Genomic DNA, 72,089 nt, shown 5'->3' with positions numbered 1-72,089 from the left:
TTTCATACTTATTCATTTTTGTGTTGAGTTCACATTCATTCAGTCCCCATTCTTCTTAGCTCTAGCTCTTGTTTTACCAGATATGTTTCTTTGGTAGCATGTTGCACTTAACTTTTATATTTCTCCTGACAAAAACAATTTCTACTTCTCTAAGAAGCAAGGTCATTCAAGGTTCACAAATTTATTTCATAGAAACCACATGTTTTTCTCTATTATAATTTTAAAATCTCCAGTCCATTTCTCCATATTCTAAAACAGATAATCTACTTGCTCTAGTTTTTTGTGAATTAGGTATAATTTACAATAAATTGCTCGATCTTTTCTATGACATACAACTTTCGTGGTCTTGAATATATACATTTTCAGATTATTCAAGTAATCTAACATTTCTTTCAAGTCATAGGGATTCTAAGGTAATAATATGGCATTAAATGCATACAAAAATATATTATTCCATGTCCTCAAACAACATACCGCTCACAAACATTCCTTTTTTTCATTTTCTCATTCCATTAATATATAGAAAAGTAGATCAAAAGGAACAAAATGAGTTTGAAATAAAAAAAGAATAAAGGAAAATATATATTTTCCATTTGTTACATATATAAAAAATAAATTAAATTAATTTTAAAATCACCAACACATAAATAGTTACAAAATTTTAAATGTTAAAAACAGTTGGCTACCAATCTCTGTTTTAAAGTATAAAATAGCTGAAACAGTATTAACTCATATGATATCTACTAGAACTGCTATTACATTGTTTGGTTTTAACATTAATAAGTGTGTTAAAATAGTCCTACAAAGATAGAGTACAACAATTATAATTTTATTTTAAATTATATATAAAAAATTGGAATTTATCAGTACTTGAATAATTGTGGATTTATAGAGCAGAGGTCACAATAAAAGAGATTAGTGGTTATCAATATTTACCTTTTATTATTAGTCTCATTACCTTCAGAATATAACTTTCAATACTGTATTCACACAAACATTCATAATTTAAGTTTCCTGAATATTCTATTCAATACTCTATTGCAGTGGTCCCCAACCCCCGGTCCGCGGACCGGTGCCGGGCCGTGGAGTGCCTGGCACCGGGCCGCGCAGCGGCCGGGGGCCATGATCGCTGCAGCGGCCGGGGGCCATGATCCCTGCTGCCTCTTTACCCACACGCGCAGCCTGAGATCAACCCCAGGACTCGAACCCGAGAGCCGCCTCTCCGGTCCAAACCCCACTCCCACCCCGGCCGCCCGCCCGGCCGCCTTGGTAGCCCGTGGAGACGGAGCTCGTTTGGTTCGCCGCTACCTGGGGGCGCCGTCCCCATGACGTCACCGCGGAGTCCTCGCCTCCTTCCCTGGCGAGGCTTTCTCCCCGCCAGCCAATCAGAGGCTAGTCCCCGGGTAAGCGGGGACAAGTTGCTGGCCGGTCGAAGCAGAAGCGGGAGATTGGAGGGGGGGCAGAGAGAGAGAGAGAGAGAGAGCGCTGGGTGGGTGGCAGCGCGTTCCACAGCGGACTAGGCGCGCCGTGGGCTGCCAACCCCCCCCCTCCCACACACACACACGTACATACACTGCCTCTCTGGCAATTGGCTGCCCAGGAAGGGAGCGGGGAGCTTTCACAGATAGGAACGTGATGGGGTTTGTTTTCTTCCCCCACTCCTGAGCCCTTTTTTTTTTTTTTTTGCTTGCCTTCTGGGATCTCCGCCGTGGAGCAGCCGAGTTCAGATGGGGAGGCGGAGAGAGAGAGAGAGAGAGAGAGAGATGGGCGGGTGGCAGCTGTCTGTGAAACATCTTCCCCTCCCCACCTCCTGGGCAGCCAATTGCCAGAGAGGCACGGTGGAGGTGGTGGGGGTGGTGGGGGTGGAAGGAAATAGAAAGAGAAGTTGCCCTTTCATTTTGCAATCTCTCTCTACGACCTTGTTTCATTCTCTTCCCTTTTGTTTCGTCCTCATTTCTCAATCTCAGCAACTTTAACACTTTTGGACTTCAACTCCCCAAATTGCCCAGCCAGCTAGAATAGATAGATAGATGGTGGATAGGTGAGTGATAGATAGAGAGGGATGGATGGATGGATGGATGGATAAATAGATAAATAGATAGATAGATGATAGATAGATAGAGGATATATACACATACACGCATACACACATACATACACAGAGAGAGACAGAGACAGAGACAGAGACAGACATGGATGGATAGATATCACAGAAGTGAGTACACCCCCTCACATTTTATCAATATTTAAGTATATCTTGCAGCAGTTTAGACATTAATGGCTGGGGGCCATGATCGCTGCAGAACAACGCTACCCCACCCCTGCGCGCGCTCAGCGGGCCACGGTAAAATTATCAAAGGCTGACTGGTCCGCGGCGATAAAAAGGTTGGGGACCACTGCTCTATTGAATGGGATGAAACTCTGATTTTTACATGTATAGTCTGTACTTCTTTCCAACTAAAAGCACAAATCTGGTTCTTCCTTGTATAAATTCACCCTATGATTAATCAAATTTTGTTCATTTCTATACCCTTTTGTTCAGAATTTGGCCAAATACCTCCCCAAGATTTTAACAAACACAACCCTTTGTAATAATAGTTGCTCTTTTTGTATAGGAGAACAATACCTGCATTATTCCAATCATAAAGCAGAGATTAAGACTTTATATTCAGATAAAACAAATGGCACAAATTCTTTCAGGAAACTGATTGAGTAGTTGATAAAAATTATACGTCATCAAGTCAGGGTCAGCTCTTAGCAAGCAGAAAGATAGATTTTCTTCAGGACAATTTGTCTCTAATCTTGTTGTTTGGATCTTACAATGCCATTGGCATCACCATTGTACTGTAACTGATGGTCATCCTCTCCTTTCTTTCCTTCTACTTGTCCAGCATTATAGATGTCCCAAGAGAGCCGGCCTTTTGCATAAAATGATATGTGATAATCTGACTGTGGTCATTTGTGCCTCTCTGGATTGATCTTTTTAATGATCCATTTGTTTATTTTCTTGAATAACTATGGTATTCTCAGAGTTTTTCCAACACCTATGTACAAAAGTTCAATATTCTTTCAAATCTATGTCCTCAGAATCCAACTTTCCTAAGCCATACAGGCCAATTACATTTTTCTCCTTAATATTTCCCACTTTGTTTTCTTCCATTCTAAGGGGAACATCTTGCTTTTGTGTTCTACATCTTTGCATAATACATCCATAAAAGCACCTGCATTTTAAAACATTTTGTTCCATTTTGTATTAACATGTGTAATATAAGTGTTCTCTTTTAAATAATCTTTAGTTTTCTATAGTTCCATCTAGTGCCCATCTTTTTAATATGTTGTCCTTCCATCAAATCAAAATAATCACAGCTTCCAATGGGAAACATTATTATATTTAATTACAAATTCTCATTTCAAAACCATCAGAACCCTTAGTCCATTTTTAATTTAACCCAATTGCAAACATTTCTGATCCTGCAAGCTGCTCACAAGGAGCTACCATAGAGAGTCCACACTGGTTATCTCATCTTCTCTCCTTGCTCCAGAGAGATTTGCTGTCTCTGCCATAGATGCTGTCCTGTTCATACAGGGATGTCTAGTTTGCCAGGGATCCTCACTGAAGTGGCATAACAAACTAACTTCTACGGCATTCTATAGCATAATTTTTTCACTCTTTTCTATGGAGCTTTCATCTCCTTTTTCCTGGTGCCCATCTTCCTTTCATTCTACTGCGAGATTAAGTAAACATCTAATACTTTTTCCATATACAGCATACTTGTATATTCTACTTTCTATTCTTCTCCCATGCCCATTTTTATTCCATCTTTCATACTACTAAATCATGGTCCATCCCATTCTTTTATCCTTCTCAGTCTTTCTATTACAAACATGTTTTTTAGATTTAGATTCCTCTTTTACCATTCATTAAAAGTCACAAATCTTCTTCATTCTTGTGTGATCGTATGGTCCAATTACTTATACAGTAATTTTCCGTTTCATTTCTACCCATTCTGCCTTATTGTCTAACAAATGATGCTTTCCTGGATTACATTTATTCAAAACCTTTCACAAGTTTTCTTAAACCACACTTTTGATTTTTTTATCACTATTCAATGCAGCATAATATGTTGTTATCACATGTCTACTTTCATATAAATTCACAACAATCTGGTTGATACTAATTTATACTTTATGACAAACATCTGAACCCCTTCATTCTTGATTAAAAATACACCTTCACTTTTCTGCACATATTCATTAGATGAAGCTCTATTTCATCTTTTCACTTTCTCTTAGTTCCACAGACACACAACACATTTTCTCTTCTCTCATTTACTTTGCTAATTGATACTCTTTATTCTTCTAACACTCCAAGTCTTCAAGATGTCATAATTAGCAGAATTAGTAGATGGGTCAATAGATATGACTTTTGCCTCCCATCATGGCTGTGATTAATTGAGGTTTTCACATAATATCATTTAGTAAGTAAACTGGGTTATCAGTATTATACTACATTGCTTACAAATGGTAAGGACAGCACAGGTCAGTTTGAGCACATTTTGGCCATTATATCATAACCTTAACCAAAGGTCAGCTTTGCCACAAACATTCTCATGCTATTCTATACAAGATAGATCTCCAAATTAGAGACTATCTTGCAAGCCAACATACTATTTCTTATCTCTCACTCAGTGGTAGGTAAATGCACTAAAACAGTGGCACCCAACTTTTTGGGCACCAGGGACCAGTTTTGCGGAGAAAGGTTTTTCCACAGACTCGAGGGACCGTTGTTTTCCATGCTGCTTACATCCCATGGATGGGGCTTCACTTGTTTGTGTGGCCCAGTTGTTGACATACTGAAAAGCAGCTGAGAGTACAAAGGGTGGGTTAAAAATCTAGTGTTTGAAAATGATAAAGCTCAGTTAATCACTAAAATTGTTTAAAAGATCTGGTATGATCTGCATGGAAGGAAACCTCTAAAATATTACATGAAATTCTTTATTTCATTTATTTTTACTGGCTTTCCAATTTGTCTTTAGTTACTACAAGGACAAAGCCCTGTAACATGCCAGACACGAACATGGTATGGAGAGTTACACTGCATTCTTTGCACATAGGGATCCAGATATGTGCAAAAGCTTCTATGCATGTGCAGAAGTGTCCAGGCAGGTGGGCGGAGCCTCCGGCCAGTGCTACTACTGCTTTGCCTGATCTGGGATGAACCAGGAGCAACGCACCTCTGCTGCTTCTCCTGAAGATCATTTGAATCATTTATACATAGAGAGAAGTTGCTGGCTTTATTTACAGTAAGTGCCATATACTTACCACTTCATGCAATGTATGGGCATGCTATAGTAGAGGGACATACAATAATTTTGGTGCAGTTCTGAGAATCACTCCAACGGTTTATTCCAAACAATCATTCCATGCATGTTTAACAGTTTAACAGAAATAATATCAATTTGTTATCAGCTAACTATAGTTAATAGTTTCTCAGATTTTAAAATATGTGACTTCATAACAATAATGTTACTTACAGAAATGTCTGATCCAAAAATTATAGAACAAAAAGGATCCCTCTTAATTGTATCCATTACCCTAGAATTTAAATACTATCAACTTCATTTACAGGGGCTTCAGAACTCGGAATTCCAAACACAATCCAACACAGTTGTATTGTGAAAAAGTGGCAGTCTTTTTTTTTTTTAAAGAAACTTACTGTGCTAAACTAGCACAAGGGAAACATAAATACATACCTTAGTATAATCTTAATAAAAAGGAAAGCAAAATAAAATTTGGAAAATTAAGTTATAAATAGAACCTGTTCAAAACCTCGATGTTGCTTAAAAATCAACATGCCTCTTACTCCCTTGTCAAAAGAAACCTAATTCACTTGTTAACACACAACACATATTGACTACCCTTTGCTATAAATCATATGTACTGTAGTTGTCTTCTTATCTTGTATACTAATAAACTAACTTCTGTGAGTCAGATATACGATTTGTAATAAATTCTAGATAAAATTAAAGGTTCCCCTTTCACATATCTGCTAGTCATTCCCAACTCTAGGGGCGGTGCTCATCTCCATTTCAAAGCAGAAGAGCCAGCACTGTCTGAAGATGTCTGGTTATGTGGCCGGCATGACTAAACACTGAAGGTGCACAGAATGCTGTTATCTTCCCACCAAAGGTGGTCCCTATTTTTCTACTTACCTTTTTTACATGCTTTCGAATTGCTAGGTTAGCAGAAGCTGGGACAAGTAATAGGAGCTTACTCTGTTAAGTGGCACTAGGGATTCAAACCGCTGAACTGCCGACCTTTCTGATCAACAAGCTCAGCATCTTAGCCACTGAGCCACCACGTTCCTTGTCTGTGTAGACTTCTAATTATGCTGCAGTTTCTGATTATTTGGGCTGGTTGGCTGTGGGATAATTTTAGCAATTCATTGGTTACCTTGCAAAGAAAGAACCAGCTTTTCAAAAACTCTTAAAAACAAATATAGTTCTGAGAAAGATTATAGATTATAGCCCTACCGCGTCCCTCTAAATTCTAGATACTAGGGCTATAATGTGGAACAGAGCAGGAAAGTGGAAGTTTGAGATATGTGTGAACAGGAGGTTCTTCTCTGTTGGGGAGTTCATGAACAAGGTTATGTCACAGAATTTATAAGCAATCATATAGCACTGAATGGAGTCGAGGTGGAGCTCTTGCCTCACAATCAGGAGGCTATGAGTTCGATCCTAGGTAGTGGCAGATATTTCTCTCTCTTCTTTTCTCACAATGAGAAAATATCTGTTGTGAACTCTGCATTGGTGACAGGAAGGGCATCTGGCCAGTAAATATTAAGCTCCATTTAGTTGCTGTGATGCAAGGGATTACAGGGTTATTAAAGACACACACACACACACACACACACACACATTTTTTTTAATTCTTAACCACAACATGGATTAGCACAGGATTTTTTCTGGGATTTTAAAAATTCCCTACTTTATTATTTGCAGAATAATAATTAAATTGTAGGTCTAATTATTATTCTGCAAATTCAGGCCCTGAGGATATTAAAGTATGTGAATGTATATACCTTGAAATGCCATTTGGAAGTGGTTCTTCACCAGAACCTCCACTTGATCATTCTAATTTAGCCTTCACTTTTCAGGGAATATTTTTTTCCATGTTACAACTATAACCATGCAGTATATGCACTGGGTGCTAAAGACTTAGTGTTTAATTGTATGTGCTGTATTATGCAACACCTTCATATTACCACGACTAAAGATTTCGAATATTGGTCCTGCGTATCTTTGAATGTATGAAGATTTCTGCGTTCCCAAATAGCTCACGATGACGATAAGTTTCATCTATTCCTTGTAAAAGACAGAGAAGAAGACAGAATTATTATTACAGCTTCTTCAAACAGGCTGATAGAAAGCAATTGCATCATTGTTTCAGGTACCATGGCTAATCTGCTAAAGTATTTTCCACAGTACCTTATTGTACGGAATTTGCTTGTTCACTGACAAAATGATCCTGAGCTCCTTCAGATGGCTTTGTATGAAAACCTTGCTTACTTTGAGGCTCTTTATCCTTACTTCTATAGAGAACTGAGAGGCACAGCCAGTTCTGTTTGTCGCATAATTTCATAAACGCCAAATTGGATGAGACATTTAAAATATATATCTGTCAAATCTGAACTATTAATGTTTTTTTTTCACCATCTTCTCCTGATGTTGGGTTTGACAAGCCAAAGATTTAAATGAAAAATAGACTTGGCATTGATGAAGAGTTAGAAAAGACAAGTAAAAAATAATAATAAAAAATGGAGAGCACCAGAAAGAGGCTTAAGGGAGAAATATAAGATTAAGTCGATTTCTTTGACACTGGTTAACTGTAAGAAAACGAGTAATGATAACACATTTTCCCATCCTTTATTGGCATTGATTTTTACTTCCCCTGTGGTTTCTTTCTATAAATCCTTCAAATTTTCCTATGACTTTTGGCTAGAGTTCTGTAAGCTGACAGTTTTCTCCCCCGGTGCAGTTGAGGTATGATCATTTGATCAGAAAAATAGTGCATGGGTTATTTATATGGCTTTTACAATTTGACCAGGAAAAGGACAAATAGGTAATTGTAAACAAAAGACTCCCTTGGGTTCAGTACAAATCCTGGTGACTATCTTTCTTCAGAGGAGTAGAGGCTTGCTATTTTCCTTGACTTCCTAGTTTGTATTAGAGGCCAGGAATTTCCTAGTGGACTCTTATGCTTTTTCAAGGTCCGCTAAGCATTGGTCCTGGAGAACTATATTATATGATACAAATAGCAGTCAAAATAAGGTTAGCTGCTGGTTTTCTAATAAAATTGGGGTTTAATCTGAGTCCTACATTTGTACTTTGGGGTGCAGAATGGCAAATAAATGAGGGTTATCAATCAGCATGGTCTCAAAGTCTGCGATGAAGAGAAGCATCCTGTTTTGTACTTTATGAATAGGATGCTTAAATCCTACCCATGAAGGAGTCTACCCATAAAGAGCCGTGGTGGCGCAGTGGTTACAATGCAGTATTGCAGGCTAACTCTGCTGGCTGCCAGCAGTTTGATTCTCACCGGCTCAGGGTTGACTCAGCCAGATTTTTTTTGGGGGGGGGGCAATATGCTGACTCTGTAAACCACATAGACAGGGCTGTAAAGCACTATGAAGCAATAAATATAAGTTCCAGTGTCATTGCTATTGCTATTGAATACTTCTTTCCCTTTGTTTTGGAAGTATTGCAATCTTATTTTCTTACTAGAGGTTATGGAAATGTAAGTTGACTACACTCATCCTATCAATATACACTGAACTTTGTGCTATTTAAAAACAAAATTAAAGCAAGGCCAAAAATAGAAGAGATAAATTGTTGTCTGGTCTTTGCTTAATGCTTTTTCTCACAGCTGTGAAATAAATTATCACCACCTCTTTGTTTGTCCCAATTAAGCAGGTCGCCTTGTTTCTTTCAAGTATTTTCACACTTACATTTGCACGCAGGTATAAAGGGTTATCAGAGTTGATGAACACTCATTCTACCCAAAGGAGTCCCAACTCAACAACTTTAAAAGGTTACATGTGACAGAGTGAATGTTAAAAAGACAGGAACTGCTAACACACAGCTTTCATTCCTCCTGCCTTGCACGACCAAAGATTATAGGAAGATCTAATTGTTGCTTATTCGTTTGTTTGGATTCAAGCAAACTATACCAACAGTAGCTAATTGAATCCCATTCAGAGGAGACATGCATACCCAGTGGTAACTCAGTATAAACAAAGAGCCATCATCTATTACCATGATAGGTGTAAAGAGACAAGGAGCTATTGCTGCTAATTAGCTTGGCATTTCCATGCTCGCAACATCAGAAGCAAATTGAAAATGAAAATTTATTTGGAGCCCAAGCACCACCACTTCCTGGAGCTCCATCTGCTGCATGCCCTCTGGATTACCCAGAATGATTGGTTGCCAGGCTGAAGGACACCATTTGATAGTAGGCCAAGTTGAAAGGTCTCCTGGCGGTAAAACAATGACCATCCTTTTACAAGTGGATCATTGTTGCTGAACAATAAAGCTTTCTGGCTTATTTGAATGTCAACAATTCAGAAAAGTTGATGTTTTGGAGCCATCAAATAAAATGTTTTTTGTGAAACAGTTTATTATTTCAGTGGTAATTATTTGAATCATTCATGGCAAAGGATGTTTACTAATGAGGGCTTGGCGGCCGCAAATTCCAGAGAGACTGAATGCTCTTTGTGCTGACAAAAAGGCCCAAATCACAAGAGAGGAACTGACTGGACAAATCATTCATCTATGCAAATGCCAGCTAAAATGGTCAGACGCATTTATTACCCTCCTCATTATAGTAAACAAGGGAGGAATCGTGACTGGCAGTTATCAACTTGCCCTGAAGTATGATTTGCTCTCCTACTACTATTTAAATGAGAGGGAAAAAGGCATTGCCACTGGGGACCGTGTTGGTGTATAAAAGAGTAAATGTCACATAGCCCAGTGCTTAAAGGCTCTTGATTGACAAATGTTTTATTTGACATATCAAACAATGATGGTTTTCATATCAAATAGCCCACATTTGTGAAGCAAAAATTAACCCTTGGAAGACTAGTGTAAAACTAAAGCAGGCTCAAGGAGGAAGTCACAGCTCAAAATAGAGATAAGCAATTTGGTTCCCAAGGAACTAAAAATACATTCTGCGGCAGGTAACAAGAATGGCAAAATGTTTTATCACAGCACACACACGGAGACAATCACACAAACTACAGTGTAAAAAGAAGTTCTTTCCACTAGGTTCAACTGACCTACTTGCATTCTGTAGCCTTTTTAATGGTGAGAGAATTATAATTCTATGCCTAGCAAAGAATTAGTTAAAAGTACTAGCCAAAACAACCTTGTCAGTTTGGGATTGCCATTCCATTCTCATAAAGGCCAGATTATCTCAAGATGAGGAGAGGACTCTTACATATGTTATCAATATAGGTAGTCCTTGACTTACAACAGTTCAGTTAGTGACTGTTTGAAGTTACAATGGCACTGAAAAAATGACTTATGACCATTTTTCATATTTATGACCATTGCAGCATCTCCAGGACCACATGATCAAAATTCAGAGGCTTAGCAACTCGTTCATATTTTGAAACCTGACAAGCAAAGTCAGCGGGGAAGCCAGATTCACTTAACAACCGTGTTACTAATTTGACAACTGCAGTGATTCACTTAACAACTGTGGTAAGAAAACTCATAAAATGGGGCAAAAACTTAAAAATGGTGCAGAGTCCGCTTTTCGGACCATTGAGTTCCACTTTGCATGATCAGCTACATCTCCAGGGTACAGGCCTGTGGTTGCATATCATGGTGTCTTGCCATCTTTGTTTTGGATGCCCACGAGGTCACCCGCCATTGACTTCCAATTGGTAGACAGTCTTGGCCATGGTGGAAAGTGCTGCTCTCTGGACATGTCCATACCAGTGGAGTCGGCCTTCTCCCATCTTCTGAAAAGTTAAAAAAAATAAGATGGTGATTTCCTGAGGAAACATGCAGACACTTGAATCTGTGTGGTTGTGCTTCTAAAAAGGTCTTCCAGCCATCAGGCTGCAGTACTTTACCTCCTCGATCAATGGATTCCTTGCTTCCACTACAAACCTGTCCAACTAAACTTTAAATGGTTGAAAGATGCCACTTTGCTTCAAGGCCTCCTTGGTGATTAGTGATAATATGAGTTCTATTCTAGAATACTTGTAAGAAGGAGAAGATAGCCATTCTATTCCATATCTTCCACTAATGTACTCAATTAGTATAATATACTGCTGCTGGTGCCTCTTATCAAGAGAGACATTTTTTTTCCAACCAAGCTTATTTTCTAAGATTCTGAAATACTTTAGCAGATCCAAAATGGCTAACACAAATCTATCCTTTCATTTCTTCAACTAAGAAGAAGCCAAACATAGGAATCACCATGAAGCTAATGAAGTTGCATTACCCCTTACATCAAAAGTATTTCATTCAATGGTTAATAGCCCCAAAGTCAATATTTCTTTTTATCAAAGCCATTTAACTGGATGATATGCTATGAAACTGATGACGTGCCTCATTACACAGCAAACCTTCCTACACACACCCTTGGACACATCTACATACTAACTTGTTTTCATATTACAATAAATGTATCCCAGAAGATATTATAAACTGTGAATGTAACAATGGGTCATAGATTGTACTCTTGAGATCTGCATACTTTATGGATCTTCTGGCATAAAAAACAATTTTACCCTGATGTCTCCTTATTTTGTATCTTTATTCATCTTAGAAACACTCCCTTCATGCCACCTATCTTTTTGTACAACCATTGTACATTGTACAAATGTATAAGACGTTCTTGCTTTAGGTGGGAACAGTGGCAATTTAACCGTCTCTAAAGGGAGACAATTTTACAGCTTCTTTTGCTCCCAGTTATTTGAGGTGGGGGCTTTTTTTCTCTGGATTTGTCTTGTCATTGCTCAGGGGCAAGTCATAGAAATGGAAGTTTCCGTAATCAGCTGGTGAGGAAGCAGGGTCTTACATCAAGTTGTCAGCTGTGATACAACCTAAATTTATAGACCCTCCCTAATTTCTATAATGCAACTTTTACATTATAAATTCTTCTTCAGTTAAAGAGACATTTTCTTCTGATACAGACAAGTGTTTGGTGATTTTCATTATTTCTGATATTATAAAATTTAGAAACACCTGACAACTTGATCTTAAGTCTCTTCAAATAATGTTGTACAACTTGATTTCTTTTCATTTTTTCTTTGTCCCTTTGCATAATTTCTTCAAAGTTTAACAAGTGTCTCTTACAAATCAAATTAAGGAAAATTATACAGATTATTCCCTTGGTATATACTTTTTATTTATTTAGACAATTTCTTTTGTATGTCTAGTGTAGGATTTCCCCACCCCCTTTTCTATAGCCTGTCATTTTTAAGCCCACTTTCAGATCATTCAGTCTTGTCCATTAAAGTTCGTTCTTCTTGCATAGCACCTTTAAAACAATCTACTATAGAGGCAGACAGTTTTAATGTCTGTTTCTATGTCTAGTTCCATTGTTCAAAAAAATCCTACAGAAAAACAACACACATGTAAAAGCCAAAGCAATTTCCCATGGGAAGGAGTCTTATAATTAATTATAATTTTATAATTAATTCCAAAATCTTATTTCAAATCCAACTAGACACCTAGTTTGTTTGTAACTTTACAAAATCAAAATTCTAATCACCCTTTTGCTGTTTTTTAAATGTTTTTTTAATCCTTAAACTTGTATTTAAAATTTACTTCACTAAGCATTAAAGGAAACGTAATCTGACGTTTTCAGACTTTCAATCCAAAGGTTCCTAATAACTGAAAAATGATCAATAAGCAATTTTCAAAAGTGATTAGAAAAAGAAACATGTGAACCCAGTGTCCTTTTGAAAATATCAAGCATGGTTTGAGCAAGATGGTTATTATCTTCTCTCCCTGAACTCTAACCCTGTTGGATACTTGTAGTCTTCTTACAAGGAGCAACTGTGTGGAGCACTTGTGAGCAATCTCAAGTCCTCTCCTTACCCAAAGAGCAACTAATTAAAGAGTTACAAAGAGTTAATTGATTAAAAAAAACAAATTCCATCTTCATTTTATCATTGAAAATATGTATGGTTTGGCTGATCCAAGGATATTAATATTAAATGTTATTTTTCTAAACTATTCCAAAAACAACATCCAAATTTCCATAGTCATTTATTTCTTCTTGATGTTGATTGTACATTAATTCCTAGGATGAATAATTGAGGTATCAACATTTCAAAAATAAAAACAAAAAAGCCATATCACCTTAAGTCTTATTTAGAACTGAAAGTAACAAGTTCTAAGTCATGAGTTAATCAAGGAATCTATACATAGGTCTTCATTAGCATACCAGGAATCAATCCACAAATGATAAAATCACTAAACATGCAGTCTTAATACTGCTTAATTCAGTCATGCTTAAAACATTTTAAACACACCAGTATCTTTCTTAATTTATGGAAATTATAATTTTATAGATAAATTAACACAATCAACAACCTCGAGGAAAACATTCAGTACTATTTTTTGAAATTTGTTTAATTTTTCTTAATATTTATAGGATATGTTTGGATGAGTAAAATGTGGAAAGGATATTGAATAAACATTCTGCCAAAGTATAACAAAGTCCAGTTACACAGGAAAAAAAAAAGGAAGATTTTCTTTTCAGTGTTGGGCAAACATTTTTTAGGAAAATTAGGGAATAAATTTAAATGTTAAAAAAAACTTATAAAAATCAGTCTCAAACTTTCCTTACAAAAGGCAGAATAACAATATAAATATTGCAGTATAAAACATTGCAAAAATCAAGTAGATATTTTTTTGATTGATTTATAACCTGAAAGCTTGACATCTTGCTATAATCACAGGAAAAGGGAAAGTTATCCTTTGTTAGTAATAAACTGGCAATTATTTGGCTATTATAACCACAGAATTTTACTAGTGCTCAAGAACTTCAATCATTGCATGATTTACACTCTATTTTGTAACTTTACAAATATTGAAAGACCTCATATATATTTTTCGTGTTATAACTTGCTTCCTTTTATTTCCCTTTTAGAGATCAATTGTTTTATATTTTATTTAATTTTATTAATAACTGGACTTTCTCATAGAAGTTGAAATTTTAAAGATAAGCTTGCAGGATGGCCTCCCATCCAGATATTAATCAATTCTACTAAAATGGTAACTTTTCCTTTGAATTGATTTCAACTTCTCATGATGTCTATATAACTTTCTCAACAGCATCGCAGAACTGCTTTGTCATTTCCCGCATCCAGAATATTTTCTGACTTCCCAGTCCACCATATAGCTCCAGGGTATCGTGATTATGATTCATCTTAAACCTTTTGCGTCGGCTTAATTCTTTTAAGTTGGTGAGGACAGTTAGGTGTTTAATTTCAATTGAACTCTTGTATCAAGCCTTAGATCAGGGATCCCCAAACTCTGGGCTGCGGCCCAATACTGGGCTGCAGCCTCTTCAGAACCATCCCATCTCCCCCTCCCACCGGTCCACAAAGTTGGAAAGGTGGTGGAACGCGGCCTTAGACCATGCCTCTGAGATTGGTCCAATACTTCTGTTATGAAAATAACAAAGTGAGCAAGCCACGCTGATGCCATGCTGGTAAAAGGGCATAGCAAAAGGTCCTAATCTTAAAAAAAAAGATTCTAAGGAATGGCATCTATCATTTCTGGAGAGCATGATGAGAACTCTCACTTGATGCAAACCTTGCTATACAATCAAAAACAATTTTATGAACTTTACTTGAGCTGTCTAAGTTTATGAGTAAAGTCTTCAGTGTAATTCATGATGCATACATTGGAAGGAGCTTCTTTGTACCTTTTCTTTTTCTTTTTCTTTTTCTTTTCCTTCTTCCTTACATTATTTGTTTTATTCTTTGATGTTTTTCTTCTTTTTCTTCTTTCTTCTTAGTATTAGTGTTTTTAAAAAGAAAACTTAATAAAATCATTAAAATGAATGTAATCAAATTATTTGTTTAAAACATATTTGCATTCATTTTTATTATACTCAACTTGTTTTGCATTTGTTTATAGATGGAAGATTGGGTATCAATACTTTAGAAAGATGAATAAATACGACTGTTATTAAGGTGAAAAATCATTTCTGTTGCAAAGCATATTGCTTTTCTATCTGACAGATTATAATAGATCTGCTGAAATCTGATTCTTGCTTGTAATGCCTATGGCCTTTTAAGAGAACAGAGCCATGCCAGATCAATTGAACATAAGGTCACAGAGAACATGTGGGTGGATGCCACCTCCAAAGGTTCAGGGTCATTTTTACTTACATGCTGTTTGACTGCACACTTACCTTCAGGAAGGTTTCACAGCTCTAAAAGTATTGGCCTTGAATATATTTCACACCAAAATGTATTAGCTACCAATCATACCTTAGAAGTAGCAGGATTTCATGGAGAGGGGGGGAGACAACACTGAAACTTACAGTTCTCAGCTATAAAGCACCCCACCTCTGGTTACCATGTTTTCAAAGCCCGTAATGAATTTGCTAATATGCCAGGCATATAGGCTATGACATAGCATCAGTATGGTTGCTTAGGAAAGAGATTCTAAAGTTGCTGCTACCTGTCCTCTAAGGTTTCTGCTCCCAAACTCTCCCAAATTCTTGGAAGCTATTTTGCAAATCATCTTCAGTTCTGCAAACCTGAGAACAAGCCAAGAATTCCCCAAGCCAGTCAATACTTTCTCCAGTTAAGCTAAAGGAATGTGCAAAAATGTTGTTCAATCAATCCTCTGACCTATCCTAACCCAGGATTTGTTAAATCCAGTTCCATGATAACTAGAAGGAATTTAACAAGCGACAAAGTAGAAATTTTAAAAAATCACTTGAATGCAGCCAGAGACATGTATAGCAATTTTACAAAGGTAACTGTGGGAAAGAGGCCTTGTCAGATACCATTCAGCAGGTCATAGATTAGAGGCCTTTTGCTCATGACAACTCTTTGCTTTGTCTGTTGGTGGGAGATATTGGAGATTATTCTTTTTAGTTCACAAGTTTGTGGTCTTTGAAAATCCATGCCCTAATCAGTTGATGGTCCTGGACGTGGAGTAACACATAGCACCATTGCACATAAATTCCATCAGTCCAATTCAGCAAGATGGCAGGTTCAGGAGACAAATCCTTTTGACAGATGATGGTCCCTCTATTTGTGGTGTATGCTAGTACTCTACCTTTAAGAAATGGGTTGTAGTTACTACCTGTACCTAGAGGTTCCATCTTGCAATAGTAACTCAAACAACAAGGTTGTCCTTGTCTGTATAAAGTAATTAATAATTTAAGTTCCTATAGGTTAGGATTATATAGGTATTCTTTGATTTATGACCACAACTGAGCCCAAAATTTCTGTTGCTAAGTGAAACATTTGTTATGTGAGATTTGCCCCATTTTACAACCTGCCTTGCCATAGTTGTTAAATGAATCATTGCAGTTGTTAAGTTAGTAACACAATGAATCTGGTTTCCCCATTAACCGTGCTTGGGATATACTCTGGGATGTAATCTGTCAGGTCCCAGTGAAGAAAGTTAGCACCCATCCCTCTTAGAAGAATGAAATATTTTAGGAAATATCAAAAAGGCAGAATAATATATTTTCCCTAAAGGAGAAACATGTTTCTAAAGATAGAAACTCAGCATCAACTCCCTGCCCCAGCAGACATTTTGGTGCCAGTTTATCTACAAGACAAAAAACTGGGCCATCTTATCTACAAAACAAAAGATCTCAGCTCCAGGATGATGACGTTATCCTTCAGGGCAAAGCCATTCAGCCACAATGGGAAATTGTCCTTCATTGCATCACCCAGCAAGGATTCAATTAAGCCCATGCCTCACATATGGCTGCATAGCCCCATGGGAGTCTGAAGCAGCCAATAAGATGCCTGCCCTTGCCACAGGAACAGGAAGCTCAAAGGTGGGGCCCAAGAGAGAGTATATATATATTTGCAGAGAAGAAAGTGCTAAGATAACAAGAATTAAATGTATTACCTTTCTCATTGGGCATTCCCAGTTCATCAAATGCTCAATATGTGCACATTCAAACAAGGGCAACTTCTTGCTGAAAGATTGTGGATTATTATATCTAAAAAGGAGCATCATGTTTCTTTCTACCATCAAACCCCCAATATATTTTATACTGTTAGAGAACAACACAACTTCATTTGTGTCAACTCTTCATTATCATCTAGGTGTACCATTTCTGAGCTGCAAAAATCTAGTTAATCACTACATGAGAGAGAGAAAAAACCTACAAAACCATCAGTTCTGAGAATGAATTTAAATGCAATGTGTAAAAAATATTTTCATTGTGAACATGGGCAATCTAGTTCTTATTTAGGAGCTGTATTATCACCATGAATGACACAGTTGAATTTTACCTTAAAAATTATATTTATATTAATATTAATTTTATATTAAATTACACACACACATACATATAATTAAAATTATATTAATATTAGATTATATGGTTTCATTATAGTGAAAAATGTAATGCCTTCATAGATATCAACAAATATCTTAAGATTTGTCATACAGTATAATATTTATTCTTCTTCATTCTGAACTAATGAAAGAAAAATAGATATATTGTGTGACTGTGACACTAAAGAAAGGAGAAATTTGTAATAGATCCAAATAATCTTGGTCTCAACTTCTAAAGTCCAGTTGATGAATATATGCAGAGAGGCGAGTATGTAATTTTTATTACAAGTGAAAACAGTCAGGTGTATGTCAGAAAATATGAATTGATATCATCCAAACTCTTATCTGTTTAAAAGTCACAATCCATAGATTGGTGATAATTACATATTGTTACATATATTATTACATAATCAGTGAATGGCAATAGTGGAAGAATCAGTGATGCATCTTGAGGAAAAATATAAAACATTTTGAATAGATGGGAAAATATGATGGTACTGTTAAAAAATAGTAAGTGATTAAGTTGCATTGAAACTCAATGAATTAATATAGCTGGTTGGTTGGTTGCTTGGTTTATTAAACTTGTATGCCGCCCTATTCCCAGAGGGACTCAGGGCGGCTAACAAACTCATAGGGAAGGGAGGTAATACAATGAAAACAAACAAGACAAAACAATTACAAAAAACAGATTAAAACTCCTCAACAGCCGCGACAATTTGAGTGGGGCTGGGAACTCATCAGCCCCAGGCCTGCCGGAACAGCCAGATCTTAACGGCTTTGCGGAAAGCCTGAAGGGTGGCGAGGGTCCGAATCTCCACGGGGAGATTGTTCCAAAGGGCCGGAGCAGCCACAGAGAAGGCCCTCCCCCGGGGGGTCGACCGTCGACACTGGCTAGCTGATGGAATCTGGAAGAGGCCTAATCTGTGGGATCTAATTGGTCATAGAGAGGTAATCGGCAGAAGGCGGTCTCTCAAGTACCCAGGTCCGATACCATGTAGGGCTTTAAAAGTAACAACTAGCACCTTGAAACGCGTCCGGAGTCCAATAGGCAGCCAGTGCAGCTCGCGGAGGATAGGTGTAACGTGGGTGTACCGAGGTGCACCCACAATCGCTCGTGTGGCTGCATTCTGGACAAGCTGAAGTCTCCGAATGCTCTTCAAGGGCTGCCCCATGTAGAGCGCATTACAGTAGTCCAGTCTTGAGGTCACAAGGGTGTGAGTTACTGTTCTGAGTGCCTCCCGGTTCAGGTAGGGATGCAATTGGTGCACCAGGCGAACCTGGGCAAATGTCCCCCTGGTCACAGCTGACAAATGGTGTTCTAAGGTCAGCTGTGGATCCAGGAGGACTCCCAAATTGCGAACCCTGTCTGAGGGGTGTATAATTTCACCCCCCAGCCTGAGAGTTGGAATACAAGGCCAATTATTGGGAGGGAAAAACACAAGCCACTCAGTCTTGTCGGGATTGAGTGCAAGCTTTTTCACACTCATCCAGACCCTAACAGCCTCCAGGCACTGACACATCACGTCAACCGCTTCACTGAGTTGGCACGGGGCGGACAGATACAGCTGTGTATCTTCCGCATATTGGTGGTATTTTATCCCGTGCCGCCGAATGATCTCACCCAGTGGCTTCATGTAGATGTTAAACAGGAGGGGGGACAGGACCGAACCCTGCGGCACCCCATACTTAAGGGGCCTAGGGGGTCGACCTCTGCCCTCCAACCAACACCGACCTGTCCGAGAGGTAGGAGGAGAACCACCGAAGAACGGTGCCTCCCATTCCCACCTCCCACAACCGCTGCAGGAGGATACCATGGTCGATGGTATCGAAGGCCGCTGAGAGGTCAAGGAGCACTAGGATGGAGGCATGACCCCCATCCCTGGCTCTCCAGAGATCATCGATCAGCGCGACCAAAGCAGTTTCCATGCTGTAGCCAGGCCTGAATCCAGACTGAAAGGAATCTAGATAATCGGTTTCATCCAAGGACCGCCGGAGCTGAGGCGCCACCACTTTCTCAACAACCTTCCCAACGAAGGGGAGGTTGGAGACTGGACGGTAGTTATTTAGAATGGCTGGATCCAGAGACAGCTTCTTCAGGAGGGGTCTCATCACTACCACCTTTAGGAGGAGCAGGAAGGACCCCTCCCGAAGAGAGGCGGTAACAATCGTCTGGATCCAGCTCCGTGTCACTTCCCTGCTGTTCGCGACCAGCCAGGAGGGGCACGGGTCCAGCGCACAAGTGGAGGCACTCACAGTTCCCATGGCCTTGTCCACTTCCTCAGGTGTGACAAGTTGAAAATCAATCTATAAATTCCGCTCAAGACCCTCCCCCGGTACCTCGGCTGGCTCTGAGCAATTGGAGTCCAGGTCTGTCCGAAGCCGAGCAACTTTATCCGCGAGAAATTGGACGAATTCCTCAGCTCTACCTTGTAAAGGGTTACCCGCATCCCTCCCTTTTAGGTTATCCTAAACAAGGCGGCTGGGCGCGACTCAGCGGATACAATCAGAGCGGCAAAATATGCGCTTTTTGAATGTTTGTTGAATATCTGATTAGAAAAGTTCTAGAGGTAGTCCTTTACTTATGACTACAATTGAGCCCAAAATTTATGTTGCTAAGTGAGACATTTATTCTTACCATTTACCAGTTGTTAAGTGAATCACAGCAGTTGTTAAGTTATTAATATGGCTGTTAAGTGAATCTGGCTTGCCCATTGTCAGAAGGTTACAAAAGGTGATCACATGACCTTGGAACACTGCAGTCATCATAAATATGAGTCTATTGCCAAGTGTCTGAATTTTGTTCATGTGACCATGGAGATGCTGCAGGGGTCATAAGTGTGAAAAATGGCCATCAGTCACTTTTTTCAGTGTCATTATCACTAAATGAACTGTTGTAAGTCAAGGACTACCCGTATTTGGTTTCTCTTTCTTTGTTCACTGACCTTTTTCCAGAAGTATGCAGTAAGCATTGTTTTGAACCTTTATTTTTGACATTTTTTTCCCTATTGCTGTACCTTATACCAAGTCTTATTAAAGCCAGGGCCCAATTTGAAGTCTTGGTGTTAATGCTGAAGGCCTTGTAGCTCACCCCAGCAAATATGTTGGCACGAGTCTATTTATCCAACATAATCAATAGGACGTAGCTTTGCTCCATTTCTTCCTGTTGCTTGCTGTTTCTTTTCATGTGTATGCATCCCGATTATATAGCTATCTTCTCTCCTTATTCTTCACAGATCCTAGAATGTATTTAAGAAAGACTTGAAAAGGTACTTAATGAGGATTGATGAAAGTGATTGTGGGTAGATAATGGGAATGGCTGTGGGTTTAGAGTAGTTTTATTGTTAGACTTAGTAGCAAAGATAGACAACAGAGCTATCAGATTATAGATTAAGGATTTCATAATTGTGAGTTGTTTCTACTGCAAATGTAAATCAATTATGCTGTTTGTTGGTTTTATTGCTTTTGCATTATTTTAACTATTATTTTTTAATGTTGATGGTGGTTGACTAGTTATAAATAAAAATGTTAATTGGTTTGAATATATGGTTATAAGCATAAACATTCATCATATTTGCATGACAGGGATGAATATAAATGTAAAAGCCTTTTTAATAATTATTTATGATTAGTCAATAAGAATATAACCATGTAGGGAAATTCTCTGTGTGGGACAGAGCATTTACTGTATTTGGCAGTGTCAGGAACGATCTGGGGTAAAAGGAAACTGGATAAGAATGAAGATTTGTGCATTGCTTGGAACAGAGTAAAAAGAATTATGTTGCAGGGTGCCAGAAAACTGTGCAGGATATGGTGATAGAAAGTGTGAAAATTGATGCTTGGAATGATAAAGTGAAAGTCTGTGGATGAGAAAATTGCATATAAGAGAATGATTGGTACAAAAATGAGAAATGATATTGTATAATGTATATAAGGAGAAACATAATTGCAAAAGAACATAGTGAAAGAGAAGGAACAGTTCAGATTAAAAGGCAAAGAAAATGCGAAATGATCCTGATTGGAATAGATTGTTTTGAAAGTCAGGGAAGAGAACTAAACATGAGGACTCTAACATAGTGATTGGAATTAAAAATTATGAAATGATTTGCGGTGAAACAGAAATGAGGAAAATATGGAAGCAATATTTTAGAAATATGTATTGGAAAGATAATGATATATTAAGGGAGGAACTGTAACAAATGGTCAAAATTCGGAATTAAGAATGAATTGGTACTGAACGTATGCAGAGTGAATACAAAAGAGAGTGGCCAATATAAAAGTACATTTAGGTGATTTGGTTACAGAGGAAATGAATGAGAACTGAATAAAACAAAATTATGCTTTGTGAAAGAAGCATAATGGGTCAAGAGGAAGGAGAAATCCAATAATATTGGTTAGATGATTGAGGAAATCTTCAAAAAGAGCTTCAACTTCAAAGGAGAGACATACAGAAACAGTGTTGATATATGGACATACCTATGGAGATTCTCAATCATCCAGGTCATGATTGTCCCAAAGGTACTTTTTCAAAAGGCAACTGTGGACTTTATTTTTCTATGAACATGATTGAAAAGAAACCCTAAAGTTGTGCTGGTGTTAACTAGGTTTACCCTGTTTCATTTTTGAGCTCTTTAATTTCCTTGGCTTACTATTTCTTATTTCCGTATCTCTGGTCTGAAATAATGTCCAAAAAGAAATACAGATAGCCCTCGATTTATGGCCATAATGAAGCCTAAAGTTTCTGTTGTTAAGTGAGCCATTTGTTTAATGAGATTTACCCCATTTTATGTCCTTTCTTGCCACAGTTAAGTGAATCTGGCTTTGCCATTGACTTTGCTTGTCAAAAGGTCACAAAAGGTGATCATATGACCTTGAAACACAGAAACGGTCGTAAGTATGAACTAGTTCAGGTGTGTCAAACCTCATTATATCTCAGGCCATATTGTGATGTATCGGAGTTTTGCCCTTGCAGAGCCGGGGTAGGTGTGACCTGCTCAGGCCATGTTTGACACCCTGAACTAGGTGCCAAGCATCTGAATTTTGATCACATGATCATGGGGCTGCTACAAAGGTTGTGAGTGTGAAAAAAGGTCATAAGTCACTTTTTTCAGTGCCACTGCAACTTGGAATGGTCATTAAATGAACTGTTAAGTCTATGTCTACCTATATTGTCAAATGTGAAAAAGCAAAAAACAAAACAAAAAAACCCCCTCGAGGACCCAGATTATTGGAGACAATATGCTGACTCTGTAAACCTCTTAAGAGAGGGCTATAAAGCACTGTGAAGAAGTATATAAGTCTAACTGCTATTGTCAGCACTCCTCCATTGAATAATTAGGAAAGAAAACCACGAGACTCCATTGATAGAAATCAAGTGTACTTTTACTAATTATAAATGATTAGAAGCGTAGCAAAGCGAAGACTGATTATTTAGGCGCGAAAGCGAATGATATATAGAATAACCCATTCCCCACCCCTTGGCATCCCAGATACAGTCCAATCATAATTCTCCCAAGTGTCAGGTGTGAGATAACTTCGAAAGGCATCACCAAGATGGAACGTCGGTGCCGTTGGCCTTGGCGGGAAACCTCCTCCGCATGCGCAGTAAGACAGGCAGCAGAACTCCAGAATCTTCCTCCAGCACAATTAGCAATCCCCTCCCAAATACCATGCCCCCCCTCCCCGTTTCAATGGCAGCCGAAGCAGCAGCAAAGCAGAGGCTGACAGCTATTGCTATTCACCCCTTCTATTTATTTTTTAAAATTTATTGTTTTTCACCCCTTTTACTTTATTTTTGGTAATACATGCTCCATTTGGGCATGCATTCGTGCTTTCACTGTAGCTGCTTGGTGACTTGCCTAGATTTCTTTTGTAAGGGTTACTGCCCTTTGTCATCAAGGTATGTGGCTTGCAATCTCCTGCTAATGGCCAGGCAGAAAGAAAACCAGCCATCCAGATCATGGTTGTCCCAAAGGTGCTTTATCAGGAGGCAACTGGACTTTGTTTTTTTTTTTCTTTTGAAGACGTTTTGCTTCTCATCCAAGAAGCTTCTTCAGCTCTGACAGGACATTGGAGAATAGAAGGATTATATTCCTTGCAGACCTTGATAATTTGAATCATTTTAGAGGGTCGTTGAACCACTTGGAGGTTGATCTGTGTCCTCAGTGTCACCTGCAAACTACAAGAACTAACAGCACTACTCAAGTGACCCTGAAGACACAGATCAACCTCCAAGTACTTCAACGACCCTCTTAAAAGAATGCAAATGACCAGGTGCCTGCCAGCAATATAAATCCTTCCATTCCTCAATGTCCTGTCAGAGCTGAAAAAGCTTTCTTGGATGAGAAGCGAAACGTCTTCAAAAGAAAAAAAAACCAAGAAAGTCCAGTTGTCCACAAAACACCTTTGGGAGAGCCCTTCGTTCCTCTCTCCCCGCCCAGCTCTTCCTTATTAACCACGCCACGTAGACAGCGGCTTCTTCCTGTTCGAAGCTCCGCCTTCGATCATCGCGGGGAACGGGGAAACCTCCGCGCGCGAGAGAAGCCGTGCACAAGTCTCGGCCGGGCCGCGCGGTGCTTGAGGCAGGCCCGGGCTCTTGAGTCTCGCTCCCCGCCTGGATTCCATGGCGCGTCCTGCAAATTGGCGCGGAGATGGGGGGTGGCGAGAAAGGCAAGGAGGAAATGGTGTAGCTAGTATGCGGGAGTGATCGCCCGCCGCGCGCTGGTCGGTGGCTGCAGCTTGTGAGCACCTCTCCGTGTATGTATGCGTGCGCGCGCTCTCTCAACTCGCCTCCTCTTGTAAACAACGCTGCCCGGGCAGAGCCGTTTCTTGCGGCTCTTGCTTGAGGATCGCTTTATTATTTTGAGCACCTGCCTGGCTCGCATTGCCTTGAAGTTGAAGTCGAGCAAAGTGCTTGTCAGGTGTGTGAAGCTGGGTGCTTGCACTTTGACAGTCTCTCTCCCCCCCACCCGCCCCCACCCTCATCAGTAACAACCTTCGGGTCACCGTCATTTCCAGATAAAATAGGTCCGTCATGGTGACATCACTTTCAAAAAGATCCTGTATTTCCTTTAGTAAATCATTCTGCATATATATATATATATATTTAAAAAGGAGGGGGCAAGTGTTGTTGCTCTATATTACTTAAGGACGTTTGAACTCTGACACTTCCTGGTGAATTATCTGTGCTCCCTGCTCCTCTTACAAGAATAGTTGTTGAAGATATTTGAATGTTGTTTTAAGAAGTCAAGTGAGGAAATAATAAAACATACAGTAATTACAACGTAAATCACAGCAAAATAGTAAAAAAAAACCTAGCCTAAAAGCAGACCTAGTAAAAACACTTCAAAATGATAAATGAAAGCAAGATTTTATTGTGGTCAATTATAGCTGGGAACCAATTGTAGCTGCAAAGAGAAACTGGGAACAACTTTTAAACCTTCTTGGTTGGAGTTTGGTTTGTGTGTTTCTTCAGGTTGGTCTTTTGGGTGTCCACCAGGACAGGTTTCTGTAGTTTTCCTGATAAAATTTGGAAAGTGGTATGTTATTGCCTGCCTCCTAGGTCTGAAAGAGAATGACTATAGGGGCAGGTCAAATCTTAAAGCAGCAGCTCCCAGTATTAATTTATTTATTTCAGAGACAACTATTATATGCAATTGCAAATTGGTCAGTTTTGCATCTACTACATTGGGCCACCTGAATGGCAGCGGAGATTGTTATTGTGCAAAGTAGGGAAGACTGGCATATATCACTTGAAGCCAGAATGTCATGAAAAATGTTGATTTGACTAACAGTGTCAACCTCGGATTCTGGCCTACTCTAAGATTTAGCTAATTGCCATCAATATTTAATTGAAACTCCTTTTAATGCCCATATGCTATTAATGCCCATATAACTACAAGTTTATTTATTAAATAAAAATGAAGAGGTATTCATTTACCTTTGCCTGCTAAGTTCTGTTTATTTAAAATATTTATAATTATGTTTATTTTTCACAAAAAAAGATTCTACTTTTTTCTTACTTTCCTACTTATATTTCTATTCCACTTTCTTACTCTTGAAAGTACCGCATTTTTCAAAGTATAAGACACACCCTTTTCCCTCAAAAAGGAAAAGAAAAGAAAATCTGGGTGCATCTTATACATTGAATACAGCATTTTTTGCCTCCCAAAACCCCGCTCCCTTTGCAAAAATGGCCATGCATAGCCTTTAGGAGGCTTCCAGAGTGCTCCTGGGAGCTGGGGAGGGCAAAAATGAATGAAAAATGGGCCACTTTTTACTAGTTTTTGCCCCCCCCCCCAGCTTTCAGAAGCACTCTATAAGCTGCCTAAAGGCTATGCATGCCATTTTTTTAAGCAAAAATGGACCTGTTTTTGCAAAAAAGGGGCATTTTGGGGAGGTGTGCAGAGTGCAAAAACTTTTTTTAAAATTTGCCTCTTCAAAATCTTGGTGCATCTTATACTCCGGTGTGTCTTATACTCCCAAAAATACTATAAGTTATATTTTCTCTTTCTTCAACATGGAGTATTTAATTTGATATTGAAGTCCCCTTCCCAACAACCATTTTAGTTGATTTAGACCAGAGGTGTCAAACTCATGGTGGCATCATGTGACGTATCAGGACTTTCCCCCCATTTGCTAAAATGGGCATGGGCATAGGCAGCGCATGACGCATCCAGCGGGAGTTTGACAGCCCTGACTTAGATTATGTGACTTCATTCAGTGAGCTTCTGTAATTAAGGGTACTTGAACCTGGATGCCCTCTAACCTAGTCTAAGATTTTAATATATCACATTGTTCCCCTACTTTCAGATTTACAAAATTAAAAAAAGAAAAAAAAGCTAAATTATTTAAACATGGGTTTTATTGGTGGTAATAAATACGTGGCATGTTCAATGAGTGCCAGGTCTTTGTAAGCTCCTTGCCAGACTCATAGTTTGGTTGATAATAGGATCTAATAACTCCTCTCTGACTGCTTCTTCCAAATGTGCCTTGTCTTGTCAGTAATTAGTCTGATTATAGAACTATTATTTTTACTGCCTTGTGACTGTTCAATATACATTTGAAAGGTTACTGTTTCTGATGCTGTAGAGTAGTTTGACTTAAACATTGTTTCTGTTGGTATACTAAATCCTTTTACTCCCTATCCTGGCAAGTATATATGGCTAAATATATTTCCTTTGAGTTTCAGACCTTTTCCTATTTGATTTCTGGATAGTTTAATCCAACATAATAACTCCTATTAAGGTAAATTATACTCCAGTCTGACATATGTGACCCATGCAGCATTGAACAGTTATCATTTATTATTTCTAAATTTTTGTTTCACTCATAGTTACTACTATTACTGTTGTATCTTCCAAAAGACAATTCAGGTGGATTTTTATTTTTTTTGTATTCTTTTGCTATATAAAGAAGAATATACGCTTGGAGAAGTACAGTATTTATTTTCCAAATTATACTCAAGGAAAATGAGAACACAGCCATTGTAGTGAAGTGCCATAAAAAATTGCAAACAGTTCTGTGAAAATGAAATATGCTCGGTAGCCACAGAAATTCAATGGAAAACAAACAGAATAGCATCCGGGAGGGAAAAATGCTTTGTTTTAACAGGGAGGATACATTGGAAGTTTTCATTGAAGATTCCACTAAATGAGAATTCGATTTAGTAGCTATCAATCTGCTGAGAAGTAAAGCAATGTTATAAAAATAAGTGGTTCCACATACTTGAGGTGGTATCTAGAAATGGAAAAGTATAGATCTAAATTAAAAACACATATTATTAAGAAACAAAGCCTGAAAACAATCCAGTGAATTTCTAGAATATATAACATTTGAGATAAAATAAATAAAAAGACATTTCAGACTAAATCACAGAGTTTTCTGGACAAGTTCATCCAAATTCAAGTATCCAAATTCATAACGAATGCTTATAGTTTGCTATTGCGGTGTTAGGGAAGGTTGAATGCGCAGAACAAACACTGGTTTCTAATTAATGGCACTACATTATTAGAATCTTAGATCTCTGCCCTTTTCATCGTTCTCTGTGGGCTCCTCTTCTTCCAGAGAAATAGAGACGTTGTCAGCCAACTCTCATTTTTTTATGTTTTAAATGGTCTTATCTGTATTTTGGGGGATCAAAGGGGTACTAGGTATCTTGTTATTTTGCATTTTACAACATTGTTTTTTCTTACTCAGTGTGGAAATTGCTGCTACAGTCTTTTTCCTTTTGTCAGTTCTTCCCTGCTTTCCTCCTTGCTATGCAAAATGGTGATTAGAGGCAGCAGTAGCCACATCTGTAGAGAAGTCTAATCTTCCTGTTCTGTGTTAGACAGGCAAAAGGCCATATCTTTTTCTCCCATGTGCTTTAATGATGGGACTATCTCCTTTTGCTGCCATGGCAAGGTCTCTTCAGTGAGTGGTGAAGCAAAAAAAGCTTCTTCCAGAGCCAGGCATGGGTTCCTTACTGTCCCAGCTGTCTCCAGTTCTATGGGGAGTCATTATATGTGGATATGAGAAGAGGTTAATCATACATCATACATACATATAGCAAAAGCTTTGGAACTAGTTATACATCCTTAATGCTTTTTGGAGCATTAGACATTTCTTTCTAAATTGGCTTTACTGAATTGGTTTCATATATCCCTAGTTTGTTTGCTTTTTAAATTTATTGCTGTGGCGGCCCAAATGCTCTGCCAGCAAAAATGGGCACTGACTTCCGTTTTCAGCTGTTACAGCCTCCTGCAATCCTCTGCCAATGAAAATGGAGCTCGGAAGGGTCGTCTGCAGCCCTTGCACACTCAATTTTCAGTTGCAACCACCACCTACAACTCTCTGTAGCTTTTCTGAGCTCCGTTTTTCACTGGCGCAGGCATCGTGGGCCAGTCCTTCCCTGTTTCCAGGGCAACCCTGCGGGTCAGATCTGGCCCTTGGGCCTTGAGTTTAACACCTCTGTACTAGGTGGTTTGCTTGTTTGTTAGTAAAAGTTATTATCTGCCCATCTTACCATATGATAACTTTGGGAAGCTAACAATATTAAAAGATAAAACTTTATAAAAACTATATAGTTATATAATGAGCTTGTGCCCAACATGAATACTATAACATATGTTATCAAAAGTCTAAAATATCCCTATACTAAACTCAGCAGTTGTGAATACCACTGGCAGGGGACATTTACTTAAGTCCTAGAATTTAAATTTAGATTCTTAAGCAACAAAAATTAGCTAAAATAGCTTTCTTTAAAGAACTTTTTTCACTTTTCAGCTAGATAGGCAATTTGAGTGGATGAGAAAGAAATGAAATGGGAAATGATTTTAGGACTTTTATCTTCAAACAAAGCAACAGAACAGCTTTTAAGTTTGCCAGTTTGTAGTTCACAAATATTTAGTTTGGAGAAAAAGTGATCATTATTTAAAATTCCTTAGACAGGTTAAAAAGAAACCTAATGTTTTTTTTTGAAAGTGTTAAACATTACCAACACAATAGGTATAACTAGGAAAATTTGTGGGTAGCAGCTTTTCTCTAAATTATTTAGTACTTATCCATAGCAGTTTAAAATTAATTATAGAGTCCATATTCTATTGTGTCAAGTATTAAAGAGTAGCTATTTATTTCCACAGGGACAAATGTTGATGTAAAGCTAACACTTCCTTCTAATTACCTTGCCATTAGATGTGAATACAGCCTAAACTTGGAGAGTCATAATTTCAAAATAGTTTTTATAAATGGTTTTGTTCCCTATTGAAGTTTAATTTCTGCATTTTACTAATTCAGGTAGTCTTCGCTTAACAGCCATTTGTTCAGTGACCTTTTGAAGTTATGGCGGTGTTGAATGAATGGTATTAATGCCCAATCTCTGAAGTTATGGCTGATGCAGTGTCCCTACAGTCATGTGATCAATATTCAGGTGCTTGGCAGCCTTTCTGAATTTACGACCACAGGTGCACTTCAATTCCCCCCCATGCTATCACCCAGCAGTGCTGCTTCAAGCCGTGTGATACAGCCAGCAACAACAGTTCAACTCTCCAGCTGCCTCCATTGCCCTACAGTTTTCAGGCCCTGGGCGCCCGCTGGGCGTTTACCGTCTTCCTCTTACAACCCAGCCTGGCCCATTGGAGGTAGCTGCTGGCCACACCAGGCCTTCTTCCCATGGCTGCTTGCATCGCTCTCCCATGGAGTGTGCAGTGTTCAGCGCAGAAAGCCTTCTTATGAAACTTTGAAAGAAAGCCATGCCTACCATTCTGCATATTACGCACAATGTTCTTGTGATGCTTCAGAAGCTTGTGAAGACTTTCTGATTCATCACAAGAATAGTGCATATGACTTTGAGAATGGTAGCCTTCTTGTGAGGTTTCAGAAGGCCTCTGAAGCTTTCCAAAAGCAGGGGTTTTGTGACGCTGGGGTGGCTGGCCAGGGCATGGGGCTTGAGGTGGCAGTTCTTGGTGTCAGCAGTGCTGTGGCAGAAGTAGAGACTGCAGTGTGTGTGTATGTGTGATTGGCTGAAACTGTATAGGCTCTACTTCAGACCCAGCACTGCCACAACTGAAGAGCACTACTGTCCAGAATGGCCAAAAGATTAAAAATGAGTGGTGGGAGATAGGTGAGAGGAGGAGTTGAAGAGGAGTCAAAGGAAGCAGTTCCTTACCAAGGCTTGGGATTGAATGGAACCAAGCCAGGAATGGCTTGGATTGGCATGAGTCCTTGCCTGCATTTAGCATTTAGACAAAACTAGTTGGTGTAAGTTGTTTTTCTCCATAATAAATTTTAAGGGAAAATATATAAATGAATAAATAGCATGCATTACAATGGAAATAGTTATTTGGGAAGATTCTTTGAAATTTCCTTGAAGAAATATCCTTTCATCATTATTAAGCGTGATGTGCAAATGTCAAATCATCATGCAGTTTCTTTTAAAATAATTCTAAATTTATTCTGAAAATTACACTGTTGAAGCATAGATGAATCTCAGTCCTGTTTTTGAGTGGATGTTGGTAAGAAATGATACATCAGAACAATGTGGGGCTATTTGTCTTTTCAAATAACTCCTAGTTAAAAAAATGCAGAAAGAGAAAATTGGGCTTGCCAAAATAAAATAATTCTGCTTTTAACTACTTTGAACAGGGCTAAAATTTTTCCTGTACATTTCTTTGCACAGACATGCATGGAATTGCACTGTCTGTTCTTTAGATGTTTTAATATCAAAATGATGAAGAGAATTATTAACATATCTTGACTTTATTTTTAGAGACAATAAATAGAGTGTCTTTGAAATGCAGACAATGTTTAGTAAAATATAGCTCATGTTCTGGTAAATGCCTCTTACAAAAATCCTGCGTCTATTTTAAGATGTATTCTGTCATCATCTTTGCAAACTCCCAATAGGTTATGAGCATTACTTTTCTTTGCCATTGAACATAAAAAGCTATGAGCAAAGCCAAAAAGGTTAACTGAGGGAGTTCATAAATCTATACAAAAATATATTTTCCAAAGTTAATTTAATTCTCACATTTCTAAGCCTTTTTGAACCTGCACCTTGCATTTTTGTCATTTCGTGAAAATGACTTTTTAAACCATGCCTATGCATGTACATACATGTAAAGATGTTCATGATAATTTTGTTATACGGTTAATAATTTTTTTAAAACTGATATTATGTAAAAATTACATAAAATTATGATTGAACAGTATATTATGTTTTAAAATTGTTGTTTATTTATATCCCACCATTATTATTCTTATAAATAATAGAAGGTGGCAAATACTTCCTCCTTCTATTTCCCCATAATAACAGCTGTGAGAGGCAAATAGGTTTGGCAGAGAGTGACTGTCCAATTTTAGGCATGAAAATCAAGTACCATATTTTTGGAGTATAAGACGCACCGGAGCATAAGACGCACCCAGGTTTTGAAGAGCAATTTTTTTTAAAAAGTAGGTAAGTAGATAGAGGGATAGAGAAAGAGAGAAAGGGAGAGAAATACAATAGGTAGGTAGACAGGGAGAGTGTAGATAGGTAGGTAGGTAGAGGGATAGAGAGAGAGAAATAGAGAGAAAAACAATAGCTGGGTAGGGAGAGAGAGAGAGAGAGAGAGTAGGTAGTAGATGGGTAGGTAGAGGGATAGAGAGAGAAAAATAGAGAAATACAGTAGATAGGTAGGGGGGGAGAGAGTAAGTAGGTAGGCATATAAGTAGATGGAGATATTTATGGATTTTTTTCTTTCAGTTTTACAATCTCTCTCTCTCTCTCTCTCTCTCTCTCACACACACACACACACACACACACACACACTAACTAACTAACTAACTAACTAACTAACTAACTAACTAACTAACTAACTAACTATATGGAACAGGACTTGTCTTTCAGGGATTAGGCCAAATTTGCCATATGAGTAATTTACAAGTCTGCTAGTAGTTAGAGATTTGGGAAAAATATAGGGTTTTTTTCAAGTTTTCTCAGCTTACCTCTGGATATTTTCATATTTTCTGTATTCAGATTTTGGTTCACTTATTATATCCTTCATATTTATGAGCAATGAACTTGTTTATTTCCATCAAGAATTTGTTTGAAATAGGTATTACTGGATTTGAATCCAAAAGGCTCAAACAGATTTTTATTATTAGAGCTGTGCAAAGCACTACAATTATATTTCTTAAAAAGCATGTAAGTGGAAGTGAAGCAACCCTGTTTGAAGTATTAAAGAAACTATCTGCTCTAAAAGGCTTAGCCTGTTCAGTACAAGTAGTCAAACAAGGACCGTCTTTGAAGCACCCGTATGATCTTCTAAAGGATGTTGCTTCTTTAATACTCTTTGCACAATTTTACTCACTAAAAGTGTTTGTGATTTCGGCACACATGCTCTTGTACTATTTATTGTCAAGTCTTGTGACCAAAGTAATTGTTAGTTCATACAAAGTGTGGGATGTATGTTGTAGCGCAGCAGCAGTTACTTTGTACTATGCCCAGTTGTAGGACCTGTTTCCTAATTTCCATTTTGATTCTTCAGTTCGTTTGAGATTAAGTTTTGTTTTATTGTTGTTACAAGATACCATAAATATTATAATCAATTATTATCTTTTGGTGGGGAGAGTGCCTTTGACTTTGGTAATTGCCTGAACTAGTTCCTGAGGGTTTTTTTGTTTTGTTTTGTTTTTTTTGGAAATATGTTGGAAGTGGTTTGCCGTTGCCTCCTTCTTAAAGATGAGAGAGAATACGGTAACTAGCCTAAGGTCACCCAGCTGCCTTTGTGCCTAACTAGAACTCTGCAGGACTAAAACTCACAGTCTTGCAGTTTTCTAGCCCAGTCCCTTAACCGCTGAGCCAAAGTGGCTCAGAATAAAATATAATTAATAATTAACTAATTGATTATCAAGTCTTATTAGCAATGTTTATTTTTAATATAACATTTTTATTAGATGCTGATACTCTGGATCGCGTATTTTAGTAACTGTTTTTATGTTGTACAAGGTAGTCCTTGACTTAGAACTACAATTGAGCCCAAAATGTCTCTTGCTAAATGAGACAGCTGTTGAGTTTTGCCCCATTTTTATTACCTTTAGTTAAATGAATCACTGTAGTTGTTAAGTTAGTAACACAGTGGTTAAGTGAATCTGGCTTCCCCCTTAACTTTGCTTGTCAAAAGGTTGCAAAAGATGATCACATGACCCTGGGACACTGCAACAGTCATAAATATGAACTAGTTGCCAAGCAATTGATCACGTGACCATGGAGATTCTGCAGCAGTCATAAGTGTGAAAAACAGCAATAAGTCACTTTTTTTCAGTGCTGTTGTAACGGTCATTGGATGAACTTTTGTAAGTTGAGGACTACCTACATTGCATTTTTATCTGCTTCAAATAAATTAAAGGTTCCTTGAATTCTTGAGCCTGTTTTAGATTGACAATTAATTGTTTGTCTTTTATTCAGGATCTCTTCTATTTTAAACTTCTCACAAAGAAGTCTTGAAGATACTGACTTTCAGGAGGATTTTACTACCTGTCCGGATGTCACCAGCATTTCCTATGTTAACAGTTCTGAGCATGTTTTACTATATTTGCCTTCGGCGCCGAGCCAGGACAGCCACAAGGGGAGATTTGATGAACAACAGGAGAGCCATAGAATCAAATAGATCCCTACCTATCAATGTTCAATTGGTCCAGTATGCCAAAGAAGTGTTGGACTTCAGCTCCCATTATGGCAGTGAAAACAGCATGTCGTATACCATGTGGAATTTGGCTGGAACGCCTAATGTGTATCCTAGCTCAGGTGATTTTACACAAACCGCTGTGTTTAGGACCTATGGAAAATGGTGGGATATGTGCCCTAGTGCACGAATACCATTTACGAGGACCCCACCCAGTTTTCAAAGTCAGGACTATGTAGAACTTGCGTTTGAGGAACAAGTGTATCCTACAGCCATACATATTTTGGAAACATATAATCCCGGTGCTGTGGTTAGGATTTTGGCATGTTCTGCAAGTCCTTATTCACAAAATCAGCCAAATGAAGTAAGGTAATTCATTTTATTAATATTCTCTGTCTGTCTTTGATGTGGTATGTTCAGATATTTAAAGTAAATATTCTTATATTTTTTCTTAGAAAATTCTACACACTTACCCCCTCCTCTCTCCCAAAAACGTCTTTGCTACCTACAAACTGTTTGGACTTAGCAAGGTAGCAAGCAAAGGGATTCTTGCTTTCCATGGTCTGATCTTTGCAAGTGAAAGCTGCTTGCCCCCATTTGTTTGCTTTTTATATTCACAGTATTCAGTGTTTTGCAGTGCTTTGGTTTAAGAAAGGCTACTGTAAGGTATTTGGGCAACAGAGCTCTTGAAAATCCATCTTAATAGAAAAGGTAATCCTCGACTTATGGTCACAAATGAGCTGAAAATTTCTGTTGCTAAGTGAGACATTTGCTAAGTGAGATATTTTTGAAGTGAATTTTGCCCCATTTTATAACCACTCTTGCCACAATTTTTAAGCGAATCACTGCAGTTGATAAGTTAGTAACAAGGTTGTGAAGTGAATCTGGCTTTCCCATTGATTTTGCTTGTCAAAGGGTCGCAAAAGTCATGACCTTGACCTTGAAACATGACCTTGAGGCGCAGCAACGGTCATAAGTATGAATCTGAATGAGACAAGAATCTGAATCAGACACTTGGCACATTATCATGGGGCTCCTACAAAGGTTGTAAGTGTGAAAAATGGTCATGTCCCTTTTTTCAGTGCCATTGTATCTTTGAATGGTCATTGAATGAACTGTTGTAAGTCGAGGACTACCCATACATTAAAATTTCATTGGTTTCCAAATGCTAAATAGCCTGAGTATAGGTTTGGGATCAAATTTCTAAGTTCTTGTCCTACTGAATAAGTTGTGGTTTTAATTTCAGAGTTAACCAAAGGGTCTCTTTAACTATTTTGTTATTGAAGTTCATCTCCACTTTAGCTTACTCTCTTTGTTTTCTTCCCAATGCAGTGATAGGTTAAAAAAGAATTAACACTAAAATGTTGTTGAATAATGTTAACGTTATTTAATCTTTGGGAGTTAAGATATTTATCATATATTGTAGAGTTATTATGAGTCCTTTACACAGGCCACGGTTTGATGTTCTTTATATTAGTTGTGGATTTCCCCCCCAAATTGAAACTTATTTAAAAAAAATTAAGATTGTAATATTTACATTAACTGCCCTGTGATATTAATGTACTTTTCTTTTGGTAGGTGGGAAATCCTTTGGTCAGATCTACCTTCCAAGGTGATTTTGCCTCAGGCACGTCAGTTTGCACCTGTTATTAAACAAATAAATTTTCCTACAAATTTAATCCGTTTGGAAATAAACAGTTCACTTCTGGATTATTATACTGAGTTGGATGCTGTAGTGCTACATGGTTTAAGAGAGAGACCTGTGCATTTACTCAGTACTCCAATTATTGATATGAATGATCTAGATGACGATGAAGAAGGAGAGAGAGAAAGTTACAGCAGCGTGGACAGTCTCAACAAGCAATTTAGCACTGCTGCCTTCAAAGACTGGACAACTAATGGATACTTTGATAAATTGCCTTATGAGGTAAAAGCCTGGAAATTTTTACAGGATTAAGAAAAATGTCATAATTACTTAGGCTGTAGAGATTTATTATATCTTGAGATAGATAAGTAGTTATAGCTTCATATACAGATTTGTGAACCTGTTTTTTAGTTCTATTAGCTTCCTGAATTTTAGTTAGTGTAGCTTTTTTTTTCTTAAAATGGTTGAAACTGATTCAAGTAGATTCTTAAAAATAGAAGAATCTGATATTGGCCCTAGATGATCTCCCCATGCAAATTCATTTTTACTTCTGCGTCAAGTGCTTATGAAAATGAAGTTTCTTGATGACAGAAGATAATACTCCAGTTTTTTTAATTTAGCTATTTTAAGTATCTTAATCAAATTATTTAAAATAGGAATATTTTCTTCTTTTGAACAGAAAATATATTATAAATACAAATCTTAACTGTTAAGTCTGTAAAATATTTATTTCATAAATGTTATATTCCTACCCCTTTTTAAATGTAAGTCCTAAGATTTCATAACGCCAGCTGAATTCCAGATGTCATATTTTTATGCCATAAACTGCATTCTGGGAATTTTATGAACTCCTCACATACAGTATAATATCAAATTACGCTTTATACTGGGACAAATAAGGAATTAAATTTTAGCAAGATACTAAATTTTAAACTAACTATGAGTAATGATTACTAGATAGGCTTGAAATTTGTTTTCTTTATTTAATTAGAAGCAAAATATATTTTATACTACAGTTACATTTTAGTGTCATCATAATGGTGACATTTGTTTATATCCTTTTCATTTCAGGTATTAAGATTTAATTTTAGTGTAAAGTGGGATTACCTTTTCTGGTGGTGATAGATACTGACATGTTAGGAGTTGTTTATCTCTGATGCTGATGTTGTGTTATTACCTATATAGCATATAATTATTATCAGATAATGAAATTAGTTAAAAGGGATCTTAAGAGTTTTTTCCCTTTACACTTTTTGCTCTATTTGGTCATTATTATTAATCAGAAATTACACTTTGTGTTTTGACTCATTGATGGGTGTCATGGTTTAGAGTGTAAACATCTTTGTTTTATATCTTTAAAATTAAAATTAAAAATGCTAAATATGATCTTAAAAGTCAGTCAGCTTAGAGTATTTGATCAAAACTAATCAAGGAGAGAATCAAATTAGAAATAAGGAGACATTTCCTGACAATTAGAACAATTAATCAGTTGAATTTCTTGTCTCTAAAAATTGTGGGTGCTCCAATACTGAAGATTTTTAAGAAGAGATTGGACAACTATTTGTCTGAAATGGTATAGGGTTTCCTGCTTAAGCAGGGAGTTGGACTAGAACAGTGGTTCCCAAACTTTTTCAGTCCACCGCCCCCTTGGTGCTACAAACTGATTCTCAGTGCCCCCCACCCAGTGGTGGAATTCAATTTTTTTTACTACCGTTTCTGTGGGAGTGGCTTGGTGTGCATGTCTGGGGGGGTCATGTGACTGGGCGGTTTGTACGATGGAAGGCAGATAGTAACAGTAAAATTCAAAACTGTAACAATTAATTGCACATTTATTCAAAATCCAATTTAAAAACCTTTTTAGTTAATGTTAATTCAACAAAATTGTTGAACATGATCCAGTGATACCGGGTTTTTAAAGTCTGATAGTCATTTATCAAAAATTTCAGTAACTAGTAACTTAGTAAACTCTGTAAAATTTAATAACTACTTCACCGTTCAGTAAATTCTTAATGCGATGGATGGGCTTGATGAAGTGATACCAGTTTCCCAATGTCTGATTTTAAGTCACTTAGCAGAAGTTTTAAATCACCACATTCAGTAATCTGAGTCGATTTCTTTTCTTGGAGAGAAGTTGGATGACCACATTGAAGCCACATTCCACCAAATATGATATTGGAAATGCAACAAGGAGCTTCTTAACCACTGTCCATAGTGCAGGATAGCGATCAGAAATTTTTTTCTGGGGAAGGAGCCAACGTCGCTAAGAGACGGACATGCAATCTCAATGCTCTGAGATCGCTGCCAAAACTTTTATTGCTGGGTGGTCCAATCGGACCTAAACTGTTCCGCAGAGATGGCGAATGGGAAGAATAAGTCCTGCTGATCTTAGGGACACTGCAAAGTCCCTGATCGACCCAGGAGAAGTTCCTCTAGCTGGCAATAAAAGCACAGCCCCTAGGCTGATGAAGTTGGGACTGCTCCAAACAGAAGGAAACGGAAAGAGAAAGTGTTTACAGCTGGTGAGGAATTTTAACCATTTTAAAAGAGACAGCCTACAAAAAACTTAAAATTAATTTAAATCTGAGAACAGAAGAAATAAGTGGTGGAAGTAAGCTTTGAAAGGTTTTGGTCAGTGTGTTATCTTGCTCTTAAATGCTATTTTTATGGATGGAATTTATGCAAGCCTTTTAAAATGAATGGATTAAGTTTTCTTCTATCTTTTTTATTATCTTTGCAACCTATGAACTAAAATTCTTCCTCATTACTACGTGTTTTCCTATTTTTCTCCTCTATTTTACTCAAGAATTTGATTTTTATTTTTTTAACTTGGAATATAAAAAAAGAAAAGAAAAGAAGGAAACAAAGAGAATTCTAACAATAGAGGGAAGGTTAGTGTTGCTGCTCGGAGGCTGAAGGCTTGTATATTGGTAACAAAGCACTTTCCTCACTGAACAGTCTGGCTTGGCAATTCAAAGTCTCACAGTTTGTTTATAGAGAGTGATAAGAACCAAAGGACAAATTGTTTACACAGGTGTCCTTTTGAACTATATCTCTAACCAGAGAAAGTGAAAAGAAGATTTTACTGTGAATTTATGTTTAACCTTGTAGAAACCCTTCAAGCCAGAGCAGCAGTATTTGTCAGCTGGAAATTATGGCACAACTTCAACAGCAGAAAGAAGCTTTAAGTTTGCAAAAGATAATGTTTGAAATTCAGAAATTATCAAACACTTGAGAGGATGGAGAAGATGTTGGAAAATCTAGAGCATCTAACAGTAAAATATGATGAAGAAGTTATCAAGTTGAAAAAATGGAGGTTATAGTCCTAAAAACCAAAGAGAAAAATGAACACAAAGAAATCAAATCCGCTGATATCTGTGGTGATTGGTTTGTGTCTGAAAATGGAAAGAGTGGAATAGGGAAAGAGGAATTAAATAAAGGGGAACTCTACCCTGGATGGCAAGATACAGAAGAAGAAAAAACAAAATAATTTATGGATTTAAAGAGAGAAATTTTATTAGCAACATCATTGATAACACCACTGACAATTAAAGATAAGCTGATCAAGGAAACAGAAGAAGGGCATTGAAATTACATGAGAGACTCAATAAGCAATGAGTTGCAAAGAGGAGTCCATGCAAATTTGATTAAGGAGATGATTAAATGACTGATACCACAAATGGCAGAAGACATGAGATTGTTTTGCTACTGGAAAGATACAGGTTGATAGATGAAAGTGTATAATCTAAAACTAGTTAAATTTAGTGAAATTTAGTGACAATAGATATGGTTAAATAAACAACTGATAATGATACTAATGTATACATAAGTATTGGTATGACAAGTAGTAATTGGATATGAATATTGAATGGTACCTATGAAAGGAAGATTAGAAATTATTTAATTATATATAAAGGTTAATAAAAAAGAACTAAGTTGAATTTAGCTAAGTTTTGATTATTAGGGGAGAAAATGCTATGATAATGGATAGAGTTAAATGAAGGAGGGCTAATGATAACAATGTATATATATGTATGGGTACAACATAAGGAAATTGGATGTAAATTGTAAACAGTGATTTGGAAAGGAGGATTAGAAAATTTTGTTACTAAACATTATTGATGTTTAGTCAGAATAGGCCATAAGTATATAGTGTTATTGGAGGATATTAGAAATAACAAATGAAATGCCAGTATGTGTCAGGTTTTAAATCTTGGTACATTTTATGATGAAGGACGTTTAAACAATTATAGTCAAATGAAAATGGAGGTATGATGATGGTAATATATATAAAAATATCTGATTTAAAATACTTGAGTTAATACGAATTTTGTGACAACAATGGAAGAGACGCACGAAAGCTTTTTGTAACCAACTGATACACTTTCTACAGGATGTAAAGGAGGATTTTTTGTGTTGTATTTGTTTTGAAAATTTAAAATAAAAAAGACTTTTAATTAAAAAAAAGAAATTTCTTTTTGTAACCAAAACTCTTGGTACAATTTCTTAAACTTTGGTTTCAGCTCAATGTCATTTTGCAGCTCTATGAGTTGTTCCTCCACTACCCCATCTTCCTCAGTATCTGAAAATGGATTTTTCATCCAAATCTCCTTCCCACTCTCCTTTCTTACTCTCCTCTCTCTCCATCTTTCTTCCTCTCACTTTCTTTCTCCCTTCTCCTCTCTCACACTTCTTTCCTCTTTCCCTCTGACTTCCTCCTTTTCTTTCTCTCTCTTTCTGACTTCCTCCCTTCCTTTCACCTTCTCTTTCTCTCCCTCCCTCTCTGCCTCCCTCCCTCTCCTCCTCTCCTTGTGAAAAAAGGAATAGCTTGCCAAAAAAGAAAAGCTTCTTTCCCTCCTCCTGGCTGCTCTGTTGCCCCCCTCCCTTGCCCTGGATTTTAAACTGAATGCTAGGCTCAGCTCTGCAAGGGAGAGCCAAGGCGGAGGGAAATAGCTTGAGAAAAGAATAGATACCTTGGCTGGAGCATGGGGGAGAGATCTGCTGGGCTGTGTGGTTGAGATAAACGAAGGAACCAGGGAGCAGCAACAGCAGCATCTAGGCAGGCGAGGTACAAAAAGAAGTGAGTGGGAGGGGTGGGAGGTGAGGGTGGAGCCAGTCAGTGGTGCATTTTACCGGTTCTCCAGACTGCCCATAATTCACTCCTGCTGGAAGTGCTCAGCTGACTGGCGACCAACAGAGCCCCAGGCATAATTGTGCCCTGCGAGAGGGCCACTTCCTGCACTCCTCTGCCACCTCTCTTGCCTCTTAGCGCCCCCCTGCCTCTTAACGCCCCCCCTTGCCTCTTAGTGCCCCCCTTGCCTCTTAGTGCCCCCCTAAGTAATCCCACCGCCCCCCAGGGGGCAGTACCACCCACTTTGGGAACCACTGGACTAGAAGACCTCCAAGTTCTCTTCCAATTCTGTTATTTTATTGTTCTGTTAATTAGGCTGATCATTCTGGCACAATAAAAATAAGATAACTTGTCCTTCTCACAACTTTTACTTGATGCATAATGTCATCATTATATATAAAATAAGCCACTCTGTAGCCTGTATTTCTTGGGATAATATTTGTTTATCCCATTGCCAAGACAGTTTGTAGACTTTTGATATTTTCTTGGCTATAATGTTACTTTGTGAACTTTTTATCTGCCATATCTTAAATGCCAAACTTGATTTATCAAATGATAGACATCATAGTTCTGTGTTCTTCAGATTCAGATTATAATGGTTGCAGTGTTCCTTAGTCTTGTAATCATCATTTGCCACTTTGCCTGACTGTTTCTCAGAAGCAAAATCAATCAGGAAGCCAGCAGGAAAGTTGCAAGTGGATTCTTTAAGTTGATCCCACTTCCACTACTTTTTCTTCTAGGTATCTCATATTCTGTAGTACATACCTATCCTCAGTGACTCCCACCCCCACTCCATTTGTGCTTGTATAGTGCTGTGGCAGCTGCCTGCATAGCTTCCCACACGTGGTAGTGGCCATCCCTTCCTCGACCAGATTTGCGCCACAGCAATCACTTGCACAGCCTCCCATACACAGCAGCAACCACTCCTACCTAGGTGTGCTCATGTTGTGCTGCATTATCTACTTACCCACCTACTGGCTTGCTTAAAAACTGCCCAGGACTTCTGACTTCCTGCCAGCTTCCCCATTGACTTTGCCTGTTGGAAGCCATCAGGAAGTTGTGAAAAGGAGATCCTTGCTTAATGATTTATGATCCTTATTTAACAGCAACAATGGAGATTGTATGGATTACTGTTGTTAAGCAACATGTCCTGCAGTATTACACTTTAAAATCTCATTGCTTAGCAATAGAAATTCCAGTCCTGATTGTGATTGTTGGCACTAATGTATAATCTGAAGCATATTTATACCTTTGAATCCAAAAAGCACATCGCTCATAAGCATTTCTCTAAAATACAGACCCAACTTACATTATTGAAATATAGTTTAAGCTATATGGGGAAAAAAAACCTAGGTAGGGATTGGCTTCAGTTGAGATATTGATAACATGAATCTTCGTATTTTGTATATTCAAATCCTATATAATACATGAGATAATGATATGCATTTTATTTTTAATAGATATATTCAAATCCCATTTAATTCAGAAAAAGTGAAGAAAACCTAAGTGTTACTGTCCATTGAAAATAAAAGGACTTTAACGGTATTTCAGCTGAGCCATGCACAATAATGGTCATAATAAACATGACATTAAAAAATCCTGATTTTAGTATATATGCAGAAGAACTCTACTCAGAACTAGAAGTGAAACTTTAAATGTTCAAATACTTTAAAAATACTTCATATAAAGAGAGCCAGTATGGTGGAATGGTGAAGGAATCGAACCAGAAAACAAGGGATTGTGAGTTCTATTCCTACCTTAGGCATAAAGACAGCTGGTGAGCCACTTCTGAAAAACTTTATCAAGAAAACTGCAGGGACTCATCAGGAATCAAGAACAAGTCAAAGGAACCGCCACTTCCCCCCCCCCCCAAATCTCTTCTTCTATTCTATGCCCATTTGCATTATCGGATTGTGATTTTTAATAACTCTTAATAACCAGAATTGGGACCAGAGGTGATATTCAGCCGGTTCGGACTGGTTCGGATGAACCGGTAGCAGAAATTTTGAGTAGTTCGGAGAACTGGCAAATACCACCTCTGGTTGGCCCTGGTCTCTCACCTCCGTTGTTCCCTGTTCTATATTCCCTTGTTTTTTAGCTCAGCTGATTCACATGGCAGAGCGGATTGCCGCGCCTCAGCTGAGCTAAAAAACAGCTCAGCTCTCCAGCGCTGACACCGAGGGCGGTCTTTGTGTGCTGCGCATGTGTGCAAAGTGCTCTCTCATAGAACCGGTAGGAAAAGATTTGGAATCCCACCACTGATTGGGACCAGCAACTCTGTCATTAAATGATATGATTACTAAGCAAAACAACACATGATTGGCATGGATTTATGGCAGTTTCCGTTCAGTTTTTAAGTGAGCCACTGCAGATCTTTAAGCAAGATATGTGGGTGACTTGTATTTTACTGCTGGCTTCTCCAATGACTTTGCTTGCCAGAAGCCAGCTGTAAAGCATACAAATGGAAATTGTGGCGCTATGACAATGGTAAATGCCCCACCAGTTGAGAAACCCCAACATTTCAATCATGTGATGCGGGGATGCTACAATGGTTGCAAGTTCAAAGACCAGTTATAAAATAACTTTTTCAGTGCTGTTGTAACTTTAAACAGCCTCTAAACAGGACAGTTGATAATCAGGGACTACCTGTATATGACTGGATTGTAAACATATATAATTTTAATTTTAAGTACATTTGATTGAAATCGTATCAGATTTCAACTCTTGTTCTCCTCTTTAGGGTGTAGCTATTAGTATGCAGTTTAAGGCTAAATGCAGCCCAGGTTAAATCTGAAAGGTGAGGTTGAAAACAAGCACAAAATAGAAATGTATATACCACCGTAGAAAATGTATCCTGCATTTATTTATTTATTTTGGCTTAAAATAAAAAAAAATAGTAAAATAATAGAAATGAAATTGGGGAGATTACTTTAATTAGAATAAAAAATTATTTACCTAGCATGAAAATACGATTCTGATAGAGTAATTTACTTTTATTGTTGTTTTTCAATTCAGCTCATCCAGTTGATTTTGAGTCACCTTACCGTTCCGGATCTATGTAGACTCTCACAGACATGTAAGCTACTATATCAACATTGTTGTGATCCACTACAATATATTCATCTCAGTTTGCAACCATATTGGGCAAGGATTAATGACACAGCTTTAGAATATCTGCAGTCTCGTTGTATCCTGGTCCAGTGGCTTAATTTATCTTGGACTGGGAACAGAGGAACAATTTCATTTTCTGCTTTTAGCAGGTCAGTATTCTGAAGAAGTATATAACGTATTCTGTAAAATAGAATCATAGAATCATAAACTCATCCCTTTATCTCAATCACCTAGCAGTTAGAATGAAAGTTACTAACATGATTCTAGTCCAGTGTTTCTCAACCTTGGCAACTTGAAGATGTCTGGACTTCAACTCTCAGAATTCCCCAGCCAGCATTCGCTGGCTGGGGAATTCTGGAAGTTGAAATCCAGACATCTTCAAGTAGCCAAGGTTGAGAAACACTGCTTTAGTCAGTCCATAATACCTTAAGGTCAGAAGCATATGTTTAGTCCTGTGTTTGCAGCATCAAAGACATAAAATCCAGTGGCAGAGAGAGAGAACCTGGCAGGCAAGTTTAGCAACTTTTTTTTTCATGTACTTGATTTTGTTCTGACACTTTTTCAAGAGTAGGAGTTGAAAAGTTCAAATTTTCTTTTGGTTGTCTTTTGTATTCCTACTCATTTTTTCCCCCACCTACCAAACATTTGGCTGGTTTTGAGATTTGAAGTTGTATGTAAACATGGCAAGAAAGAAAATGCTTCCAGGAACGGTTTTGTGAATTCCTCCTGCTGCAGGGAAAAATGGAAAATGTTGATAATGGAAACAGTAATAATCTCTATATATGTTATAATACTTTTACACTGTGCATAAATCTATGATATATTTTGTTGAAGTTTATAGACAATGAGTAAATTATACTTCAGTGAGCATCATTTAGTGTTAATATACACTTTTAGTGTATACACGCTAAAACATGTTTATGTTTCTGAAAATGTAAATATTAGTAGAGTATGTATTAATAATAAGAAATAGAACAAATTAGAATAGTAATCTAGTATAGCTGACAAGCTAACAAAATATTACCATGAGAGGACAGAATGCTTCAGGCATTTCAATATCCTGAGGCAAGGCTGAAGGTAATTTAACTTATTGATAGTGTCCACCTCCGTAGGGCTATGGAAGGATATTGTAATGTTTCACTTGTAAAAATTGCTAAATGTACTAAACTTCTTTGCTTGAGCTAGACAGAGAGTTTGAGAAATATTAAATGGGACTATAAATCATGTATAATCAAATGATGTTAATGTGATATAGCTGAATAACTATAGTGCTCTATCAGTAATCTTTAGGTACTTTAATAAGTGAGATATATTATCACGTACAAATTTTTTATATAATAAATTAAATTGAGAGGGTTTTTTTTGACAACAGCAGACTAGTAAATGTCTTTGATACTGCTTGAAATATCAGTAGTGAGAGGCTGTTGTTTCTTCTGTAACAGAAGAACATTTAATTCTGTTTAAATGCTTTGGCAACATGAAATGTCTACATTAAAGCAATATTCCTCCTTTAAAAATTAAAAAAACTTCTTTACGGATGGTGACATTTTAAACAATGAATGAATCAATACAAATTAATTTATTCTCATTTTTAAAAAATCTAACTACTTAGCCATGTAATTTGACGGCTGCGTGAATTGATTTTATTTTTTTGCTCTGCTATTTTCTTGCTTTGCTTGAACTGTTTCAGTTGAATATAAGCAGGTTAGTTTGCATAGACCGTAGTTTCTGTTCTCAAAAAATAATTTTATCTCAGGATCAACCTCCTCTTGTTTCCTTGGGCTTTTTCCATCTGATTTGCCCGGGACACTGACAAGCATATCTGAGAATTCCAATTCAGGGGATGAGTTGTGTAGGACATACAAAAACTGTAATTTGAAGTTGAACTGTACCTCTATGCAACATCAAGAAATATGATAAAGGTTTCAAAATGCAAAATGTATGGAAGCCAAATAGCGTCATGGTCCGGATGTATTGAGACCCATGTTCAAGTCTATTACAAAACATCTGAGTGACTTTGAACTAAATCATTGTCTCCCAACCCAATCTATCTCTTAGGATTTATATTATAAGGATAAAATTGCAGGGGTGCCTTTATGTATGTGAATTCAAGCTCTCATGGGAAACACTGAATAGAGATGCAGTAAATGAATACAAATAATGCTTATATTAATTATTATGAAACTCAGCTGCCAGCTATAGTTTATAATTACAGGAGAGTTTCGAGGGGCATTGTTTTTGTTTGTGCGGATATAATGGAATACTGCATTTTGATCTCCAATTCATTCCAATGCATCACATTATTTTTGGATAGTAAATTGTAACAGTTGTAAATGGATTTAAATACAGTTGAAAGCTTCCATGTTGGAATTTGACCTATTGCAATGTCACACAGAATCCTTGGCTACGTAGATTGTCTTGGATATTGGAGTTGATTGTGATTACCTTCCAATTATCTCAGAAGAAGTTGTTGCTCTGCTCAAATAGTTCCTTGTTAGGCATGCATAATTTTGTTCCTGATCTATTATGACATGGCATTGGAAAGTCTGGGAATTTACTCAGTTTTTACAATGAATTAAAAGCAAATGCATTACTTTTCTTGGTGAATTGATTCATATATGCTTCTTACAGGTTCCTGAAAGTTTGTGGTTCAGAACTAGTACGCCTGGAATTGTCTTGTGGCCATTTCCTCAATGAGGCTTGTTTGGAAGTTATTGCTGACACATGTTTAAATTTGCAGGAATTAAATCTCTCCTCCTGTGATAAAATTTCACCTCAGGCTTTCAACCACATTGCCAAATTGTGCAACCTTACACGTTTAATTCTTTATCGAACAAAAATAGAGGTATGAAAATCATTTTTCTTTCACCCTTACGTGTTAAAGCGCTCTTTGTAAGGTTACAGAGAAAACATAGTAAACTATTTTAAACATATAGTAAATATCAGAGGAAGAGAAACTTCAGAATGTAATGTTTGAAAGGCTCAGTAATGATTAATTATGGTTTGTTTGTTTACAATTTAAAATATTTGTACAGCCACTCATAATGAATTCTGAGCAGTGACCAGATTTTAATAACATAAAAACCATATTGAAATGATTAAACATTAAAAACAAAAACCTGGCACAAGTCAAGCTTCTGATATGTAGTCAGTAGCGAATTAAGGCTCAGTGGTGCCTTAAGCACTGACAAATCTTGGTGCCTCCTCATTTGTACATACTGTACAAATCTTCATTGTTTTTTTCTTTCTTTCTCAACTTTGTGGTACTCCCTTAGGCCTGGTGTCCTAAGCACATGCTTAGTCTGCTTAATGGTTAATACACCACTGTATGTACTCACCTCAATTGTCATAGTTCTTGGGGGGGAAAAGGTCTTCGGTGCTTTACAGAAGGCTAGGAGGCTAGAGGCCTATCGAACTTTAGGGAGAAGAATGTTCTACAAGACAGGGTCTGCCACAGAAAAAGCATTCTCCAATATGATGGCAATGTTTAAGGAAAGAGACTAAGAGTAAGCCCACCCTATATAACCTGGTATGGTGGTTAGATGTTGTTAGCCAATCTGCAAACCTGCAGATTAGTGTCTGGACACCAGACACTAATTTTATATATTTGTAGTAGTGATAATTATAGGGGTATATTTAATTTTTCCACATGAGAAATTTGCACTGGTGTTTATTTAAATTACAGAATGGATTACAAATTGTAAGTAGTGCATGATAATCATTGTACTATATCCCCTTTATCAGGATTGTTGAAATAAAAATCAAATATAGGTATATTGAAAAAATAAATTTCAATGGGGTATACTTAACATTTTCACGTGACTGTATATCACTGGGTAAGATTTATTTTCTACATTATTATTGCATGTGTGATTTGATATGCTTTCTGGTATTTGTCATGTTGATTGCTGGGTTGAATGTTGCCCTGAAATTCATTTATCAGCCCTTTTTTTCAGAAATTCATAGTAATTTAGTATGCCACTGTTCATACTAAAATACCAGTATTCTATCAGTTATTACAGTATCATAAGAAATTTGTTGTTTCCAAGATCATGAAAACATGTTTTTTGCTTATTTCTTCTTTTTATCACTTATAGAACTTGCTAGTAGTACAGATAGAAACCACCTATTGAACAAAAAGCTTGTAGACCAATTTTCACCGCTAGTTATTTATACATACATATGCAGTCAGCATTCTGCAAGAATGAATTTTAATTGCTGCCAATGGAGAAAATGTTCCTTTTTAATACAAGGAAATATAAGAAGAAAATACATACGTAATAGCATGCATGATTTTAAATTTTCAATTACTTCCTCTAACTGCAGCTTAATTGCCACATATTTCATTTTGCCCTTTGTCTCTCACTTTTGAATGTATATGGCCAGAATGTTCCAATTTTCAACTTTAGAGTACTTTTTAAAAGATAGAAAGGCCTCTTTTTACACAATCTAGCTATCACATTCTTTCATAAAATGTAGTGAACTGTTTCCAGAATCAGAACTCAATATGCAATTCATCTCCTAATTGTAAATAATTGTTAAAAGCTTCTTAACTTTAGAGAGTACTTAACATAATTTATAATTTTGTTTCAATCAGCCTATTGGCTTAACTCTATTCAATTACAATCTTGCTTGCAATTATTATACACAGAATATTTTTGTGCTAATGGTCTCACCATTTGCTAATACATGACTTTAATCTTTATTCATTTAATTTATTCATTAAATATGCATTCATAACATGCATTCAGAATGTATTGTCTTGAATGTGTTTAAGGTGCACAATGGACAATAACAGCATATTGTCAATTTCTTATGAACTATGTAATAATTCTGTGTAGGTGTGTATATACTTGATTGGATATATATATCTTAATTTTTGTTTGCACATTTGTTTTGAAGCCAGAGTTTCTCTTTGAAAAATATCAGTTATATACCTCTAGCTTTTGGGATAAGCATTGAGTTGTGGTTAGAATGAAATGGCATTGTTTATATTGAAAAGAAGACCTATTAAGTGTAGTAAAGGTTTCAGGTTCTACCCAGGACTGCTAGGATAAATATCCAATCAATGTTGTATACATATACAAGATTTCGTTCCATCCTTGATAAGTAAAAGGCTTAAGAAGAAACCATCTGCCTAGTAATGCCATGTCGGGGCGGGGGGTTGTGGGGAGTTGGTAGAGGAAGTTTTAGGTTTTTGAGAGCCCAAACACCACTATGGGAAGACTAGTGATGTCAGTTGAGTGGAAAATGGATTTGAGGGAGGGTCTTTGGAAAACATTTTAACTTTTAAACTACATTAAGCCATATGATTTGTGGTTCAGAATGTGTTGTCATGTGTTTCATGGCTTAGAATCAGGTTACATGTTTTGTGACTCAATGATGGCAGCTGATGTTATCAGGCTTTATTATATGTGTATGGTATATGTATAAAGTCTGCAATCTCCCATCAAGTCACGTTGGATAGCGGAGACTATAAATACAGGCAGTCCTTGACTTACAAAAGTTCATTTAGTGACCATTTCAAGTTACCATAGCACTGAAAAAAGGGAGTTATCATTTTTCACACTTACGACCATTGCAGCATCCCCATGGTCATGTGATCAAAATTCAGACTCTTGACAAGTGACTCATATTTATGATGGTTACAGAGTCCTAAGGTCATGTGATCACATTTTGCGACCTTCTGATAAGTGAACCTTATCATTGAGTTTGCTTAACAACCATATTACAAACTTAACCACTGCAGGGATTTACTCAACAACTATGGAAAGAAAGGTCATAAAATAGGGCCAAATTCACTTAACAACTGTCTCACTTAGCAAAAGAAATTTTGCAGTCTATTCTGGTTTTAAGTCTAGGACTACCTGTAAATCAGTGAAATAATAAAATAATAAATAGAATACACTTGACAGCAAAAGAAAAAGCTCTGAAGACAATCAGTCAGCAACAAATTTGTTCAATTTGTGGATCCTGATCTTCACTCTTGAGAAAAAAAACTCAGGTCTCAAAAGCCTTCAAAAGGCTAGCGGTGTTGTGGTTAATCTAATCTCAGGAGGAATACCATTCCAGAGGGCAGGTGCTGCTACCAAAAAGTTTTGCTTTGTGCTATTGTTGAAGTGTGGACAGCACAAAGAAGAATTTGGGGACTGTACAATATCCTTTTGTTTTTTCCCCATGGTAGTGTTTTTTTTTAAAGTTTCTTATATCCAACATTAGAGTGTTTTATAACTACATACAAACCAATAATTTCATAATTGTATTTTATATATATGTTTAGTCCAATGGTGGAATTGTAAATATTTAATGGAATGTGCTCTTTCTTTTTATAAAGAAAAAGTATGAATGGACTTACCTGGACTTGAATTCATACTAGCAGAAATATGAATGATTAGAGGCCCATCTTTTCGCTGTATATAAATTCATTGACAGTGAAATTCATTCACAGTATATAAATGCATTGAATGATCATTTCTGTACTTATTACAAATATTTTAATGTTAGCATCTGAAATTTCTATTACCATCCATTTTATTTATGATTATAGTATTATGGAATTAACATGTATAACATTCATAGTTTTTCTAATGTTATGTACCCTTTAGCAGAATCTAGTGTTTTTCCCCCCCTTTAATATATATATATATAAAGCAAATGTCTGATAACTCAATATTATAGAGCAGGGGTATCAAACTCGCAGCCCATGGGCCGGATGGTCATGCACTGGCTATACCCCATTTAACGGAGGGGAAATAAGTCACAATACATCACATGACGACGCCATGACAACACAAATTTTACACCCCTGTTATAGAGCAACATTATACTTTCCATTAAAGATGTGTTATTGTGCATCCTTTTAATTGTTGGATTTTACCTTTGCTGCTCTTTTTTCTTTTCCCATTATAATTTTGTAGAAATCTTTGCTAGAGATTAAATCTATTTACTCATCCTATTTAGTATTACAGTAAATCCAATTATGTAATAATAATTTATAAAGGTCTGAAAAAGACTGAAAATTATACTTGACTACAAAAATATAGTATGTGCTTTAGAAATAGCAAATGGCTAAAAACATTTAACAAGGTGTCTACTTAATGATAAAGATGCGTATTTATATTTGTGTGTGTTAAATATTGTATTTACATTGCATCAGGTAGTTTAAATGAACCTTTAACCTTAAAACACTTGTACTCAACTGGAACACCAGGTAAAGTTATAAAGCTTAAATCAGTTTTTTTAACAGAAGTCTTTCATGTAATATTTTATTCAGTAAAAATACTGAAAGGGCATAGTTGAGTTTTGGAAACACTTAAATGAATACATACAACTTGTGAAATTACATTGAAAGATTACAGGTTTGAATTTTTTACTGCACGATAAGAAATTCATAATTGTCTTTCTGTTACTCTTTTCCTGTCAGTTTTTGTCAGTTAAGAATGATAAAATCTGAAAAGTAATTGGAAACAAAGAAAAGTGTTTGGGAAAAGATGAATTACTAATTTGAGTTTGAGCAATATGCGTGCCTGTGTGTAAAAATTATCCATAAATTCGAAAGAATAGCCATTTTTCAAAGTACATTTGATATTCTGTTAGTGTCTTTTTCATTTTTTTTAATGAGGTGGCACTTCACTGTGAACATGCTTAAAATGGCAACAACACGAGTGTAAAGTGCACATTATATTTGTTTCCATCTGCATGTTGCTTGTGACAGGTGCTCAATGATTGTCAGCATCCTTGTCAGCAAGACCATCCTGTGACATTAAAGTCACCAACTCGATCCTGATGCTGTGTGACTCTATTGGCAGTTCCATCAGGCTGTAGCTGATCACTGAATGTCAAGAGATGCTCTCCTTTTTCAGGATGTCACCTGCCCTCTGCGTTTTTGGTTTGGCCTTGCTTGTTGTTTGAACTTACCAGTCTTCTAAGAGTTCTCCTGAGGGAAAAGAGCTGATAGGTCATGGGAATAAAGGTGTCTTCAGGGCATGCAAAACCACATTCACAATGACTTATTATATAAAGTGTTGTAATGATTACCTTGACTATAAGCCAATCAATGGTTAGAGCAGCTGGGGACTCATTAAATGGTATTTGTGGTGTCTGTTTCCTAGGTTTTGAGCTGGATTTCAGGGAAAGTGGTGACAGCCTTTAATGTCTAATTGACCCTTCCTCTTTATGTTTGCTTTCTATATTTGCTTCTGATGTGTTCCCTAATGACAGCAAACAGCACTGCTCAGCATTCTGAACTTCTGTACAGAACTTCAGCACCTCAGCCTGGGAAGCTGTGTAATGGTAAGTTCTTAAAAGTTTTGACTTGTGGAGATGCTGCCCAAGTTTACTAGCTTGGTTCCTCTCCACCCCCTCCAATTAAACAAATAAATTTAAAAAAATTAAATTAAAAATAAACCACTTTTTAAACGTTATTCCAACCCAAATATAAATACACCTGATTAAGGGTCTAAATATGTGCTTGAACATTACTCTTTATTTACATCTATTATCTTGGGCTGATCATTTTACTTGCACAAATTTATCATTACACAAATTATTGAAATTAGGAATTCAACCCTATTCCCCATTTTCCCGTGCGCTGCTTGGAGAGTCCAAGCAATGGGTTAAATCCTGTCCTTCTGCCCAATGGACGGAATTGAATTTCTGGCCACGCCTCCTTATCTCACATATCCAGTTTTCAATTCAGTCCATTGCCCATTCGGATGTATTTTTTGTGTCTCTTGATTATTACATTTAGATTTTATTTTTATTGGTGTGACTGTTGTTTTTCTCCAAAGTGTTGATTTTTCTCCTTTCCCTTTGTTTGAATGGCTAGATTAGGTTAGCTTTCCTTTTACCTATCAGCAATTGAATTGCAGACAGGCAGCACAGCTCTACCGCGTCAGTGGACTTCGGTCCGGGTGCGGGGGCAACTTTTGCCTTAAGCGGATCTTCACCGCTGGGATTATCCGTTCATTGGCGACCTGTGCAGCTTGTCACTTTCTCATCGCCTGCCTTCATCAGCGCTGTTCGGCTCTTGCAGCTTGTTGAGGTTCGGAGCGGCGGCTCCTAATCGACGGAACCGACAGCGTGGTCTTCACTGGGTTTAGCCATTTTGGATTCCCCTACTTCCCGTGGCCATTTTGGACATGAATTTCTCTTGCCACTTTCCAGCAGCGCTCTAGCAGCGATAGTTTTTCTCACTGAGCGTTGAAAGCAGCAAGGCAGCATTTTTTCGGAGTTTTTAGCTGCAGCCATCCTCCACGAAACTCCCTCTTCTGCCTTACCTTTCCTTGGCAATCACCTTTTCAACCCCGGGTGTGTCGTGACCGATATTGGTGCGCACTTGCCCAAACCCTCAGTGAAGATTTTCTCTGTGACCCTACCTTTCAGAAAAATTGAGGTTTGGAGATTGCGCAGCCCCGTTATCATGGCCGAAGACATTGTGGAAGCCACGGAACCAGCAGGCCAGTCTATCAACGTTCAGGCCAGAACCTGAACGGGAGGCCATCAGAGGGGCCAGATCAGGCAAACCCTATGCCGACAGACCAACTAGAGGTCAAGATAAGGGACTCCCTTTTGGCGATTGCGCCAAAAAGCAATTGAAAAACAGATTGCCAAGGCCCAAAGACAAGTGGTGGCCCAGGTTCATCAACCGGCCCAGCCAGAACCCCTAGCTAATCAGGGACCGGCTCACTCCACCAGATCCCATTCGGACAGTTAAGGAGCCTCTCAGGCCTTATCTCCTGAACTTGCCAGAGCAGGATCTAGAGCCCCTTCTCCTTCCCTTGGGGGTGATGCTGATCTTTTTGATTGTGAGCTTGGTTCAGACAGGGAGGACCCCCCCTCCTCTCCCCTGGACAGTGACCCTACTCCCAGACCCACAGCAGCAAGGACCCGCCCGAAAAAGGACCAGGACCCAAACCTTTCAGCGGAAATGCGCGAAGTAATCACTACGGCAATCACCCAGGGTATTGCTGAGGGCCTACAGCAGTGGAAGGCTCAAGGTCCCGTCTCCCAACCTGATAAACAAGCTCCCCAATTTTGCAAGGATAAGATCCTCCACAGAGACCTTCATCCCCTGATCCCTCATTGGCAACTGCGGAATCAGTGTGGGAGGATGAGGAGTTGGGGGAGCAAGACTTGTCTGAGGACGAAGGATTGATAGCGGACAAACTGGCCTGTGCCGGTTTGTTCAAACCAAACTTATTTAAGTCCATCCTATTCAAGGCAAAAATTGCTACCCATGTGGAATCAGAAACTCCTCCTGCTCAGGGTACCTCTGACCCCCCCCCAATCACAGTAAGGGTTTGTTTGATGAACAACTACCAGCTCAAGAAATAGTGCCGTCACCCAACCTATTTAAGGATGTAGTCCAATGGCAATGGGTGCAATGCCTCTATTCGGTTGATCCCAACATGGAGGAGCTCTTGAAGCTTCCCACAATCAACCCCCCGGTTGCTGCCCCTACCTGTACATCAGTTTTGCCTCCTGATCTTCTAGAGGGCCTAAAAGTGGAAGATAAATGCGCTGAACGAGCTTGGCATAAGACACATCAGGCTGCAGCGTGGGCCATTAAAGCAGCCACTTCCGCTTCCTTTTTCAATCGGGCCTCCATTGCCTGACTTTGCCAATTAATTACCAGATTGCCCCCTGGAGATTCCAGGCTGCACCAAAATGTTAATAAGATTGTGGCTGCAGTGGAATATTCTGCTGACGCTACATTAAATGCCGCAAAGTTCACCTTGCGGGCTATGGCTTCCAATGTTACCTCACGCCGCCTCGTGTGGCTCCGTCATTGGAACGCCGACATGAGGTCAAAATGGAAGCTGGCTTCAGCTCCTTTCAAGGGCAGCAAGTTATTTGGAAAAGCCCTAGTTTCTGTGCTAGTAGAAAATAAAGATAAGTGCCATCAGTGTCTCACAAACCAGACTGCAGGTCTTCCTCCTATTTTTGCCGCCAGGCCCCACGCGAGGCTGACCCTCAGCCCTCTACTTCCTCGTACCAGAGGCATTACTAACAACTCAGGATCGAGCAGATAATAGGCAGTCCTTTTGGGACAGGAACCGTTTCCAGTCCTTTTCACGATGCCCCTTTCAAGGAGGATCTGGCAACAGATCCTTCAAATGTAATAAGTGACCATCATCCCGACCCTCCCATAGGGGGGCGACTTCACCTATTTGCCAGCCGCTGGGAGGAGATCACGCCGGATGCTTGGGCCCTCCAAACTATCCAATTAGGTCTGATGTTGGAGTTTCTCTCCCCCCCCCCACTTCATCCGTTGCCCAACTCCACAGTGTCCCATCAAATTTAACTCTGGCCAGCGTGCTTGTGACTTCATTTAAAATGCTTTTGATGAAGACGTAAAAAACAACATTTTTACAGATATTGTTCCTATTTTGGAATTGTTCTTCAAGTCCAATGATCACTAAAAATATGAGGATCAATACTTGAAGCAGAACTTTTTCAGCAGACGAACTATAGAGCAACATTTAAGGAAGATCCATCGGAATTGTTTATTTTATTTTATTTTCCATTTCTGAAGTCACAGAGGCTTAAATACACCATGGTATGTTAGATGTTAGATTGAATTGTGTGCCAAAATAGTTACTTACCTTATGCATTGATCAGAAATGGTCTTGAAGACCAAAAGGTCTTGGAGACCAATTAAATAACTGATACTTAGGTTCCTTTAAGGGTCTGTAGGCTGGACAAAGTATAGACCTTATTAGATATATACAATGAGAGTAGATAACCCCATTTGGTTTTAAAAATATTTTTAATTTGACAGATTGAGGACTATGACACAATAGCTAGTATGATGGGAGCCAAATGCAAAAAACTTCGAACATTGGATTTATGGCGATGTAAAAACATTTCTGAAAATGGATTAGCAGAGCTGGCTGCGGGCTGTTCACTGTTGGAGGAGCTTGATCTTGGCTGGTGCCCGACCCTTCAGAGCAGTACGGGATGCTTTGCAAAACTTGCCCGAAAACTACCAAATTTGCAAAAGCTTTTTCTGACAGCTAACCGATCTGTGTGTGATTCTGACATTGAAGAACTTGCTGCAAATTGTACAAATCTTCGACAGCTTGATATTTTAGGTAAGTACTCACAAGAACACTTAATTCTTCTGTAAATTAATTAATTGTTATCTGAATCAGAAGATAAAATTAGAGGTTGGATAAAGGTGTGATTTTGAAATACTATGTGTGGGGCCATTGGTGTTCTCTGAGTTTGGATGTTTTCTTGCAAGATAACAACCAAGCTCAGATACCACCAGGGACCCCACAGTCCAACTCTAAGCTACAAATCTTCTCTTCTGTTGGAAATACTGTGTTCAGGCATCTTCTATTTCCTGATGGCAGATTGCTGCGTAAAAACAATTAATACCAGATACATGCATGGCTTTAACAAATCATTGGTAGTGAGATAAATCATTCCAAATTCTTTGATTAAGAATATTGGGAACATTTGCCTAATTACTTATTCTTTGCTGCTACTTTTTATTTTTTTAAAAATCTAGTTTTTTTAAATGAATTCCTGAAATTCATTCAAGAACTTTTGCCAGCTTTGAGAACTTGGAATTATAATAGTGCATGACAGGATATATTTATAAAGTGGGACCTTATCATAAAAGAGTTTCCTGAAAAGCAAAAACAAAACTACTTCTTTTAAAAATATATTTAAATGCTAATTTAAAAATTAATAAATAAATTTAAGTTTTCAATTGTGTTGCAGTAGACCCAAAACTCTTTCTCAACATACTTCAAACTATATTTATGTATTTTAATGCATTTTGTATTTTTTTACGTATTTTGCCACTAATCTGGATATGTTTCGATTTTTCCAATCTATTTTAACAGTCCTGAAATTCCCTGATAGTATTTCCAATCAAGTACGAATCTCACTTAGCTTCTGAGCCCTTTGATGGGAAAATTCTGTCCCAGTACTCATCATTTGTTGGCATGCAACACACACAAACTAGAACTTGTCTATGTTGGCTGCCTTGTGACTCACTACATTATTCCTTATGGGAAAAATTTGTTTGGTACTCATTGTGCCTCCCGGAACCAATTAACAATGAGTACCAAGGTACCCCTGTATAAGAAAAAAACATTATATGCAATAAAATTTAATTTAATTGTACTGTATACAAGCTGCATTATCTACCAAATTTAGAAGTTTAATTTTCTTTTATTATGTTTGATCCATCTGCTGACAATATTCCTCCATATTATTTTGCATACAATCTTTATCATAAGCTAGAATTCACAAATAATGGAGCCATAGCCTTCAGGCAAAAGACACACACCTTGTAAAAACGCATGCACCCCCATACCAGGCATGGGTTGCTACTGGCATTACTGCTGGTTCAGCGCACAAAAAATGTGACTTTGCGCATTTACACCTAAAAAGATCTGCACAGGTTCAGAACATTAAAAAGGGGAAAAATTTACATTTCTGCAATGAAGATAGTTCTGCGCATGCATACTATCAAAAAGAAAGATGGCGCCGCCAACAAGAGAACTGGTTTGAGTGAGTGGGCGGCCGAGTTACTGCCTACTTGGTCGAACCGGTAGGAACCCATTTCTGCCCCATACATTATCAAAAAATGTTAAGTATATAAAAGACACCTCACAGGCAAAGCATTGTCCTTGCTGTGTTTCTCTGAAATTTCCAGAATCTGTCCACCATCTCCCAATTTATACTTTGTTGGTGTTGCCTGGAATAATAGTATATTTCAAAAGTAAGTGCTGGGATGCTATTCTCTACCCATTTTATTTTCTAAGGTTGCTTGGGACGTCCTGACAAGCAGGATGGGGCTAGAAGTCAGAACTTTACTTTGAAACATGAAAAATCTTCAGCTTCATTTAAAAAAATCAAATAAAAATAAAAACAGGTGGGATACTAACCTTAGTGTGAAGGTACAGGTGACAGTTTTAGCCAGCTTTTCCCCCTCATTTCAGGATGCTTATCAAGGCCTTCATTTTTGGAGGAAAGTGGTTTTTTGGACTTATCATTGTAGTCTTTTTAAGTGATAGATTTCTTTATGTGCTTTGCGTTAATTCATTGTACAAAGTATCTTGAAAATTACCACTGCAGAGTGTTTGTGGAATGATTATAGCTAAACATAAAATAAGTTATTGCGATATATAATCTCGACCGGATTGCGCCACTACGGCCCCTCCGGGTCAGTGGATCCCGGAGAGTTCCCTGGTTCACCGAGGAACTCCGGGAGAAGAAACGCCGGAGGAGATGCCTAGAGCACCAGTGGAGGTCGGATAAGTCCGAGGCAAACCGAGCACTCTTAACCACCTGCACCAAGGACTATGTTCGAGCATTAAGAACTGCAAAAAGATCATATATTTCTTCCTTGGTTGCGTCCGCCGAGTCACGCCCAGCCGCCCTGTTCAGGATAACCCGCTCCCTCCTTAATAGGAGGGATGCGGGAGACCCCTTGCAGGGTAGGGCTGAGGATTATGCTCAATTCCTGGCGGACAAAGTAGCTCGGTTTCGATCGGACTTGGACTCCACCGCAGTAGATCCAGCTGAGACACAGGAGGATCATCTGCCACATCAACTCTGGGTTGAGTTCCAGGAAGTTGCCTCTGGGGATGTGGACAAGGCCATCCGAGCTGTAAGTGCCTCCACTTGTATTCTGGACCCGTGTCCCTCCTGGCTGGTGGCTAACAGCAGGGAGGTGACACATGGCTGGATCCAGGCGGTTGTCACCGCCTCCCTTCGGGAGGGGTACTTCCCCGCCGTACTCAAAACGGCGGTGGTGAGACCCCTCCTAAAGAAACCATCGTTAGATCCAGCCATCTTAAACAACTTTCGTCCTGTCTCCAACCTTCCCTTTATCGGGAAGGTTGTTGAGAAGGTGGTGGCCTTTCAGCTTCGACGGGCCTTGGAGGAAGCTAGCTATCTTGACCCCTTCCAGTCCGGCTTCAGACCTGGTTACAGCACAGAAACCGCTTTGGTCGCATTGACCGATGATCTCTGGAGGGCCAGAGATGGAGGCTATGCGTCCATCCTGGTTCTCCTTGACCTCTCAGCGGCTTTCGATACCATCGACCATGGTATCCTTCTGCGACGACTGCGGGAGGTGGGAGTGGGAGGCACTGTTCTGCGGTGGTTCTCCTCCTACCTCTCGGACAGGTCGCAGTCGGTGTTAGTCGGGGGGCAGAGATCGTCCCTGAGGCCCCTAACATGTGGGGTACCCCAGGGTTCGGTCTTATCCCCCCTACTATTTAACATATACATGAAACCGCTGGGCGAGATCATTCGGAGGCACGGGATAAAATACCATCAATATGCGGACGATACGCAATTGTATCTGTCCGCCCCGTGCCAACTCAATGAAGCGGTGGACGTGATGAACCAGGGTCTGGAGGCCGTTAAGGACTGGATGAGTGCTAACAAACTGGTGCTCAACCCGGATAAAACCGAGTGGCTGTTGTGTTTCCCCCCCAATAATTTGGCTAATACACCAACGCTTAGGCTGGGGGGTCAAATTTTATACCCCTCAGATAGGGTCCGCAACTTAGGAGTCCTCCTGGATCCACAGCTGACTTTTGACCACCAGCTGTCAGCTGTGACCAGGGGGGCATTTGCCCAGGTTCGCCTGGTCCGCCAGTTGCGGCCCTACCTAGACCGGGGGGCCCTCACAACAGTCACTCGAGCCCTTGTGATCTCCAGACTGGAATACTGCAATGGGCTCTACATGGGGCTGCCCCTGAAGTGCATCCGGCGACTACAGCTAGTCCAAAATGCAGCCGCGCGAGTGATAGTGGGCGCACCTCGGTTCGCCCACGTTACACCTGTCCTCCGCGAGCTGCACTGGCTGCCTGTTGGTCTCCGGGTGCGCTTCAGGATACTAATGACCACCTTCAAAGCACTCCATGGTAGTGGATCTGGGTACTTGAGAGACCGCCTTCTGCCGATTACCTCCCTAAACCGACCAATTAGATCGCACAGACTAGGCCTCCTCCGAATTCCATCAGCTGGTCAATGCCGACTGGCGACCACACGGAGGAGAGCCTTCTCTGTTGCTGCCCCGACCCTATGGAACGAGCTCCCCATGGAGATCCGCACCCTCACCACGATCCAGACCTTCCGCGCAGCCCTCAAGATCTGGCTCTCCCAGCAGGCCTGGGAATAGGTTTCCAATCACCCGCCCGAGTGTTTGATTGCTGAATGAAAGTTGTGTTTTATCATTTTTCTTTTGTTCACTAATTGTTTGTTTTGACCTTGCACTTCCCCTCCCCTGTGGTTGTAAGCCGCCCTGAGTCCCCTCAGGGAAAAGGGCGGCATATAAATCCCAATAAACCTCAAACCTCAAACCTCAAACCTATTGTTTCTTTTTAAATATTTATGTCAGAGTTCTCCAATGCTCAAGGTTTTATTACAACAATAAATAGATAACAAAAAGACAAGAAAAATGTACATCTGCTGCTGTTAAATGGACTAGTACACATCCTCTCCTGACCCAGCACAAAAATATGCTACCTTGCTAAGTTAAATTTCAGCCATGTGAAACATTAAAATCTCTTCCATAGAGAAAAATAAACATGTTTTAAACATCTCTTTAGACAACAAGCTAGTTTTATCCTTTTTAGGTCTCCCTTTCCTGTTGTCAATGATAGTGTGGATTTAATAGCCAGTTAAATGTTCTGCAGTAAAATGTTGAATTCTCATGACAATAGATGTCTGTTCAAAAATAACTTAAGAGATATTTATTTCTTTGTTACATTTATACCATGTCTTTCATTCAGGAGTTCAAAGCAGAGTACTGTAGTAGGTAGGAGTTCCTCCACTTCTATGCAGTAGTTTGGGTCAAGAGTGAATGAGTGATCCAAATGAGTTTCTGAGGCTGAGAGTGGGCTTGAACCTTGATTTCCTCATCCTATTCTCATACCGTGAGCTATGGTGGCACACTGGAGAAGAGCCTAATGCTGGGAAAGATTGAGGGCAAAAGAAGAATGGGACGACAGAGAATGAGGTGGCTGGATGGAGTCACTGAAGCAGTAGGCATGAACTTAAATGGACCAGAGGATGGTAGAGGACAGGAAGGCCTGGAGGAACATTGTCCATGGATCAGACGCGACTTCGCAACTAAAAACAACCATGGTGGCATAATGGTTAGAATGCAGCACAGGTAGTTCTTGACTTACAACAGTTCATTCAGTGACCGTTCGAAATTACCACAGCACTGAAAAAAGTGACTTATGACCATTTATCACACTTATGATCATTGCAGCATCCCCAGGGTCACGTGATTTACATTTGAATGCTTGACAAGTGGGTCACATTTATGACAGTTGCATTGTCCCAGAGTTACGTGATCCCCTTTTGCAATTTTATGATAAGCAAAGTCAGTGAGGAAGAACTTGCAGTGATTCATTCAACAAATGTGAGAAAAGTCATAAAACGGGGCAAAACAAATCAACAAATTTCTCACTTAACACAAATTTTGGGCTCAATTGTGTTCATAAGTTGAGGATAAAGCCCTACATGGCATAGGACCTGGGTACCTGAGAGACCGCCTCCTGCCAATTACCTCCCATAGACCGATCAGATCACACAGACTAGGCCTCCTCCGGATCCCATCTGTCAGCCAATGTCGGCTGGCGACTCCCCGGGGAAGAGCCTTCTCTGTTGCAGCTCCAGCCCTCTGGAATGAGTTCCCCGTGGAGATCCGGACCCTTACTACTCTCCCGGCCTTCCGCAAAGCCACTAAGATCTAGCTGCTCCGGCAGGCTGGGAGGCTGTTGAAATAGCCAGCCCCACTGTAACTATGAATATTGTGTATTTTAAATTGTTGTTTGTCTATTTGTCTATTTATCCCCTTCCTTTGTTTATTGTAAGCCGCCCGGAGTCCTTCGGGAGTGGGCGGCATACAAGACCAATGAAATGAAATGAAATGGACTACCTATACTGTAGGCTAACTCACTTCTCACTCCAGGAATTCAATCCTGAATGGCTCAAGTTTGACTCTGTCTTCCACCTTCCGAAGTCGGTAAAATGAGGTCCCAAATTGTTGGAGGCAATATGCTAATTCTGTAAAACTGCTTAGAGCTGTAAAATACTGTGAAGCGGTATATAAATCTAAGTGCTATACCTGCCATTCAGCCAGTAGTTACAAATAAAGGAGTAGATGCTGGGCTTGTCAACTGGAAGGTTTGAGACCTAAGTATCATGTGATGGAGTGAGCTTCCTTTACTTGCCCCAGCTCCTGCCAACCTAGCAATTGAAAGCATGTAAATGGAAGTAGAGAAATAGGTACCACTTCGGTGGGAAAGTAACTGTTCCATACACCTTTGATGTATAGTCATGCTGGTCACATGATCATGGACAATACTGGCTCTTCGGTTGTGAATCGGAGATGACTAATGCCCCCTAGAGTTGGATATGACTGGCAAAGGAAACCTTTACCTTTTTTACAAGTATGCAAGTTAACGTCCTTTGGAAATATCACCTCCCCTTTCAGAAAGTGCTCAGATATAGTTTACTTTCACCCCTGCTCTTCTCTTTCTTTGTGGTTGCTAATACTAAGATGCTTGTTAATACTGAAGTTTGAAAATGGGCAATATGTGAAAAGGGTATAGTTCTGTTCTTTGCTTGCAGAGCAACATATGCAGAGCCATTATGTGATCACATAAATTGCAACATATGTTTGGATTATGCTTAAATAAGGCATAAAACATGCTCCAGAAAAATAAACTTCCACTTGATATTTTGACTGCAGCCAGGCAGCATAAAGTACAGCTTAGGAGAATATGGTGGGTTTAACCATCTGTATGCACCCTACCTAAATTGCTATCTCAGTTCATTGAATGAAAAACAGTAATTCTAGCAAAGTTCACACATATTTAAAAGGCCTAATATGTAAAACCATTCAGGCACGGAAGGAGGAATAACAATGCATTCTTCTTTTGACGGCTTCTTAGATGCTATAAACTATATATATATATATATATATATATATATATATATATATATATGCCTCCCACATTTTCTTAGAATGCCAAAAGTTCCAACTGTCCCCTTGTGCTTGTCAAAACCATCAGTTTACTTGACAGTTTCAGAATGCAGTTACTCAGTTTCTGTACAGAAATAAGCACATTAAAAACATCAACCCCCCCCCCCCTCCACTAGAGAGAGGCAATAACATGCCTACCTGTGTTTTCCGGAGCTTCCATTATGAGGATTTCTTCAACGGTCTTTCCCATCTAACTTAAAAACTGGGACACGTGAATATTGGCCTGTTTTAAATGCCTTCTGTATGCAGCCATCATATTCAGGTTGTTGGGAAGGAGGCAGCCTATTTGCATTTTTGTCGGTGCCCTCCTCATTGTGCTGGTTTCCACCCATTAGTCCGAAGTATTATTTATTTATTTTTCTTTCCTTTATTATTTCTATAAATAGGTCAAGGTGGCAAACATGCCCAGTATTCTTTCCTTCTCCTATTTTCCATGCAACAACGGCCCTATGAGATGGGTTGGGTTGAAAGTCAAAGTCACCCAAAGAACTTTCATGCCTAAGGCAGAACTAGAACTCATGGTTCCAGGTTTCTAGCCTGGAATCTTCACCCCTAGACCAAACCGATACCTTATTAGTGCTGTTGCTATTTTATTTATTAAGGGTATAATCCCCGGTATGCAGGGAACATAATAAAGTCTAACAATGTTCATATTATACAACAAATATAATTTGTTTTTTATTCAAAGACTCTTAAATTAGTAAGGACTGCGCACTCCAGAAGTATGTTTGTGATATATAGTTTATCCTTAAATGAAATCAGTGCCAAACAGATCATTTTGAATTGTGTATTAGCTAAGATCGCAATTTGTGCTCATGTTAAGTAAGATAGGCTTTTAATTGCATTCCAAATATGCCACAGATTACAATCCAGCTATGCTATCTTGGCCATTGCTTTTCACCACTTGGCCTCAAGCACCGATACCACATTATTAACTAAGTAAGGCACATTTTACGACATTTTTGTGTTGCACTTTCTGGGGTGACTGTGATTTTAATTGGTCCACATAATTGATAAGATGGAGTCAATACTACACAGGTTCATGGAACAAATTTTCTAGTTGACCTGGAAAAGGGAAAGATTACTTAGTGAAGAAGAGAATAAAAGGGGTCCTTTTGTTTATAATAAAAAGTTAATGGTTTAAATGTTGTGGTTTGCCAAACCATTGTCGAGTTGTAGAATAAACCACAGTAAATTGTAGAGTTGAATGAAAATCCTATTCTTTTGTCTCCATTCCATGTTGACTCAATATTATCTAATTTATATTCCACCTTTCTATTTATACCAGCATTCAAAGTGACTTATAAGAAATGCAGAATATAAAACAAAAATAATATTTGAAAGGATTAAAAATGCTTTGATTTTGACAATGGGTTACAGTAGAAAAAAAGGTTTTAAAATGAAAGCTTTATATTATTTAGGAACACTGTTGCTTTTCTTAAAGAACCCTGTGGATATTTTTTTTTGTTTCTTTAAGTATAACTGCCCCCCCCCCTTTTTTTTAACATTTTGTTCTCTTCTTTTCCAGGGACAAGAATGGTAAGCCCGGCTTCTTTAAGGAAATTGCTGGAGTCTTGTAAAGAATTGTCCTTACTTGATGTGTCCTTCTGTTCACAAATTGATCACCGAATTGTCCTAGAACTGAATGCCAGCTTCCCTAATGTGCTCATCAAAAAGAGCTTCACTCAGTGACTCAATTCATATGTTGCTGTATAGAACTGATCTGATGATTCTGCTTCCTGGAAATTTATAATGATTTTTTTTTCAAAGAGAAAATATATTTTTTTTTTGAGGCATGGGGGAAAGGCTAATTCTTAATATGAAGGTAAAATATGAAAAAATTAAATAATGGCCAACCATTTGTTCCTGATACAATACTTGTCAAATGATTATTGTTGAAAGCATCTTGTAAATGTTAGAAGATATACACATAAATGTTCATTAATCATTTAATCTTACTAGGATATTATTATTAAAATAAGGCAGTTGAGAAGTGGAAGATAAAATCAATTTTAAGTTCTGACATTCACTTTTAAGATATAAATATTGGAAGAACTTAGAACCTGAATGTCTTGAAGTATGAAACCTATTTTATTTAATAGTTTCATCAATCCATTCAGACTTGGCGTTTCTAGTAAATGCAATATACTGAGTTTGTAGAAATTCTCAGTCATCCAGCTTTGTCAGGAGGCAACTGGACTTTCTTGTTTTTCTTCTGAAGACCTTTCGCTTCTCATCCAAGAAGCTTCTTCAGATCTGACAGGATAGTGGGAAAGAATTTATATTCCTTGCAGACAGCTGGTCTTTTGCATCCTTTTAGAGGGTCATTGGAGCACTTGGAAGTTTATCTGTGTCCTGAGTATTGCTCCTGGTTTTTGTATTCTGCAATTTTTCCTCTGGAAATCCATTCCTACTTCCACACCATTCAGAGGCTGTTCATCCCAAATTGTATAGCTAAAATGACCTGGATGACTGAGAAGCTTTCTAGACTTTTGCCTCCTGAAAAAATGACCTTTGGGAGAATATAATGAGTTGTTTATCTTAGAATTTATTTACCATCTAATGTTTTATTTATATATTTATTTTTAAGGGGCTGTTTCGCTAGACTGAAGGAACAGCCACTTAAGTTTCCTGACAGTCTCTGATGGAGCTAGGAATTTCTCCACCAATTTCATTTGGGGAGCTCCAATCCTTTCTTTTCTGCTGTCATATTATCAGTCATGAAAAAAAGGAGGAAAAAAGCATGCCGCCATTAGGAGTGTTTTCCATTTGCCTCTCTTTGCCCACTGTTAGAATTCCAATACAAATGTAACATTAAGGGATTTCATTATTTTGGAACATTAGCAAATATGTTTAGAATTTAGAACTGCATCTCTGTGATAAGAATTACCAACTTTAATCAAACAAATCATTTTTGGGGATAAATGATTAGCCAATTGATTAGGGGGATTTGAAAACAAATTTAAATCATTAACATTACTAATATAGCAATTTGGTTAGAGCTATTTTCTACACATACCAGTGAAATATCCAAATTATAAAAGACTTCACATCCTTTTTTAATCTTTCTCTCGGTCAAATACTAATAGTATTCATATAATGATAATTATTTGAGCTTTGTCTAAAATAACTTTGAGTTGTATGTAATTGTGTCCATTTTCTGAACAAGTTACATTTCTAGCAGGATGAGCTAGAATTTCCTTGCTCTCCAAGTTTCTCCATATGTTTGGGAGATTCACATGGACTATTTGTGGATTTTGGGAGAAAAGAGGGGACACCAACTTGATCAATAATATTCATTTGTGTAACACTGGATGTTGTGTTTTAACTTTTTATCAGTAGTGCTAATACTGAATCTTATACTTCACTATTGAACAGTCCAGTAGGCATAAGTGAGCCCACTTATAATGCATTCAATATTTTTATTTTAAAAAACATGCTGGAAATTGTAATTTCTGTTTGTTCCAACACAGATTATTAAGTCAGCTTTTATAGAAACAAACATTTCAGTTGACTTCGGGATTCCACTGCAGCTCAAAAGCATTATTCTTGTAGTTTTCATTTTCCCCCAGCTCAACGAGGTCAACCAGAAACATTTGAAAAATAGAATCTGGCTTTTTGGCAGCAATGGTTGTTTCTGATCAGACCTAGTAAATTAAGCATTTGCTAGGTGTTGCCAACCTTCCTCACTGCTGTCACCTCTTTTCTTTCCTATCTCAAGTTAAGTTTTGGCCAGTGATGATAGAAAAACTTCAGTAAGAAAGCTGCTATTTTTCTAACTAATCATGAAACAAGCCAAGTAAAATCACTATTACATTGTCAATCTTGTTTTTGAAATATTTGTTTTCATATGAACTATCATGATACTTATTGATTTTAAATTTTGTGTCAGAATTTATAGATAGTTGTACCCCTTTCATTTCTCTGGGACTTAAACCAGCATACCTATTTTTTTGGCATTGTTTCTGGTCTCTGCTGATGCTATTTCATAGCCAATAGTAAAAAAGGAATAAAGAGTTCTCTTCTACATTCTTAACAAAGATATTTCTGTGCTGAATATAGTATACTAAATTTTAAATTGGATAAGGAGGATTTTCTGAATAAAAGGGAATCCAAAGTATTAATTTATTTGCCCCTTTTCAGGTTTTATGAATTTTTTCACATCTTTAAAATGAATTTTACCAAGCTTAAGATGGAGTTGGCAAACAGAAAAGGAATCCAAGTGAATAAATAGCAATAAGGTTTAGTGCTTGTTTCAATTATTAATTAAAAAATGTGATCCAATCTTTACCACTTTAGATTGAGTAACTACATGTACCATCTTTAGTTGCAACAACTAAATTCTTTCTGTAATTGGCAAATTACCGTATTTTTGGGCATATAAGATGCACCCTTTTTCCTCAATAAAGAGGCTGAAAATCTGGGTGCATCTTATACATAGAATACAACATTTTTTGAAGCCCCACCCCCTTCACCAAAATGGCCATGCATACCCTTATGGAGTCTTTCAGAGAGCTTCCAGGGGCTGGGGAGGGCAGAAATGAGGAAAAAACAGGCTGTTTTTTGCCCCCTCCCCAGCCCCCATTGGCACTCCATAAGCCTCCATAAGGCATATATGCATTTTTTTTTTGACAAAAAACGGGCCCGCTTTTGCAAAAAGTGGACCGTTTTTTGCTCCACCCCCGGGAGCACTTTGCAAGCCCCCCCCCGGGCTATTCATGCCTTTAAAAAAAAACAGGGCCATTTTTGTGAAAAACAGGCCATTTTTGGGAGGTTTGCAGAGTGCAAAAACTTTTTTTTCCCTTTTGGAAAGCTCTTTAACTGATTAATGAGAATTACATTGATCAAGTGCTGTGCCAGCAGAAACAAAGTCTTAGGTGCTGCAGATTGTCAGCAATTTCCTTTTCTAGTACATGGATAAATACACCTGGAAACATCTACCTACCTTCCCTCCCTCCCTCCCTCTCTCTCTCTCTCTCGCTCTCTCTCTCTCTCTCTCTCTCCCTCCCTCCCTCCCTCCCTCCCTCCCTCCCTCCCTCCCTCCCTCTTTCCCTCTCTCTTTCCTTCTACCTACCTAGCTAGCTACTTTCTACCTACTTCTCTACTGTATTTCTCCCACCCTCTATCTACCTACCTACGTACCTACCTACTCTCTCTCTCTCCCTACCTATGTACTGTATTTCTCTCTATTTCTCTCTCTAACCTTCTACATACCAGCCTACCTACTCTCTCTCTCCCTACCTATCTACTGTATTTCTCTCCCTCTCTCTCTATTTCTCTCTCTCTTTCTACCTACCTACCCACATACACACTCTCTCCCTCCCTATCTACTGTATTTCTCTCTCTCCCACTCTTTATCTACCTACCTACCTACTCTCTCTCTCTCTCCCTACCTACTGTATTTCTCTCTCTTGTCTTATACTCCAAAAATATGGTATTTGTAAAGTACTCAACAGCTGCTATTATCTTGTTAACATCCTGTCTCGCCCTGGTATCCCCAGCCAGAAGGCCTGACAGCAGTTTGCGGAGCCAGAACAGAGCTGTTCTGCTGAAGTATGAAGTATGAAGAAGAGGAAGCCCTCATGGCCCATGCTGTGGCCAGGTGGGTCTTGTGGGAAGCTGACTCTGCCCTCTTGTCCTTTGCTTTTAAGCCTTCCAGCAAGTTCGCTGGAAGTGCAGAATTAGAGGTGAGAGAGACAATGGGGTCATCCACTTGAGGGAGCTTCAACAGTTCCTCCAGGGGACCCTCCATGGTGTAGAGTTTCCTATCTGTTCCACTGGGTTTGGCCATGGAGCCCGGTTGGCACATTGGCGCTGTATGATGTCCAGAGACAGCTGTGGAGCTGGAACCAGATCCAGGGGAGGAGGAACCTCCATAAATAATCCTGTGCCTGGATCTTGTGGACCTATAGCCTCCTTGGTGCCCTGATCAGAAGGGGGCTTATCTGCTGGAGCTGGGAGACCCATTTTGGGGGGCAGCAGCTCAAGCCTTGGTAAAGATAGCCCTGAACATGGAGGGCCTAAAGAGGCTGGAGATTGCAGGTGGTTCAGGTGTGGGAATTTTGTGGTCTGAGAGGTCCGGAGCATCCTGCTCCGCCTCCTCTCTGTCTGACACCACATTGATCCCAGTGGGAGTCGGGGAAGCCTACCTAGCAGGAGGTTCCTGGGGTCTTACAGTACAACTCTTGCTGGGGTTGGTATTGGCAATGGGCAATGCCATCAGAAATGCCCTAAGAGATCGCACGTGCTACCACATCTTGCATGGCTTTAGACAATTGTGGCTCCTGTCTCTGAGGGGGGACAGGTCCGGCCTCAGAAGGGGCCAGAGATTCCTGCTCAGCCAAGGAGTCCATCTCATCAGCTAGGATTCCCAAGAGAAGTCTGGATGGGTTGGGAGAAAAACTGAAGTCCTCCTCAGCAGGCAGAGAGGGGGATTCCTCTTGCTGGGGGGTGGGCAGGGAAGGGCCAACCCCCTCCTCCCCGAGAGTGGGGCCTACTGGCTGTTGATGCTGCGCTGCCTGGGCCTTCTGGAACTGTTTTTTTTCCAGGGCCTTCTGGCGTCTTACAGCCATCCTTTCATCTGCCTTAGAGGCCTTCCTAACCCTGGGTGTTTCCCTTTAGCTGGGCACCCCACCCCATCATCTTTGGCAGCAGGATTGGGCCTGCTGCGCTTACTAACGGTGGGACCAGCCTGAAGATCCACTTGCTTCTCCATTGTGCTGCTGAAGACTGTCTGCGATGATCTGCAGAAGCGTGTGTGACTGAGGGAGAAGATAGAGCCTCTGGTGGTGGTAATAGGCCCAGGATCTCTTTGCAATTGGTGGCTGGGGATTGGTGCCGGCTGAGGAGGGCCGGGCACCTGAAGATCTGCGCCAGAAATGGCAGGTAGAATGGCCTGATGTTGGCCAAAGGTCCCTGCAGCCGCTTTGGGAAGATACGGAGGGAAGGGAGCCTGCTGGCCACCCAGAGCGAGACCGGAGCTTAAGGCAGCCCTCCACGGCGATCTGCTGCTAGAAACAGGCTGTGCGGCAAGACAGAAGCCCGAGAAAAAAAGCATGCCAAATCTAGAATCCAAAATGGCAGCCGTATGCGCGCGTGTGCCTAGAGCGACACCGGGGGAAGCCTGAGGAGCCTAATGCTCCCTGCAATGGGGACCCTAACTCCCTACCTGTCCCTTCACACTCGCCAGTGGCCGCTGAGCAAGTCCCTAGCATTGTGGCTGCAATCGCAATCAGCGAGAGCCATCAGCGCTCCAAGAAGCCTGTTTGCCGCGTTCCGGTGCCGTAGGGATCAAACAGAGTCAACCGAAGAGAAAAAAAGAAACACTACAAGGAACTAACTAAAACACTCACAAAGTAAATTTTAAGGAGCTACACTAGACTATCTGACAAGGGGTCCAGCTTGCTGCACAAGGACTGGATCCCCCCAAAAAACGTCCTGTAGGGCGACTGAGTTTTTTGAAACTGAGCCTCTGAGGCAAGCAAGAGACAGAGCTACAATAATCTTAAACTCAGTCCTTGGGCAGCAAGCTGAAGTTAACCTGTGCTTGGACACTCCAAGCAGTGCCTAGGACAGTGATGGGCAACCTTTTTGGCGTGGTGTGTCAAAAATCGGCAAAAAATCGAGCATAACTCGCGTTGTGTGTCACTTCGACAAAAACATAATTTTGCGCAATTTATAGTTTAAACTACAAAAATATATAATTGCAATATAATTGTATTTAATAAACCAAAAACAAATTATTTAACATAGCTGCTTAGTAACTTCTTTGTTCATCAGTCGATTTTGTATGTTGCCCTTGATATTATTATCAGTATCACTTACCAACGGTCCTGCTTAGCAACCAAAATGTTGGCTCAGAAACTCTGGCATTGAAGCGTGCAAGTCTTAAAGCTGTCAAGTTACAAGAACCTTGCACCCCTAACCCTTTAGGAAAAAAACCCTAGGGGTCTTCAAACCTGACAGCTTTAAGCCTTGTGGACTTCAACTCTTCAACTAAAAGAGAGACTGATAAATATTAAAAAAAATAAAACCAAAAAGCAGCTACTGCAGTGGCTTAGAATTTTACTCAATTACTGTTGAGCCCATGGAAAGTTCTGCAGCCCCAGGAGCAAAGGAAGGGGGACGGAGAGAGAGAGATTGGCTGTTTGGGGTGCTTGAAACCACCTGGCCCTCCCCAAAGGAAACCCTCATTTGCAGGATGAGCCTCGACTGGCTCTGCCCAGCGGGGTTACCCCAAGTGCCATTGGGCAGCGACGGATGCTTATCCTTTTTCCTTCGGCTGCTTCAGCTGGGACTTCAGACACCCCAAGGGAGGGACTTTATCGGGCCTCCCCCTCCCCACCCTTTGAATGAAGGTGTGATATGGCTCCTCCATCCCTGCTCTTTAACCCAGCCAGAATTACAGGAGGGCTGCCCCTGTTCTGCTTTCCGGGGTGGATCTTAGCCGAGGGACACCAAGACCCCAGAATGGGTGGGGGTGGGGGAAGAACTTCTTGACGGAGGCCACGATCGACTTTTGGAAGTTGTGTTTTCGTAAAATAAGATTAACCTTTGGATGTGTTTGTTCCGCTCGGCCAGCGGCGTTTTCTCCCACTTAATCCCGGCGGATCCTGATATCTGAGCTGGAAAACTGCAACCCCCCGGAAATGATGACGCCCCGCTGAGTAGCTGGGACTTGCAGAAAAAGGCTGCAGAGAGAGAAGCGTTCGATCCGTAATCCGTCTGTGGGGGGCGCTGGGGACAGGCCGGGCCCCTTCTTCCCACCTCTATCCCCCCCCACTCTTGAGGGACAAGCCCTTTCCCCTGTCCCAACGGTGGAATTTGAGGCTACCTCTGCTTTCCCTCTCCCTCCCTCAGTTGTGCAGCAGCGGCAGCTCTCAGCCTGGGCGGCAGCGTCACGCAGGCTGTGGAAGGAGGAGGAGGAGGAGGAGGAGGAGGAGGGAACCAACCAAAGAGAGGCTTTTACTGAGTCTGCGCCCCACAGCCAGGACCGTCCTGGCGCCTCAAGCCGCGTTTCTTCCTGCAAAGCCCTTCTGGCATCAAGCGGAACTCTCGGGTTGCCCGAAGGGCTTTGCAGGAAGAAACGCGGCTTGAGGCGCAAGGACGATCCTGGCTGTGGGGCGCAGACCCGGTAAAAGCCTCTCTTTGGTTGGTTCCCTCCTCCTCCTCCTCCTCCTCCTCCTTCCACAGCCTGCGTGACGCTGCCGCCCAGGCTGAGAGCTGCCGCTGAAACAAGTTTGGGGAGCATGTGCGTGTCACCCGAAATGGCTACGCGTGTCAGCACTGACACGCGTGTCATAGGTTCGCCATCACTGGCCTAGGAGAATGTATAGTTTCTTCAGTGATAGCAAGATATCTAATTCCCCAACCATAACACTACCATCTCCATCTTTAATGGCATGTTGGTATCTCATTGTTTATTCTTAATAATACCCATATAAACCCCAAAAGGTCTATT

General features: G+C 39.1%; 1 protein-coding gene across 2 annotated transcripts; it reads left to right on the top strand.

The window, feature by feature from the left end:
* The first annotated feature begins 24,054 nt into the window (after positions 1-24,054).
* FBXL4 (F-box and leucine rich repeat protein 4) lies at positions 24,055-64,861 on the top strand. Of its 2 annotated transcripts, none has more exons than XM_032215799.1 (8): positions 24,055-24,323; positions 33,493-34,078; positions 35,288-35,636; positions 43,498-43,742; positions 46,225-46,438; positions 51,814-51,885; positions 55,376-55,688; positions 64,158-64,861. In XM_032215799.1, exons 2-8 carry the CDS (start codon positions 33,570-33,572, stop codon positions 64,319-64,321), a joined length of 1,866 nt encoding a protein of 621 aa, XP_032071690.1. In that variant the 5' UTR covers positions 24,055-24,323; positions 33,493-33,569; the 3' UTR covers positions 64,322-64,861. The 2 variants fall into 2 exon arrangements, with proteins under 2 accessions (XP_032071690.1, XP_032071692.1); XM_032215801.1 differs by lacking the exon at positions 24,055-24,323 and adding an exon at positions 24,332-24,487.
* The last annotated feature ends 7,228 nt before the right edge of the window (positions 64,862-72,089 follow it).

Source organism: Thamnophis elegans, chromosome 4 (genome assembly GCF_009769535.1).
Source record: "Thamnophis elegans isolate rThaEle1 chromosome 4, rThaEle1.pri, whole genome shotgun sequence".
In the NCBI taxonomy this organism is placed as follows: domain Eukaryota; kingdom Metazoa; phylum Chordata; class Lepidosauria; order Squamata; family Colubridae; genus Thamnophis; species Thamnophis elegans.
The sequence above is the reverse complement of the archived record's forward strand: the minus strand, read 5'-3'. Positions and strand labels throughout refer to the sequence as shown.

Bases quoted from the DNA above. Each gene is read 5' to 3' on its own strand.
- FBXL4 (XM_032215799.1), top strand. From the start codon at position 33,570: ATGTCACCAGCATTTCCTATGTTAACAGTTCTGAGCATGTTTTACTAT. The intron at 51,886-55,375 runs GTAAGTTCTTAA...TTAATTTGACAG, and splicing joins GCCTGGGAAGCTGTGTAATG to ATTGAGGACTATGACACAAT. The intron at 55,689-64,157 runs GTAAGTACTCAC...CTTCTTTTCCAG, and splicing joins TCGACAGCTTGATATTTTAG to GGACAAGAATGGTAAGCCCG.